This window comes from Vipera berus (assembly GCF_964194415.1).
Source record: "Vipera berus genome assembly, chromosome: 15".
Classification (NCBI taxonomy): Eukaryota; Metazoa; Chordata; class Lepidosauria; order Squamata; family Viperidae; genus Vipera; species Vipera berus.
This window is the reverse complement of record NC_138218.1, coordinates 2,350,027-2,404,627: the sequence shown is the minus strand read 5'-3', so window position 1 is coordinate 2,404,627 and position 54,601 is coordinate 2,350,027. Positions and strand designations below refer to the sequence as shown.

At 49.7% G+C, this 54,601-nt stretch overlaps 2 protein-coding genes and 1 long non-coding RNA gene across 3 annotated transcripts; all 3 read right to left on the bottom strand.

Annotated features, from left to right (window-relative positions):
- Nucleotides 1–5,769: 5,769 nt before the first annotated feature.
- LOC308675002 (uncharacterized protein) lies at nt 5,770–11,849 on the bottom strand (the record flags this gene model as incomplete). Its single annotated transcript, XM_081339928.1, has 3 exons — nt 5,770–6,578; nt 10,086–11,418; nt 11,653–11,849. The coding sequence occupies 2 exons, from the start codon at nt 11,847–11,849 to the stop codon at nt 10,239–10,241; spliced, it is 1,377 nt and encodes a 458-aa protein (XP_081196054.1). The 3' UTR covers nt 5,770–6,578; nt 10,086–10,238.
- A 2,311-nt stretch (nt 11,850–14,160) lies between these two features.
- On the bottom strand, nt 14,161–19,731 carry LOC308674974 (uncharacterized protein). Its single transcript, XM_081339880.1, has 2 exons — nt 17,908–19,731; nt 14,161–17,066 (listed from the first exon to the last, which is right to left on the bottom strand). Exon 1 carries the CDS (start codon nt 19,622–19,624, stop codon nt 18,419–18,421), a length of 1,206 nt encoding a protein of 401 aa, XP_081196006.1. The 5' UTR covers nt 19,625–19,731; the 3' UTR covers nt 14,161–17,066; nt 17,908–18,418.
- On the bottom strand, nt 14,161–21,589 carry LOC308674984. Its single transcript, XR_014028021.1, has 2 exons — nt 21,338–21,589; nt 14,161–15,113 (listed from the first exon to the last, which is right to left on the bottom strand). It is a non-coding gene; the product is annotated as an uncharacterized lncRNA (long non-coding RNA).
- Nucleotides 21,590–54,601: the final 33,012 nt, after the last annotated feature.

Sequence of the window (54,601 nt, the reverse complement as noted above, 5' to 3'; positions counted from 1 at the left end):
CCGGGCAGGCCTCCCGCCCAGCGCCCGTCCCGCCAGACCAGGCCCCAGCCTCCCTTCTCCCTCCTGAAGTGGCTTAAAGACCACTCAGAGACACCTGGCTGGGTCTAACAGGTTTATTGTGGTACCGGACAAGTAGGTGCTCAGCTTCAGCTCTTTTATAGCCGGCAGCCGGCCGGCTGCACCAATCCGCTGCTTGTTCTTCTCCCGCCGGGACTGCTGAGCCAATCAGCTGCGGAGTGTTTTGACAGCTTTGCGTCCTCGTGGCGGTGGCGCATGCATGGTGGAGAACTTGTTTTGACAGCGGAGATCTGTCAGCTGGCTGCGCATGCGCTTTTGCTGGCAGCAGCTTTTGACAGCTGTCAAAAGCTCCCGCGTGTATTTCTGTCACCGTGTTTACCTCATACAACGTTAACATTCTTCTAACTCTTAACATTACATTAAACATATAACACACCCCTTACCCTTCCCCTGGATCAGTTCTTTCCCCCCGTTGTTGCAGATTGCTCCCAGCCCAATCATAGTCTGTTAGGTAGGCTGGGGTTTCCCTGATTCGGCTGGAGCGGCGTAGGGGTGTTTCGCCGCCCTGCTCCCTTTCCCCTTGTTCTGGTTGTTGCAGGTCGGCGGTGTCGGGTAGTATTGGGTTGGGCAGCTCTCGGTCATCTTCTTGCGGGGTTTCTTGTTCCCCTATGTTAGGGTTTGCATGTCGAGATACATTTTGGGGGCTCCGTTCCCTTAATTGGTCTATGTGCTGTCGGAGGCGCCCGTTAGGGCCAGCGTCTATTAGATATGACAGGGGACCGGTTTGGTCTATCACAACCCCTTGCACCCATTTTTGCCCCCCCCCCCGCGTAGTTCCTCGCCCAAATGGATTGTCCATTCCTTAAGGACCGTCGTGGAAGAGGCTGCTCTGCGTCGATGTTCGTTCTGTCTGGGTGCATTCTGTCTAGTCTGGTTATTAGTCTCCTTCCCCACCGCAGTTCCGCCGGCGATTTTCCCGTGGTCGTGCAGGGGGTAGTGTGCTGGGCTAAAAGGAACTGGCTTAGTCGCCGGTGCCAGTTCCCTTTGATGAATTTCTTTAAAGCTTCTTTAGTGGACCTCACCATAATCTCTGCCATACCATTAGACGAGGGATGGAACGGAGCCGACGTGACATGTCTAATAGAGTTCTCCGTGGTGAATATCTGAAATTCACGAGAGGTGAATTGGGGTCCATTATCGGAGACCAGGACATCGGGGAGGCCATGAGTGGCGAAAAGCCCTCTGAGTACCTGAATGGTGGCAGTTGTGGTGGTGCTGTTGACTGGGACAACCTCGAGCCATTTGGAGAAACTGTCTACTGCTATTAGAAAGTGTTGTCCCTGAAGGGGCCCTGCAAAGTCTAGGTGTACCCGGGACCATGGATTTTTTGTAGTTTCCCATTTGTGGACAGGGGCCTGGGGTGGGTCTGGTCTTGCTAATTGGCACGGGTAGCACCCAGCCACATGGTCTTCGATGTTTTTATCTATTCCTGGCCACCACACATAGCTCCTAGCTAGGGACTTCATCTTTACCACTCCCAGGTGTCCTTCGTGCAGTGTGCGCAATGTCTGGGGTCTATGTTTCTCTGGAACCACCACTCTGATTTCCCATAGAAGGCACCCTAAATGGGAGGTTAGTTCCTGCTTCCTGGTGAAGAATGGGTGGAATTCCGGTTCTGGGCACTTCGCAGGCCACCCAGCCGTGACCCACCGCAGTACCCTGCTAAGATATTTGTCCCTGGCTGTGGTGGAGGCTATGTCTTTGGCTGACAATGGACATTCTGGTAGTTCTGAAATTGCTAAAATGTGCCCGGCTAGGGCCGGGTCGGGGTCCACTGCCTGCAAGGGAAGCCTGCTGAGTCCATCAGCGTGGCCCAATTCCCTCCCCGGTTTGTGTACCAGTTTGAAAGAGTATGCTGATAAGAAGGTTGACCATCTTAAGATTCTAGGTGACAGTATTTGGGGAGTTATTTTGTTCCAAGTGAATATACCTAAAAGTGGTTTATGGTCAGTAAAAATGGTAAATGGTCTGCCGTAGAGGTAATCGTGAAATTTCTTCACGCCGGCGACAATCGCTAATGCCTCCCTGTCAATTTGGGCATAATTTCGTTCTGCTTTGGAGAGGGTTCTAGAATAAAATGCTATTGGTCTTTGTGTTCCGTTTTCGGTTAGATGGCTCAGGACGGCACCTATCCCGTATGGGGATGCGTCGCAAGCGATGCATAGAGAGAAATCCTCTTTAAATAGGGTGACAGTGGAGCTGTTACAGATGATGTCTTTTAGATTTTGGAAACTGGTTTCATGTCTTTTAGTCCAGGTCCATGGGGTCCCCTTATCTAATAATCTATGTAGTGGTTCGGCTATTGTTGCTTTAGAGGGTAAAAATGCATGATAGAAGTTCAGTAAGCCTAAGAAGGCTTGCAGCTCTTGCTTATTTTTGGGGGTGGGGGCTGCTTTGATAGCCTTAAGTTTAGAGTTGGTTGGATGGATTCCATGGGCATCGATTCTATGCCCAAGGAATTCCGTGGAAGGCACCCCAATTGAGCATTTTTCGTTTTTCAATTTAAGACCGGCCGTTCTAAATCAGTTTAGAACAGCTGACAGTCTGTCCGCTAGGATTGTCTCTGATTCGCCGGCGATGAGGACATCGTCGAAGTAGGGGCAGACCCCGGGAATTCCTTTTAAGGTCTTCTCCATTATTCCTTGGAATATTCCCGGGGCAGCTGATATGCCAAATTGTAACCGCTTGACTTTAAAAGCCCCGCGGTGAGTGACGATAGTCTGCGCATCCGCTGTTTCCTTAGTTACTGGGAGTTGCAAGTACGCCTGAGCCAAGTCTAATTTGGCTAAGATGGCGCCGGAGCGGATGGAAGCAAGGACGTCTTTCACCGCCGGAACTGGGTAAGCATGTGCATTTAATGCTAGGTTCAGGGTGGCCTTGTAGTCGGCGCAGAGCCGAATTTGGCCGTTAGCCTTAATTGGGGTGACAATTGGGGTTTCCCAACTTCCCCCGTCCGTAGGTTCTAGGACCCCTAATTTAACCAGGCGTTCCAGTTCGTCCTCAATTTTCTTTTTGAGGGCAAATGGGACTCTTCTGGCTCTGATTTGGATTGGTTGTACGGTGGGGTTGAGTTTTAAGGAGATGGGTGGGCCGGAGTATTTCCCCAGGGAGCCATCGAAGACGTCTGCAAAGTGATTGCAGACGGCTTCGAGGCTTGCGGCCTGTGTTGCGTTGACCCCTGTGATGGCAATGCCTAAGGCCTTAAACCAGTTCAACCCGATTAGGCTAGTGCGCTCCCCCTGTGTTACTAACACCTCCAGTGGCCCTCGGAATTTTTTAAACTCCACCAACACTCGGGCCTTCCCTTTTAATTGAATGGGGGTTTTCTGGTAAGTCAGCCAGATGTATCCGGGGGGGGGGTTTCTAAGGGAATTTGCTTATTGTTAAGCCGGCAAATTTCCTTAAAGGTTTTGAGGGAGATTAATGACACTGAAGACCCGGAGTCGACTTCCATGTCGCAGGGGACCCCTTGAAGTTTTGCTCTAATTTTTACCTTGGGGTTTAGTTGGTGGACCCCTTTAGCGTCCTTATCCCTGTCTACCACCTGCACTAGGCTCCCCGGGGGCTTCCTGCTATAGGCTCTGGTAGGTCTCGTACCTGGGGAGGTGGCCTCCAACTCGTGAAGATTCTCGCGGGGTCGGCTCCGGCATACTGTCCTGATGTGCCCGGTTTTTCCGCAGTTATGGCACTTGGCATTATGGAAGCGGCAGACGGCCCGGGCATGGTTGCCCCCGCAGCTAGCACAGGTGGACCGTTGTTCCCTGGGGTAGCTTCGAGGGGAGTTGTATCTTCTTGCTTTTTGTTGTTCTCCGTGGTCATTCCGGCGGTTTTGGAGTTTCTCCAGTCGCCGTTGTATGGCGTCCACGTCGGTCAGGTCTATGGTTTCATCGTCGTCACTAGGGGTTGTTTCATCCTGATGTACCGTCCCATGTTGTTCGCTGGCGGACCGTGCGGGGTCCCCTCGGTGGCTGTCCTCGTACGCTAGCACTTCCCTGGAGACCTCTGCTAAATTTAAATCGGGTTTTGCAATAATCTTCTTCTGGAGGCGCTCATCTTTGAGCCCGATGACTATTTGGTCCCTGATCCGGTCCTCCAAGTCTGGGAATCGGCAGCTTCAGGCGGCGTGCCGGACTCCTGCGATAAAGTCATTCGCAGATTCATCCGGTCGCTGGCGTCGACGCACGAATTGAACTCTCCAGTACAGCTCCGAACGTGCTGGCATGAAGTGTTTGTTGAGTCTCTCAGTTAGTTCAGCGTAGGGTACCTCCGCAATCGGTTCCGGGCTGAATAGCCCGACGGTGACGTCGTAAACTGCGGGGCCGCTTATGTATAGGAGGGCTGCCGCTTTGGCTTGGTCTTCCGTGATCTTACTGACCAGAAGGAACCCTTCGACCTGCCCTAGATGCGATTCCCAACGCTCCGGATGGCGGGTGTCGAATTCTCGTACGCGTCCGAAGTTGGCCATACTGTCTCAGTCCGGTAATCTGCTCCGCCGCGTTCGTGGAAGTTATAATTTCCCGTTGTGACTCAGCCGTGACTCGCTCTGGTCACCGGGAACTCTCTTCCCTGGCGGTGACTTCAGCTCGGCGAAGCAGATCCCACCTTCGTCGCCAGTGAAGTGGCTTAAAGACCACTCGGAGACAGCTGGCTGGGTCTAACAGGTTTATTGTGGTACCGGACAAGTTGGTGCTCAGCTTCAGCTCTTTTATAGCCGGCAGCCGGCCGGCTGCGCCAATCCGCTGCTTGTTCTTCTCCCGCCGGGACTGCTGAGCCAATCAGCTGCGGAGTGTTTTGACAGCTTCGCGTCCTTGTGGCGGTGGCCCATGCGTGGTGAACTTGTTTTGACAGCGGAGATCTGTCAGCTGGCTGCGCATTTGGTTTTGCTGGCGGCAGCTTTTGACAGCTGTCAAAAGCTCCCGCGTGTATTTCTGTCACCGTGTTTACCTCATACAACGTTAACATTCTTCTAACTCTTAACATTACATTAAACATATAACACACCTCCCTCCCTTCTCCACCACAGAGCCTCTCGGACTGCAACTCCCGGCATCCCTTGCGCCCTACAAGGCTCAGAGCCTGTCCGCGGGCAAGTTAATTAGGGCGCCCCAGTTCTTTTCCTTTACGGAAGTGGAGGCGGAACCTCTCTGAGCGCCTTTTCCTCTATAAGCTCCGCCTGTTCCTCTTAGGAGTCCTCTTGCCAATCACCGTCCTGTCCCGAGTGACCAATCTGCGCCCTTCTTCCTGGAATCAGCCAGAAGGCGCCTGCGCAGTATTGAGGGGCGTGCTAGACTCGGCGCGGAATCAATTAAGCGCCTCAGTTTAATCCCAGATGTGCGCGCCCTTTTCCTGGAAGCTCTGCCTATTTCTGTACAGGGACCGCATTGAGCTGTCCTCTTGCCAATCGCTGCCGTCGTCAGAGCGAGCAATCGGCCTCCCTCCTTGAATCAGATAGCGCCTGCGCAGAAGCAGCGGGAGTTTTATTGTCGGGGCGGAGATGACAGGAGGGGCTCCCTTTGAACTTGGGGGTCCGCTCTTCCCCGCCCCGCATCCAGGCGGCCCCCCCTTAACATCTGGGCCTCTCGGACCTCTTGGGTCCTGAGGCCGAATCCTCCAGAAAGGGAAACCTTTTCCTCCGTCACCCCCCCAAATGCGCCCCTCTCCCCCAGGAAGCCTGGCCCGGGACCCTCGGCCTTGGGGGGCTCCCCGCATTCCATGCACTCCCCAAAGGCTGGAGGGATTCCTGCTCCTGCTGCTCTCAGGCTCCAGCCAGCTTCTCCTTGGCTGCGAGATCCGATGCTGGAGCCCAGCGACGCCCTCCAGGTGCTTTTAGACGTAGGCAGGGCGTTCTCTTACCAGCCAACAGAACAACCGAGCTGGAAGGGACCTTGGAGGTCTTCTAGTCCAACCCCAGCTCCAGCAGGAGACCCTCAATGATTCCAGACAAGGGGGGATACGCTGGGTATGGAGGAGCTGGGAGGTTCTTTACTGGCTTCTACGTTCTGCTTTTATTAAAGTGTGTGGTTGTATAAATGTAATGCATACCTACCTGCCCCTGGCTAGCACCTGTTATTCGGTAGAGCATGCCTAATATTTTTATCATCACTTCTGAGCAAAGAGAAGGGCTGAGTTTAATAAACAGTGCAAAAACTCTTGTTATTCTCTGATTCGATAACCCTGTCCATAGAGGGCTTTAAAGCAATAAGACATTCTTTTTGGTGCCCTTCTGTTATGGGTTTCTAAGGAACTGCCTCAGCTGGTCACTAAGGAAAGCAAGACTCTTAATCCATTCTGAACTTTTGCAGAGAAACAGTTGATTGTGGGAGGACAAGGCGAGGTCTGAAAAGCCAGCGCAGATCAAACGGCATTCTTTGTTCCCAAAAGCCCACAGCCTTTATAGCCTGCCTCAATAGGGCTGGAAGGCACTCAAAGGTTGTCTAGTCCAGCCCTCTGCTCAAGTAGGAGACCTGGGTTACACCATCCTGCTCAAATGCTGGTTCAATCTGGAATGTAAAGACAAGATACGTATAAGCTAAAAAATATTGATAAATGTCATAATGTTTTTTACTTGATAACTGTATTAGCGTAACATGAGAGCAGATATTAAGGGGAAAAGAGAGGAAACATTTGTTATTTGAAATTTGTACTATAGATTTATGTATCTTATTGAACTTTTGATTAACCCAGCCACCAGGTTGCTTTTTTAATACTTAACTGGAAAATTAGAAAACTAATAAAATATTTTTTTTAAAAAAATGGTTGTTCGGTCTGTTTTTGAAAGGCTCCAGTGATGGAGCAGACATAACTCTGGGAGGTAAGCTATTTCACTCATTAATAGTTCTGTCAGAAAACTTTTATTTCTAGGTTTGATCTTTCCTTAACAACCTTCACCCATTACTCCTTGCCCTGCTTTCGGGTACTATGGAAAATAAATCAATCCTCTCTTCTCTGTTACAGCCCCTAAAGTAGCAAAAGGCAGCTATTCTCTCCCTCCCAACGCCTTCCCTTTGATAGGCTAGATCAGGGGTCTTCAAACTCGGCCCTTTTATGACTTGTGGACTTCCTCTTCCAAAATTCCTCTTAATACAGAACAGCTGGAAGTGACCTTGGAAGTCTTCTAGTCCAATCCCCTGCTCAAACAGGAGAACCTATATAGTATCAGGCAGGTGGATGTCCAGTCTTTTCTTAAAAACCTCCATTGATGGAGCGCCCACGATTTCTGGTGGCAGGCTGTTCCACTGGTTGATTGTCCTCACTCTCAGGAAATGTCTCCTTAGTTCCAGGTTGCTTCTCTCTTTGCTCAGTTTCCAACCATTGTTTCTCGTCCTTCCCTCTGGTGCTTTGGTGAACAATCTGGCCCCCTCTGCCTTGTGGCAGCCCCTCAAATACTGGAACAGAGCTATGATGTCTCCCCTATTTCTTCTTTTCCGCAAGATGCCCAGAGGTGGAGCCCAGGCCAAGCCTTTCTGATCCACTAAGGATTTCGTCTGACTCAAGGTCCTCTGATTCTCCGGCCTTCTCTTCAGGTTTTCTGTCTTCCACAAGAACTTTCTAGGAAATCCCTGTCCTTTGTCAGAGCTCTTCAATTCCCACGAGGAAATTTAGCCTGCAATTTGCCGAAGATTCTGAAAAACAGAACTAAGCTAGAGTATTATATAGAAAACTTCTGATATCAAGAAATTACCTTAATGACAAGATATCAGGGCTGTCCCAGAGAAGAGGGTGATGGCCACAGTGGGGGAATATTAGGGAGTGATCTGCATCAGTGAGTCTTGTTCAAGCAGCTGTCTTAATGGAGCTTCTACATGCAAAGAGGCAGACCTCTTCAGGCACAAAATGGAGGGGGGAGGGCTTTCCAAAGGAATAAGCCTGGCATTGCTAGTATGCATAATTGCAAGGGCAAATAATCCTTGTTAGCACTTCTTGATATTTAAGGGCAAGGAGGTCTTTGCTGGGGGGCGCCACGGCCTTTCCCCGCCCTCGAGATGCAGTACAGCCGAGCAGCAACTCCCACACCGGCCATTGGGGGCAGCAAAGGATGAGTGTTGGCGTCACCTGCCGGCCCTCAGGAGTGCTGCAGCCCAGAGATGCTTGGCCCCGGTCTTCTTTGGAGGGCAGCTCATCCTCCAAAGAGGGTAGTAGGGCAATGCCTGGCCCTAGATTGGAGCACACAACAACCTGGTCAGGTAGGCTGGCGAAGGCATTCCAGAGGCTGAATGGCAAGAAAGTTGCGAGTTTATAGTTCAGCACAACATCTTGTTTCCGTTCACACAACACAACTCCCTCCCTCCAAACTTTTAATAAACTGACCATAAGAAATTTAGATGTTATAGTTATCCAAGAGACTCATATTAAGGAACAGCATAGACAGGTGTTGGAATACCCTAAACTGCAAAAAATGTTTACATCTTTATCACAACACAAAAAAGAGGAGTAGCAATATATACCAGAGTCTCAATCTTAGCCAAGCAAATTTATAAAGATAAGAGAAGGTAGGATTTTAGTAGTGGAGATGATAATTAACCAAAACAGATCATATTAGAAGGATTCTATGCCCCAAATGGGGGGCAAGAACAGTTCTATAGGAAACTATATAATGCACTATGGGTGATAGACTGTGAGAACATCTGTATTATGGGCAATTTTAATGCAATAATAGACAGAAGCTAGACTATAAAAGCAAGGAAGAAATAAAGGGACCCAGAAGAATATTGCCAAAAATTTTTCAAGATGGTGGACAAATTAGGGATGCAAGATATTTGGAGAGAAAGGAACCAAGGGGGAAGCCAATACACGTACTATTCAACTTGATATGACGTGGTCCAGGATAGCCCTGGAACCAGCGACGTGTGCCCTGCCCTGTGCCCCGGGCGCATGCGCAAGCAGTCTGATGACCTTGCTCCCTATCTTCCCTACAGGCTGACTTCACCCATGGCTCTGGCGCTGGCAATCTCCTGTGCGCACACCCTGTGGGGGGGCCACTCGCTGGTTCCAGGGCTGCCCTGTGGATCTAAGGCTGAGCACATTCTGGCTTTGATGGACGCAACCAGGTTGTAGATAAGTGCCACCCTCCCCCCACCACCTCCATGGCCCCCTTGCTGCCCTAGCCTTGTAGCCACGAGGCTTCCCTTTTACCAGAACCAGCCCCGCCCACCCACGAGGGATATCGAATTCAACCAGAATTGGTTTCTACGAGAGGCACCTTTTGCTTCAATCTGATGAAGTTGAGGATCTTTCCTTCCTAAGGGACCTAGTTGGAGCATGCCAGACACCTAGATTCTACCATGGCAAAAGAATAGTTGATTGAATGGAAGAAATCCTGTTAATCAGAAACGTGGACAGTAAGTTAAACATCCCATAATAACATAACCATTTAAAACCATTGCATTAAAAAGAGAATGTTCGCATGGGAAAAGGCATCCTGAGCCATATAAATCTGTTGTGAAAAGATACCATTTCAGCCAGCTGAAACTTTAGAATGTATCATTGAAAAAATCCTTTGCTATTCAGCCTGAGAGTGCCTTGTTTTGCAGTTAGAAAGTTACAAGGACCTAGAATATTACAAGGTTATCATAAAATTATTAAAGTTACAAGAAAGTGCAACCAAGTGCAAGAAACCTGTTGCTTGGCCCTCAGGAAGGACTGTATTCCTGCAAAACACAGGTCTTCATAGGAGGCAAAGGTTATGGCCCGCATTAAGGACAGAAAAGGGTAAATTGACACATTGACTCAGTAATAACCAAGAGTGCAGTTTGTTCTCTGTGTGGAAGGAGGGAGTGTGCCAAAAGGTACGGAAGAGGCAAGAGTCCAATTCCAAGGGGAAAATTAAACCAGGAGAACGCTCTGATTTCCAGGCCCATGAAAAGAACCGTGGGCACAATGGAAATTGCTAGGTTTCTTGAGAACATTCCAGTAGCAGCTTCTGAATCTCAAAATAAAATGTCACCAATGAGAAGAAATTGTGATATGGCTTTGTGGAATTGAATACACTTCTCATTAAGATTACGTACCCCTTGAAATGTGTGTAAGATTCAAATTCAACTATTAGGCATCACAGAATAGCAGAATCATTAAATAGAGAGTAACAATAAAGGGAGCAGTACAATGTTGTCACACAAAGGATGAGATGGCAATGAAGGGTACATGTTCACATCTTCTAAACTCTAGACATATGGTTTTTCTCCTGTGTGAATTGTTTGATGTTTACGAAGACCACTTTCAGTAAAGCTCTTTCCACACTGGAGGCATTTATATGGTTTCTCGCCTGAATGGATCCTTTGATGTACATAAAGGTTTCCCCTCTGACTGAAGCACTTTCCACACTCCAGGCATTTATTTGGTTTTTCTCCTGTGTGGATCCTTTGATGTACATAAAGGTTTCCCCTCTGACTGAAGTTCTTTCCACACTCCAGGCATTTATGCTGTGTCTCTCCTGAGTGGATACTTTGATGAACACGAAAAGTTCCCCTATCACTAAAGCTCTTTCCACACTCCAGGCATTCATATGGTTTTTCTCCAGTGTGGATCCTTTGATGTATATTAAGGCTTCCCCTCAGACTGAAGCTGTTTCCACACTCCAGGCATTTATACGGTTTTTCTCCAGTGTGGGTCCTTTGATGTATATTAAGGCTGCCCCTCAGACTGAAGCTCTTTCCACAATCCAGGCATTCATATGGTTTTTCTCCAGTGTGGATCCTTTGATGTCTACAAAGGGTGCCCTTCCGACTGAAGCTCTTTCCACACTCCAGGCATTTATGCTGTTTCTCTACAGTGTGAATTTTTTGATGAGTATAAAGGTGTCCCCTCTGACTGAAGCTTTTTCCACACTCCAGGCATTTATATGGTTTTTCTCCAGTGTGGATTCTTAGATGTTTTTTAAGATCTACATTTCTTTGGAAGCATTTTCCACAGTCTGGGCATTTATACGATTTTTCTCCTGTGTGTATCCTTTGATGTCTATAAAGGTTTCCCCTCTGACTGAAGCCCTTTCCACACTCCAGGCATTTAAATGGTTTTTCTCCTGTGTGGATTCTTAGATGCCTTTCAAGAATTCCATTTGATCTGAAGGATTTTCCACATTCTGGGCACTGATATTTCTCTCCTCCCTCCTGTATTCTGTGGCGTTTCCCGAGTTTCCCGCCTCTTCTGAGGGACTCTCCGCCCTCCAGGCCCGTCTCGGCGTTTCCGCCCGTTTCCTGCTCCCCGCTTCGCCCTCCAGGCAGTCTCCTTTCCCGGAGTCCCCCTCCGTTCATCCCTTCCGGGCCTTCCCCGCCTTCTCCTCCCGGGGCTGCTCCGCGGGGCCTCCTTCCTTCCTTCCTTCCTCCGCCGGGCTCGCCCGTCCTCCTGCAGGGGGGAATGGAGAGGAGAGGCGGGTCACGGCTTCGTCCCTTCCCCGGAGGGGAGTCCCAGCCCCGGCCAGGGGAGGAAAGCCGAAGCCTCGGCCTCTCAGTGAGACTTTCCGGGCAGGCCTCCCTCCCAGCGCCCCTCCCGCCAGACCAGGCCTCGGGCTCCCCCCTCCCCCCTTTCTCCGCCAGAGAAGAGCTCGGACTGCGACTCCCGGCATCCCTTGCGACCTACCTGGCTCCGAGCCCGTCCGCGGCCGAGTCAATTAAGCGCCTCAGTTCGATTCGTTCCCGGAAGTGGAGGCGGGACTTCTCTGCGCACCCTTTTGCCGGTTGCTCTTCCTCTTTCGCTTGAAGGGACCGCCCCTGCGAGTCCTCCTGCCAATAGCCGCCCTCGCCAGAGCGACCAATCGGCGTCCTCCTTGCATCCATCAGCTACGTGGCGCCTGCGTAGTAGCGGAGTCTGTCTTCGTCTGGGGTCCCGTCTTCTCGCCCCCCCTCCCGGGCTGCGTCTCTCCCCAGGCAGGGCGGGGGGGAGTTGGGGGGGCTCCGGCCAGGCCCCCCCGCGGCCCCCAGGCAGCCCCCCTCCCGCGCGGGGGTGGGAGCCGATGGGGAGAAGGGCGGGGGAGGCGGGAGAGCAGCCTTCCCGTATCTGGGGGGCGCCCCGAGGAGGAGGGAGCCGGGCTCGTCCCCGAAGCCCCCCGAAGGCGGGAGAAGCAGGACGGAGGGAAAGCCAGCGGGGAGGAGGGAGGAATTTCCTGACAGGGAGAAGAATTAAGCAGTGGAACTACCTGCCACCAGAAGCTGTCAATGCTGCAACACTGGAAGTTTTAAAGAAGAGACTGGACAGCCATTTGTCTGAAATGGTGTAGGGTTTCCTGCCTGAGCAGGGGGCTGGACTAGAAGACCTCCAGGGTCCCTTCCAACTCTCATCATCATCATCAACTTATTTATTTATTTATTCATTAATTCATTTACAAGGTCTCTTCTAATTCTGTGATTCTGATCCTGATCTCATCCACGAATCTGCCTGTTTCGGTGTTTTGGCTCTCCAGAGCTTCTGCCCCTCCCTTCACTCGCTCTGCATTCACACTGGAACCTCTTCGTGCATGGGGGGGGGGGGAGGAGGATATGCAATTACATGTATTGTTTGACTTTAAATATTTGTATTCATCTCATGCTTTTCCCAAATGATTTTCTTGGTTTTTTTTTCTCATCTTCTGCCCTGCCAAAGAGGAAGGAGGAAACTGGGGAGAAGAGATGGTCCCATAAACTGGCCTTAAGAACCACCTTTCCCATTGAAGTCCCAACTAACCCTAATCAAGATTACTTCCCAGGACAGCCAATGATGTCCAGGGCCAGGCTGAGAGGTTCCCAGTGGACACCCTCCGGGCGAGTCCCTACAATAAGCCTCAATGGCAACATATGAGAGCAACCAAGAGCAACTTCTGTGGGTCCTCCTCCTGCTGTTGCCCTGTTTAAGGCTGGAGAGCTGCAAACGTAGGCCCGGGACGATGAAGGCCGAACCAGCCCTCCAGCTCCGGCCCCCACAATCTGCGGGTCCTTCCTTGCCCTTGCCCAGGAACTGCCAGTGAAAAGATCTTTGAGGGACCCGCTGAGGTCTTTGTTTGGGGGGGGGCGCGGAGTGCCATGGCTTTCCCAGCCCTGGAGATGGAAGTACAGCTGAGCAGCAACTCCCCCACCGGCCATCAGGGGCAGCCAAGGATGGGTCTTGGCGCCACCTGCTGGCCCTTGGGACCACTGCAGCCCAGATACGCTCGGCCCAGTGTTTCCTTTGGAGGGCAGCTATTCCTCTCATGGAGGCAGGGCACTGTCTGGCCCTAGATGAGAGCTCACAACAACCTGCCCAGGAAGGCTGGTGAAGGCACTGTAGAGGCTGAATGGCAAGAAAGTTGCGATTTTGTACTTCAGCACAACGTCTTGTTTCCGTTCACACAATGCAACACAATTTCCTCCCTAGGATCTAACACCCACATTCACACATGCTAAGTGTGGCAGTGTTGAGAAGGGCTGGATTTCCGGGGCTTTGCCTATTGTCCAAGACCAGCCTTCCTTACTTCCTGCTTGAGTTCCAGCCAGCCTCTCAGCTGCCTCTTTTCTGGGCCATCCTGGCTGCAGCTGAGACCCCTCCTGAAGGTGGAGAAGGAGCCAGAAACTGTCCTCTCCTAAGAATTCAGATCAGGGCCATGAAACAGAGGCCGAGAATTGTTCTGATCAGTTCTGCTCTGCTCAACCTGAATCATAAACACTGTGCCCGGTTTGGGCCCCTCAAATTCTGTGCAGAAGAGTCAGAGAAGGACAAGGTGAATGGTCGAATCCTCCCATTGGAGCAAAAAGTATTCAGGGGTACCCTTTTACCAAATAATTTCAATTTACTGTGAAGTCCGTTGACACTGATGCAATTAAACAGTATTGACAGATCCTTCATAATACATTGGGTGTAAATTTTGATTTATGACTCTTCTAAATAAAAAAATAGCATGGAAAATCAGGTGCTTCCTTTCATCAGGCAGCTTGGAAGGCACTAGAACTGTGAATTTGGAACCCTGGTGTCAGAATCCATTTATATTCCATTCCTAACACCCTATCTGTGCAACCCTAAATCTCTCATTACTGGATTCTGCCATTCCCATTAATTGGCCATCCCTATCCATTAGATGGAAGGTTGTTTATTCAGCCTGCCTGGAGGCCATCATCAAAGACCAGGGAAGAACCTTTGAACTGAGAAGAACAAAGAAAGAGGGGGATTTATTTTATTTTATTAGATTTATATACCGCCCCTCTCCAAGGACTCGGGGCGGTGTACAGGGCAATTAAAATGCTAACAACGCACAAGGTATAAAAATTAAAATAAGATTAAATCAATAACCCTAAGTAATAAATACATTCTAAAATTTAAAATTTTTAAAATTTAAACTCTAAAATCCAATCCCTCAGTCCAGGCCGGCAAGTTCAAATAGCCAGGTCTTCAGGTCGCGGCGAAACAAGCGAAGGTCGGGAGCCATCTGGAGCTCAACCGGAAGCTGATTCCAGAGGGGAGGTGCGCCCACAGAGAATGCTCTTCCCCTGGGGGCCACCAGTCGACATTCCTTGACCGATGGCACCCTGAGGAGGCCCTCTCTGGGAGCGCAGAGGACGATGGGAGGTTAACGCCGGCAAAAGGTGCTCCCGTAAATAACCCGGAACCATGCCATTTAGGGCTTTATAGGTCATCACCAGCACCTTGAATCTGGGGGATGGGGGATTCTAGTTTGTATCTCCAATTGGAATTTGAAGGGGAGGAAGCAAATATTGTAAATGCATGGAAGTTCTCTTTTCCCATGAAGTGTTTTGGCACCTGAAACTTAACTGAACCCGGATTGACCAAATGGACAGAAGGGGTTTTTACTCGTGGACACTTTAAAAGTATCGACCTGCGAGACAGTTTCTAGATTCAGTCTAGATTATCCACTGTCAATCATGTTTTAGTAAAAGTTCCTGTTTGGACAATCCTGTCTCCAAGAGTTCTTTCCTAAGATGTGGATTGGGGTGGGTCCTGACACCTGATCAGGGCAGCCAGGCTGTTGCTTGGAAGCTGCAGAGCAGGTTGGTGGAACTGGTTTCCTGGGTAAAGAAGCAACTTTTCCTGGGGTATCCAGCAGGGGTGGTGGTGGTGGAGAGCACTCTTGCATTTCTCTATATGAAAAAAGAAAAAGAAAAACCCTCAGGGGGCTAGGAACACACCACCAGTGTTCCTGGCACTTGATAGAAGGCAACGGCAATTGGAGAACAGCATTTCCCTGGCAGTGAAAACTTTGTACCTCGACATATAATATAGCTGATGCAAGTGACTTTAGGCAAACAAAGCAATTCTTGGCCAGGAAGCCACAGATGGGGACTATGGAACAATTTCCCTCCGCACCAGCCACCCACCCAGCCCCTGCTTTTCGGCCCCCATGGTCCAAGGGCCCTTGCACCTGCTGAGGAACCACCAGAGAGGTCAGGGGAGCACTTTGAAGGACCCAACTGCCATCCTTACTGTGGGAGCTGCCAAAGCTGCCTGGGTTCTTGAGATGGAATTAGAGCAGCAGCTCTGCTATCAGCCATCAGGGGGCAGCAAAGGACCAGACTTTGCGCCATCTGCAGGCCCTCCCTGAGATGCTCAGCCCCAAGTTTTCTTTGAAGGGCCACTCCTAGCCTGCCTTCCTGCCAAGGAGGTGGGGTGCTGGCTGTCTCCAGATTAGTGCATGACAGCCACCTGCCCAGGTAGTCTGCCCAACATGCTAAATTTCATTGAGGGCTGCATTACAATTGGGGTTGACGTTGGGGAGCTGGGATGGGGGTGGCAATCTCAACATTGCTCATATCGGAGGCGGCACCCATGGGGGCCAGGGCAGGGATGGGGTTGGGATCCATTGTCTCCAGGTGAGGAAGGCAAGACCAGGGTGAGCACTATAGCCTTGTCCACCAGAGGAGCCTGGCTGTTGTTCTCAGGCCATGCAGAGGACCCACAGTGATGCCAGCTGCTCGGGAGGCACCCAGCTGCACTTACCTCCTCTTCAAGGCTGCTACTGATTGGCTCGCTCTCCTTGGCAATTTGATGGGAGACCACCAGGAGAGGTTAGGAGGAACTTACAAGAGATTGGCAAAAGGGCAGCATGGCTGCTTGTGGTAAACTGCTAAGACAGGACTTATCTCAGACCCTTCCTCTCATTATAATCTTCCTCCCTCCCCAATTTTCTTCTTTTTCCTTCCCCCCTTCCCTTCTTTTTCTTTCTTTCCTCTTTCCCTTTCTCCTTCCCTTGGATGCTGAAAGGCAAAAGGGGAAATATTTCTCTATGCCTTCTTACCTTGTGATCAAATGCCACTTTGGCTATTAGTCTGTGGCCACTTAAAAGACCGAGAACAAGCCAGGTTGTTTATCCCATGCCTGCATTTAGTGGGGACGTCCACAGACAACAGTACAGCAAGACTGTCAAAATGGTGGCTGTGATAGTTGGTAAGAGCGTCTCTTTTTTTTTATGTGCAACAGCTTTAGCATTTTGGATCAGATGTAAGTTAGTTGCTTTTCTATTAATACATAACCCTTACAAGGGCTCTCCTGTAGGGACCCTGCCTTGGTCTAATTCAGACTGGAAATATAGCAAAGGAAAATGTTTTCCGCCACTCTGCTCTGTCCTGTTTTCCTCACTGGAAATGGCTCTTTGCAACACACAAGGAGGGGACACTTTCCTAAAGAGCTCATAATTCAAGAATACCAATGTTAACTTGGACTGCCAATAAAATCCTGCCTGTGCTTTCTCCTTTGAGCCCAAGTCTCAATGGATACAGGATTGCTTTTCCTTCCTTCCTCCTTCCTTCCTTCTCATCTCTTTCCTTCCTCTGCTCAGAAAAGGGTGATGGGGGGGGGGAGATTGCAGCCATGAGGCTTCCCTTTCACCAGGACCAGCCCCGCCGACACACGAAGGATAGCCAATTGGACCAGAATTGGTTTCCAGAACAGGCAAGGTTTGCTTCAATCTGAAGTTGAGGATCTTTCCTTCTTAAGGGACCCAGTTGGGGCAGGTCAGACAACTAGATTCTGCCACGGCACACTTGTTCCAATTAGAAGATCATTTAAAGGCAACTTATTAATCTTACGAGGTTTCCCTAAATGAAAAGAAGAGCACAGGACACATAGAGAAGATAAAGTACAAAGGAATAGATGATTCGATGGAAGAAATCGTGTTACATCACAAACGTGGACAGTTAGTGAAACATCCCATAATAACATAACCATATAAAACCATTGTACTAAAAGAAGAACGTTCGCATGGGAAAAGGGATCCTGAGCATCATGAGCCACAAAAATCTGTTGTGAAAAGATACCATTCGGCCAGCTGAATCCTCTAGCATGTACAATTGAAAAAGTCCTTTGCTATTTAGCCTGAGAGAGTCCCTTGCAACCAAGTGCAAGAAGCCCGTTGCTTGGCCCTCAGCAAGGACTGTATTCCTGCAACACAGAGGTCTTCACAGGAGGCAAAGGTTATGGCCCGCATAAGGAGAGAAAAGGGTAAATTCACTCATTGACTCAGTAATAACCAAGAGTGCAGTTTGTTCTCTGTGTAGGAGGGAGTGTGCCAAAAGGTATGGAAGACGCGAGAGTCCAATTTCAAGGGGAAAATTAACCCAGGAGAACACTCTGATTTCCAGGGCCATGGAAAGAACCGTGGGCACAATGGAAATTGCTAATTTCTTCAGAACATTCCAGTAGCAGCTTCTGAATCTCAAAATGAAATCTCACCAATGAGAAGAAATTGTGATACGGCTTTGTGGAACTGAATACGCGTCTACTCATAAGATTACGTACCCCTTGAAAAGTGTGTAAGATTCAAATTCAACTATTAGAAATCACAGAATGGCAGAATCATTAAACAGAGTAGCAATAAAGGGAACAGTAAAATGTTGACACACAAAGAATGAGAGGGCAATGAAGGGTAAGTGTTCACACCTTTCCACACTCCAGGCATTTATATGGTTTTTCTCCTGTGTGAATTCTTTGATATTTATGAAGACCACCACTTTCCACACTGGAGGCATCTATATGCTTTCTCCCCTGAATGGATGCTTTGATGTACATAAAGGGTGGACCTCTGATCAAAGCTCTTTCCACACTCCAGGTGTTGATACGGTTTTTCACTTGAGTGGATCCTTTGATGTACATAAAGGCTTCCCCTCTGACTGAAGTTCTTTCCACACTTCAGGCATTTTTGCTGTGTCTCCCCTTAGTGGATTGTTTGATGAACACGAAAGGTGCTCGTATCCCTGCAGCTCTTTCCACACTCAAAGCATTCATAAGGTTTTTATCCTGAGTGGATTCTTTGATGTCTATAAAGATTGCTCCTCCGACTGAAGCTCTTTCTAGACTCTGTGCATTTATTCGGTTTTTCTCCTGTGTGGATCCTTTGATGTCTATTAAGTTTGCCTCTCCGACTGAAGCTCTTTCCAAACTCCAGGCATTTCTAAGGGTTTTCTCCTCTATGGATTCGTTCATGACTACACAGGTTGCTCTTCCGAGTGAAGCTCTTTGCGCACACTGTGCATTTATTCGGTTTTTCTCCTGTGTGAATCCTTTGATGTCTATTACAGGTACCCCTCCGACTGAAGCTCTTTCCACACTCCAGGCATTCATATGGTTTTTCTCCAGTGTGGATCCTTTGATGTCTACAAAGGGTGCCCCTCAGCCTGAAACTCTTTCCACACTCCAGGCATTTATGCTGTTTCTCTCCAGTGTGAATTTTTTGATGACTATAAAGGTTTCCCCTCTCACTGAAGCTTTTTCCACACTCCAGGCATTTATGTGGTTTTTCTCCTGTGTGGATTCTTAAATGTCTTTCAAGATGGTCATTCCTTATGAAGGAATTTCCACATTCTGGGCACTGATATTTCTTTCCTCCCTCCTGGATCCTCTGAGGACTCCTGAGTCTTCCATCTGTTCTCCTCTCACTGAATCTCTTTCCACACTCCAGGTGTTTATGCGGTTTCTCGCCTAAGTGGATCCTTTGATGTCTATAAAGGTTTCCCCTCTGAGTGAAGCTCTTTCCACACTCCAGGCATTTATATGGTTTTTCTCCAGTGTGGATTCTTATATGGTTTTTAAGATCTACATTTCTTTGGAAGCATTTTCTACAATCCGTGCATTTATAAGGTTTCTCTGCTGTATGGATTCTTTGATGCGCATAAAGCTTTTCCCTCAAAGTGAACCTCTTTCCACACTCCGAGCATTCATACAGTTTCTCTGCGGTGTGGATTCCTTGATGTGTATAAAGATGTCCCCTCTGACTGAAGCTCTTTCCACACTCCAAGCATTTAAATGGTTTTTCTCCTGTGTGGATTCTTAGATGATTTTTAAGATCTCCATTTCTCTTAAAGGATTTTCCACATTCCGGGCACTGATATTTCTCTCCTCCCTCCTGGATCCTCTGGGGACTCCCGAATTTCCCGCCTCTTCTGAGGGACCCTCCTCCCTCCAGACCCGTCTCGGGGTCTCTGCTCGTTTCCTGCTCGCCGCTTCGCCCTCCAGGCGGCCTCCTTTCCCGGAGTCCCCCTTGGCTCATCCCCTCTGAGTCTTCCCCGTCTCCTCCCGGGGCTGCTCCGCGGGGCCTCCTTCCTTCCTCTGCCAGGCTCCCCCGTACTCCTGCAGGGGCGAAGGGGGAGACGCGGGTCATAGCTTCGTCCCTTCCCCAGAGGGGAGTCCCAGCCCCACCCGGGGAGAAAGGCCGAAACCTCAGCCTTTCAGTGAGACTTTCCGGGCAGGCCTCCCTCCCAGCGCCCGTCCCGTCAGACCAGGACTCGGCCTCACCCCTCCCTCTTTGCCAGAGAGCCTCTCAAACTACGACTCCCGGCATCCCTTGCGCCCTACCTGGCTCCGACCCAATCTGTAGCCAAATCAATTATGGCACCTCAGATCTATTTTTCCCCGGAAGTGCAGTCGAGAGTTCCCTGCGAGCCCTTTTCCTAGTTGCTCTTCCTCTTACGCTTGAAGGGACCGCCTCTAGGAGTAGTGGTGCTAAGCGCCACCCTCGCCAGAGCGACCAATCAGCGTCCTCCTTCCCTCCATCAGTAAGATGGCGCCTGCGCAGTAGCGAAGGTTGTCTTCGTCTGACCAGGGGGTGGGGCAAGATTTAGGGGGCCGTACGTCATTTAACGCTGCTGCCCCTTTGGGGGCTCCATTCCCCCCCCCTAGGGTGGCAGCTGCGTCTCTTCCTCAGTCTGACTCTTCCATCGCGGGACCGGGAGATTGACGCTTCTGCGGAGGATCTTGGCCCTTCCTAGCACTGCCTTCCTCTGGGCAGAGGGAGCTCGGAGTCAGCTTCCATTTATAATACAATGTGTTTTGCCCACAAGTGTATGTTCTTTTCTGCTTTCTTTTTCTCATCCATGAGAAGATCCTGATTTCTATTGCAGATATGCAAGACAGGATCTGCGAAAAGTATTTCTAAAGCGGTGTATCATCACATAGCCATGATAGCGTAATGCTGGCGGCACCATCAGGAAATTGATAACTTGGGCTGGTTCTCTGACCTGGATGGGAAAAGCTAAGTATGCTGTCCTTTGCTCCCCATCACCAGGTTTTGATGCTTCAGCTGCTGAAGCTGAAATTAGTTCCTGGGTACAGTTCAGGGTTAAACATTGGCTGTTAGTGAAGACAAATTCAAATTCAGAGTAGAACTGGAAGGGACCTTGGAGGTCTCCTAGTCTAAGCCTAGGAGACTCTGAGTCTATGAGATTTGAGACAACTGGCTGTCCAATCTCTTCTTAAAAGCCTCCGGTAATGAATCACCCAATACTTCTGAAGGGAAGCTGTTCCACTGGTTAATGTTCTTATTGTTGGGAAACTGCTCCGTAATTCCTGATTGCTTCTCTCTGATTAGTTTCCATCCAGTTTCTTATCTTGCCTTCTGATGCTTTGGAAGTAGGTGGACCCCATCTTCTTTGTGGCACCCCCTCAAATACTGAAATGCTGCTATCATGTCACCCTGGTTAATGCCTGGAGTTCCACTGGTTAATTGTTCTCCCTGTCAGGAAATTCCTCCCTCCTCCCCGCTCAGTTTCCCTCCGTCGCTGCTTCTCCCGCCTTCGGGGACGAGCTCGGCTCCCTTCGGGGCGCCCTCCCTCCCGCCTCCCCCGCCCTTCTCCCCATCTGCTCCCACCCCCGAGAGGAAGGGCGGCTGCCTGGGGGCCGCGGGTGGAGCCTGGCCGGAGCCCCCCTCCGGAGGAACAAGGCAGGAAGCGCCCCCCCAACTCCACCCCGCCCTGCCTGGGGAGAGACGCAGCCCGGGAGGCCCGTCAGCTCCGCCGGCCTGGATGCGGGGTGGGGGGTCGGAAGACGGGACCCCAAAGATCAAACGGAGCCCCTCGCTCCCCTTCCCAAAAAAAACCTTCGCTACTGCGCAGACGCCAACTGGATTATGGATGGAAGGACGCCGCCGATTGGTCGCTCTGGTTCCTTTCGCGGAGTCCCCTTCGGCCAATCCCTTCCGGGCCTTCCCCGCCGTCTCCTTCCGAGGCTGCTACGCGGGGCCTCCTCCCTTCCTCCGTCGGGCTCGCCCGAACTCCCGCAGGGGCGAACGGAGAGAGGCGGGTCACGGCTTCCCCGGAGGAGAGTCCCAGCCTCGGCCTCTCAGTGAGACTTTCCGGGCAGGCCTCCCTCCCAGCGCCCCTCCCGCCAGAGCAAGCCTCGGCCCCCCCCTCACTCCCGCCCTCCTCGGCCAGAGCCTCTCGGACTGCAACTTCCGGCATCCCCACCTGACTCCGAGTCCGTCCGCGGCAGAATCAACTAAGTGCCTCACTTTTGTTTGAACCCGGAAGTTGGAGGCGGGACTTCTCTGCCCGCCCTTTTCCGGGGAGCTCTTTCTCTTTCGCTTGAAGGGACCGCCCCTGGGAGTCCTCTTGCCAATCGCCGCCATCGCCAGAGCGACCAATGAGCGTCTGCGCAGTAGCGAAGGTTTTCTTTCGGAAGAGGAGCGAGGGGCTCCCTTTGATCTTTGGGGTCCCGTCTTCCCACCCCCCCACCCCGCATCCAGGCCGGCGGAGCTGAGCGGCCTCCCGGGCTGCGTCTCTCCCCAGGCAGGGCGGGGGGGGTTGGGGGGCGCTTCCTCCCTTCTTCCTCCGGGGGGGCTCCGGCCAGGCCCCCCCCGCGGCCCCCAGGCAGCCCCCCTCCCGCGCGGGGGTGGGAGCAGACGGGGAGAAGGGCGGGGGAGGCGGGAGAGCAGCCTTCCCGTATCTGGGGGGCGCCCCGAGGAGGAGGGAGCCGGGCTCGTCCCCGAAGCCCCCCGAATGCGGGAGAAGCAGCAACGGAGGGAAACAGCGGGGAGGAAGGAGGAATTTCCTGACAGGGAGAAGAATTAAGCAGTGGAACTACCTGCCACCAGAAGCTGTCAATGCTGCAACACTGGAAGGTTTTAAAGAAGAGACTGGAGAGCCATTTGTCTGAAATGGTGTAGGGCTTCCTGCCTGAGCAGGGGGTTGGACTAGAAGACCTCCAGGGTCCCTTCCAACTCTCATCATCATCAACTTATTTATTCATTAATTCATTTACAAGGTCTCTTCTAATTCTGTGATTCTGATCCTGATCTCATCCACGAATCTGCCTGTTTCGGTGTTTTGGCTCTCCAGAGCTTCTGCCCCTCCCTTCACTCGCTCTGCATTCACACTGGAACCTCTTCGTGCATGGGGGGGGGGGAAGGAGGATATGCAATTATTGTTTGACTTTAAATATTTGTATTCATCTCATGCTTTTCCCAAATGTTTTTCTTGGGTTTTTTTCTCACATCTTCTGCCCTGCCAAAGAGAAAGGAGGAAAGTGGGGAGAAGAGATGGTACCATAAACTGGCCTTGAGAACCACCTTTCCCATTGAAGTCCCAACTAAGCCTAATCAAGCTTTACTTCCCAGGACAGCCAATGATGTCCAGGGCCAGGCTGAGATTCCCCGGCTGGAGAAGGTTCCCAGTGGACACCCTCCGGGTGAGCCCTAGAATAAGCCTCAATGGCAACATATGAGAGCGAGGCTGGAGGGCTGCAATCTTAGGCCCGGGACGATGAACGCCGCACCAGCCCTCCAGCTCCGGCCCCCACAATCCGCGGGTCCTTACTCGCAGTTGCCCAGGAACTGCCAGCAAAGAGATCTTTGAGGGACCCACTGAGGTCTTTGCTGAGGGGGGAGAGGGGCATCGCGGCTTTCCCGGCCCTGTAGATGAAGTACAGCTGAGCAGCAACTCCCCCACCGGCCATCAGGGGCAGCCAGGGATGGGTCTTGCCGCCACCTGCTGGCCCTTGGGAGCACTGCAGCCCAGATACACTCGGCCCAGCAGATATTCCTCTCCAGGAGGTGGGGCACCGTCTGGCCCTAGATTAGAGCTCACAACAACCTGCCCAGGTAGGCTGGCGAAGGCACTGTAGAGGCTGAATGGCAAGAAAGTTGTGATTTTATACTTCAGCACAACATCTTGTTTCAGTTCACACAACACAACCCAATTTTTTCCCTAGGATCTAACACCCCATTCACACATGCTAACTGTGGCAGTGTTGAAAAGGGCTGGATTTCTGGGGCTTTGCCTGTTGTCCAAGACGAGTCTTCCTTACTTCCTGCTAAAATTCCAGCCGGCCTCTCAGCTGCCCCTTTTCTGGGCCATCCTGGCTGCAGCTGAGACCCCTCCTGAAGGTGGAGGAGCCAGAAACTGTCCTCTCCTAAGAATTCAGATCAGGGCCATGAAACAGAGGCCGAGAATTGTTCTGATCAGTTCTGCTCTGCTCAACCTGCATCATAAACACTGTGCCAAGTTTGGGCCCCTCAAATTCTGTGCAGAAGAGTCAGAGAAGGACAAGGTGAATGGTCGAACCCTCCCATTGGAGCAAAAAGTATATAGGGGTACCTTTTTACCAAATAATTTCAATTTACTGTGAAATCCGTTGACACTGATGCAATTAAACAGTATTGACAGATCCTTCATAATACATTGGGTGTAAGTTTTGATTTATGACTTTCTTCTAAATAAAAAAATAGCATGGAAAATCAGGTGCTTCCTTTGATCAGGCAACTTGGAAGGCACTAGAGCTGTGAATTTGGAACCCTGGTGTCAGAATCCATTTGTATTCCATTCCTAACTCCCTATCTGTGCAACCCTAAATCTCACCCCGTTACTGGATTCTGCCATTCCCATTAATTAGCCATCCCTATCCATTAGAAAGGGATGCGGTGGCTCAGTGGGTTAGGACGCTGAGCTTGTCGATCAGAAGGTTGGCAGTTTGGTGGGCCGAATCCCGAACGCCGCATAGCCTGTTACTCGTCCCAGCTTCTGCCAACCTAGCAGTTCGAAAGCACGTAAAAATGCAAGTAGAAAAATAGGGACCACTACGGTGGGAAGGTAACAGTGTTCCGTGCGTCTTTGGCATCTATTCATGCCAGCCACATGGCCACGGAGACGTCCTCGGACAAGCGCCAGCTCTTTGGCTTTGAAATGGAGATGAGCACCGGCCGCTAGAGTCGGAAACGACTAGCATGCATGTGCGGGGGAACCTTTACCTTTTACCTTTATCCATTAGATGGAAGGTTGTTTATTCAGCCTGCCTGAAGGCCATCCTCAAAGACCAGGGAAGAACCTTTGAACTGAGAAGAACAAAGAAAGGTGGTGGGGGATTCTGGTTTGTATCTCCGATTGGAATTTGAAGGGGATGAAGCAAATGTGGTAAATGCATGGAAGTTCTCTTTCTCCACGAAGGGGTTTGACACCTGAAACATAACTGATCCCGGACTGACCAAATGGACTAAGGGGAGGGGTTTTTCCTCGGGGACACTTTAAAAGAATCGATCCTGTCTAGATTATGCAGTGTCAATGATGTTTTAGTAAAAGTTCCTCTTTGGATAATCCTGTCTCCAAGAGTTCTTTCCTAAGATGTGCACCGGCGTGGGTCCTGACACCTGATCAGGTCAGCCAGGCTGTTGCTTGGAAGCTGCAGAGCAGGTTGTTGGAACTGGTTTCCTGGGTAAAGAAGGAACTTTTCCCGGGGGATCCAGCAGGGGTCGTGGTGGTGGAGAGCAATTTTGGATTTATCTATATCACAGGTTGGCAACCCGTGGCTCCGGAGCCACATGCGGCTCTTTAACCCGTCTCCTTTGGCTCCCAGTCGCCCGGTGCATGCGCACCTCTCCGAACAGGCAGTGGCGCCGCCCGCTTGGAGAGGTGCACGCACACCTCTCCGAAATGGCAGAGGTGCGCGCGTACCTCTCCGAACAGGCAGTGGCGCCGTCCGTTTGGAAAGCTGCTGCAGCCCATTTGCAGAGCTGCCGCCTTCCTCCAAAGGCGGTAGCTATGCAAACGGGTCGCGGCAGCTTTCCAAACCGGCGGCAGCAGGTCTGCAAATGGGTGGCACCGCCACCCGTTCAGACGGAGGTGCACGCGCACCTCTCCAAATGTTTGGTGAGCTGCACGCGTGCCCCCGCCCATTTGGAAAGCTGCCACAGCCAGTTTACAGATCTGCCGCCTTTGGGTGGTGCTGCTGCCCATTCGGAGAGTGGGAAGGTTTGGACAGCTGCACGCATACCTCTCCGAACGTGCAGCAGTTTGGAGGTCCCGGGGGTGGCTCCAGCAGCGCCTGGGCTGAAGGCGGCACCGCAACCCAGCACCCGTCATCAGGGAGACCCATCGCCGCCGCCGTACAGGTGCCTCCCGTTTTGTGCATGGGCAAACACGCACGGCTCCCACTTTTTTGTGTGTACGATGGAACCGGTTCCCAGTGGCTCTTTTGCTTTTTTAGGTTGCCGACCCCTGGTCTATATGAAAAAAGAAAAACCTCAGGGGGCCAGGAACACACTACCAGTATTCCTAGCACTTGATAGAAGGCAGCAGCAATTGGAGAACAGCATTTCTTTGGCACTGAAAACTTCTTTTCTGCCTAGGCAAATAATATAGCTGATGCAAGTGACTTTAGGCAAACAAAGGTATTCTTGCCCAGGAAGCCACAGATGGAGAGTATGGAGATATTTCCCTCCGCACCAGCCACCCACCCAGCCCCTGCTTTTCGGCCCCCATGGTCCAAGGGCCCTTGCACCTGCTGAGGAACCGCCAGAGAGGTCAGGGGAGCGCTTTGAAGGACCCAACGGCCATTCTTACTGTGGGAGCTGCCAAAGCTGCCTGGGTTCTTGAGATGGAATTAGATCAGAGCAGCAGCTCTGCTATCAGTCATGAGGGGGCAGCAAAGGACCAGACTTTGCGCCATCTGCAGGCCCTCCCTGAGATGCTCAGCCCAAAGTTTTCTTTGAAGGACCGCTCCTAGGCTGCCTTCCTGCCAAGGAGGTGGGGCGCTGAATCTCCCCAGATTAACGCCTCACAAGCACCTGCCCAGGTAGTCTGCCCAACATGCTCTAGAGCAGGGTATCAAACTCAACTTCATTGAGGGCTGCATTAGCGTTGTGGTTGACCTTGGGGGGCTGGCCATCTCAACATTGTTCGCTTTGGGGGGGTGCCTGTGAGGGCCCAGGTTGGGGCGGGATCCATTTTCTCCAGGTGTGGAAGGCAAGACCAGGGCGAGCACTAAAGCCTTGTCCACCAGAGGAGCCTGGCTGTCGTTCTCAGGCCATGCAGAGGACCCCCGGTGATGGCAGATGCTCGGGGGGCACCCGGCTGCATTTATCTCCTCCTTATGGTTGCTGCTGATTGGCTCGCTGTCCTTGGCAATTGGATGGGAGACCACCAGGAGAGGTCAGGAGGAGGGGACAAGGGATTGACAAAAAGGCACCATGGCTGCTTGTGGTTAAGTGCTAAGGCAGGACTTCTCTTGGTCCCTTCCTCTCTTTATAATCTTCCTCCCGCCCTTTCCCCTTTTTCTTTGTCTTTCCTCTTTCCCTTTCTCCTTCCCTGTCCCTTGGATGTTGAAAGGCAAAAGGGGAGACATTTCTCTATGCCTTCTTGACTTGTGATCAAATGCCACTTTGGCTGGTAGTCTGTGGCCACTTAAAAGACCGAGAACAAACCAGGCTCAGTTTATCCCATGCCTGCATTTAGTGGGGACGTCCACAGACAACAGTACAGCAAAAGTGTCAAAATGGTGGCTGTGATAGTTGAATAGAGCTCCTCCATTTTTTATGTGCAACAGCTTTAGCATTTTGGATCAGAGGTAAGTTAGTTGATTTTCTATTAATACATAACCCCTACAAGGGCTCTCCTGTAGGGACCCTGCCTTGGTCTAATTCAGACTGGAAATATAGGAAAACGTTTTCTTTTCCCCACTGGAAGTGGCTCTTTGCAACACACAAGGAGGGGACACTTTCCTAAGAGCTCACAATTCAAGAATACCAATGTTAACTTGGACTGCCAATAAAGTCCTGTCTGTGACAAAAGAGAACATAAAATTGCTTTCTCCTTTGAGCCCAAATCTCAATGGATGCAGGATTGATGCTACCAAGGTGCTTTTCCTACCTCCCTTGTTCCCTCACTTCTCATCTCTTTCCTTCCTCAGCTCAGAAAAGGGTGATGGGGGTGGGGGAGAGATTGCAGCCATCAGGCTTCCCTTTCACCAGGACTAGCCCCGCCCACCCACAAGGGATAGCGAATTGGACCAGAATTGGTTTCTACTACAGGCACCTTTTGCTTCAATCTGATGAAGTTGAGGATCTTTCCTTCCTAAGGGACCCAATTGAGGTAGGTCAGACACCTAGATTGTGCCACGACACACTTGTTCCAATTAGAAGATCATTTAAAGGCAACTTATTAATCTCACAAGGAGGTTTCCCTTAATGAAAAGAGGAGCAAATGACACATACAGAAGAAAAAGTACAAAAGAATAGTTCATTGGATGGAACAAATCCTGTTACATCAGAAACATGGACAATACGTGAAACATCCCATAATAACATAACCATTTAAAATCATTGTATTAAAAAGAAACGTTCACATGGGAAAAGGTATCCTGAGCATCATGAGCCACAGAAATCTGTTGTGAAAAGATACCATTTCAGCCAGCTGAAACTTTAGCATGTACAATTGAAAAAGTCCTTTGCTATTCAGCCTCAGTGTGCCTTGTTTTGCAGTTAGAAAGTCACAAGCACCTAGATATTACCAGGTTATCATAAAAATATTAAAGTTACAAGAAAGTGCAATCAAGAGCAATAAACCTGTTGCTTGGCCCTCAGCAAGGACTGTATTCCTGCAACACAGAGGTCTTCACATGAGGCAAAGGTTATAAGGAGAGCAAAGGGTAAATTGACTCATTAATTGACTCAGTAATAACCAAGAGTGCAGTTTGTTCTCTGTGTGGAAGGAGGGAGTGTGCCAAAAGGTACGGAAGAGGCAAGAGTTCAATTTCAAGGGGAAAATTAACCCAGGAGAAGGGTCTGATTTATTAATCTTACAAGGTTTCCCTTAATGAAAAGAAGAGCACAGGACACATACAGAAGAAAAAGTACAAAGGAATAGATGATTCGATGGAAGAAATCGTGTTACATCACAAACGTGGACAGTTAGTGAAACATCCCACAATAACATAACCATATAAAACCATTGTACTAAAAGAAGAACGTTCGCATGGGAAAAGGGATCCTGAGCATCATGAGCCACAAAAATCTGTTGTGAAAAGATACCATTTCGGCCAGCTGAATCCTCTAGCAGGTACAATTGAAAAAGTCCTTTGCTATTCAGCCTGAGAGAGTCCCTTGCAACCAAGTGCAAGAAGCCCGTTGCTTGGCCCTCAGCAAGGACTGTATTCCTGCAACACAGAGGTCTTCACAGGAGGCAAAGGTTATGGCCCGCATAAGGAGAGAAAAGGGTAAATTGACTCATTGACTCAGTAATAACCAAGAGTGCAGTTTGTTCTCTGTGTAGGAGGGAGTGTGCCAAAAGGTATGGAAGACGCGAGAGTCCAATTTCAAGGGGAAAATTAACCCAGGAGAACACTCTGATTTCCAGGCCCATGGAAAGAACTGTGGCCACAATGGAAATTGCTAAGTTTCTTCAGAACATTCCAGTAGCAGCTTCTGAATCTCAAAATGAAATCTCACCAATGAGAAGAAGACACTTCTACTCATAAGATTACATATCCCTTGAAAAGTGTGTAAGATTCAAATTCAACTATTAGGCATGACAGAATAGTAGAATCATTAAACAGAGAGTAGCAATAAAGGGAACAGTAAAATGTTGGCACACAAAGGATGAGGTGGCAATGAAGAGTAAGTGTTCACACCTTCCAAACTCTAGTCATATGGTTTTATTCCTGTGTGAATTCTTTGATGTTTACGAAGACCCCTATTTTCAGTAAAGCTCTTTCCACACTGGAGGCATTTATATGCTTTTTCCCCTGAATGGATCCTTTGATGTACATAAAAGTTGCTCCTCCAACTGAAGCAATGGATTCTTTGATGAACATGAAAGGTGCTGCTATCATTAAAGCTCTTTCCACACTCCAGGCATTCATATGGTTTTTCTTCTGTGTGGATTCTTTGATGTCTATAAAGGTGTCCCCTCAGACTGAAGGTCTTTCCACATTCTAGGCATTTATGTTCTTAGTAAAGGTCTTTCCACATTCCAGGCATTTAAATATTTTCTCCCGTGTGGATTCTTTGATGTGCATAAAGTTTTCCAAGATGAATGAAGCTCTTTCCACACTCCAGACATTTATACGGGTTTTCTGTTGTGTGGATCATTCAATGTATATAAAGGTTTCCCCTCTGAGTGAAGCTCTTTCCACACTCTAGGCATTTATGTGGTTTTTCTCCTGTGTGGATGCTTTGATGTCTATAAAGGGTTCCCCTCAAACTGAAGGTCTTTCCACACTCTAGGCATTTATGTGGTTTTTCTCCTGAGTGGAGTCTTTCATGTACATAAAGGTTTCCCCTCACACTGAAGATCTTTCCACATTCCAGGCATTTATGTGGCTTCTCTCATGAGTGGATCCTTTCATGTACATAAAGGTTTCCCCTCTGAATGAAGCTCTTTCCACATTCCAGGCATTTAAATGGTTTTTCTCCTGTGTGGATGCTTTGATGTCTATAAAGGGTTCCCCTCAAACTGAAGGTCTTTCCACACTCTAGGCATTTATGTGGTTTTTCTCCTGAGTGGAGTCTTTCATGTACATAAAGGTTTCCCCTCAGACTGAAGGTCTTTCCACACTCCAGGCATTTATATGGCTTCTCTCCTGAATGGATCCTTTGATGTGCATAAAGGCTTCCCCTCTGACTGAAGCTCTTTCCACACTCCAGGCATTTATGTGGTTTCTCCCCTGAGTGGATCATTTGATGTACATAAAGGCTTCCCCTCTGACTGAAGCTCTTTCCACACTCCAGGCATTTAAATGGTTTTTCTCCTGAGTGGATCCTTTGATGTAGATAAAGGTTTCCCCTCCGACTGAAGGTCTTTCCACACTCCAGGCATTCATGTGCTTTCTCTCCTGAGTGGATCCTTTGATGTACATAAAGGTGTCCCCCCTGAGTGAAGCTCTTTCCACATTCCAGGCATTTAAATGGTTTTTCTGTGTGGATGCTTTGATGTCTATAAAGCTGTCCCCTCTGAGTGAAGGTCTTTCCACACTCTAGGCATTTATGTGGTTTTTCTCCTGAGTGGAGCCTTTCATGTTTATGAAGGTTTCCCCGCAGACTGAAGGTCTTTCCACACTCCAGGCATTTATGTGCCTTCTCTCCTGAGTGGATCCTTTGATGTACATAAAGGCTTCCCCTCTGACTGAAGCTCTTTCCACACTCCAGGCATTTAAATGGTTTTTCTCCTGAGTGGATCCTTTGATGTACATAAAGGCTTCCGCTCCGACTGAAGTTCTTTCCACACTCCAGGCATTCATGTGGTTTCTCTCCTGAGTGGATCATTTGATGTACATAAAGGTGTCCCCCCTGAGTGAAGCTCTTTCCACACTCTAGGCATTTATATGGCTTCTCTCCAGTGTGAATTCTTAGATGCCTTTCAAGATCTCTATTTCTTTTAAAGGATTTTCCACATTCTGGGCACTGATATTTCTTTCCTCCCTCCTGGATTCTGTGGCGTTTCCCGAGTTTCCCGCCTCTTCTGAGGGACCCTCCGCCCTCCAGGCCCGTCTCGGGGTCTCCGCCCGTTTCCCGCTCCCCGCTTCGCCCTCTAGGCGGCCTTTCCCGGAGTCTCCTTCGGCCCATCCCTTCCGGGCCTTCCCCGACGTCTCCTCCCGGGGCTGCTCCGCGCGGCCTCCTTCCTTCCTTCGCCGGGCTCGCCCGAAGTCCTGCAGGGGCGAAGGGGGAGAGGCGGGTCATGGCTTCGTCCCTTCCCCGTAGGGGAGTCCCAGTCCCGCCCGGGAACCAAGGCCGAAGCCTCCGCGTCCCAGTGAGATTTTCCGGGCAAGCCTGCCTCCCTAGCGCCCGTCCCGCCAGACCAGGCCTCGGGATCCCCCCTCCCCCCGCCAGAGAAGAGCTCGGACTGCGACTCCCGGCATCCCTTGCGCCCCACCTGGCTCTGAGCCAGGCCGCGGCCGAGTCAATTAGGCGCCTCAGTTCTATTCGTTCCCGGAAGTTGAGGCGGGACTTCTCTGTGCGCCCTTTTCCTGATAGGTTTTTTTCGTTCGCTGGAAGGGACCGCCCCTAGTCGTCGTCCTGCTAATCGCAGCCCTTGCCACAGCGACAAGTTGTCGTCCTCCTTCCCTCCATCAGCCACATGGCGCCTGCGCCGGGCTCGCCCGAAGTCCTGCAGGGGCAAATGGGGAGAGGTGGGTCACGGCTTCGTCCCTTCCCCGGAGGGGAGTCCTAGCCCCGTCCGGGGAGGAAAGCCGAAGCCTCGGCCTCTCAGTGAGACTTTCCGGGCAGGCCTCCCTCCCAGCGCCCCTCCCGCCAGAGCAAGCCTCGGGCTCCCCCTCCCCCCTTTCTCCGCCAGAGAAGAGCTCGGACTGCGACTCCCGGCATCCCTTGCGCCCTACCTGGCTCCGAGCCCGTCCGCGGCCTAGTCAATTAAGCGCCTCAGTTCGATTCGTTCCCGGAAGTGGAGGCGAGAGTTCCCTGCGAACCCTTTTCTTGGTTGCTCTTCCTCTTTCGCTTGAAGGGACCGCCCCTACGAGTCCTCCTGCCAATAGCCGCCCTCGCCAGAGCGACCAATCGGCGTCCTCCTTCCATCCATCAGCTACATGGCGCCTGCGTAGTAGCGAAGTCTCTCCCCAGGCAGGGCGGGGGGGAGTTGGGGGGGCTCCGGCCAGGCCCCCCCGCGGCCCCCAGGCAGCCCCCCTCCCGCGCGGGGGTGGGAGCCGATGGGGAGAAGGGCGGGGGAGGCGGGAGAGCAGCCTTCCCGTATCTGGGGGGCGCCCCGAGGAGGAGGGAGCCGGGCTCGTCCCCGAAGCCCCCCGAAGGCGGGAGAAGCAGGACGGAGGGAAACCGAGCGGGGAGGAGGGAGGAATTTCCTGACAGGGAGAAGAATTAAGCAGTGGAACTACCTGCCACCAGAAGCTGTCAATGCTCCAACACTGGAAGGTTTTAAGAAGAGACTGGACAGCCATTTGTCTGAAATGGTGTAGGGTCTCCTGCCTGAGCATGGGGCTGGACTAGAAGACCTCCAAGTTCTCTTCTTACTCATTTATACATACATACAACCTACAAGGTCCCTTCCAGCTCTGTGATACTGATCTAATGAATGATCCTGCCTTTCTTGGGGTTTGGCTCATCGGAGCTTCTGCCTCTCCATTCCCTTCCTCTGCATTCACACTGGAACCTCCATGCAAGGGAGTAGGGGGGGCAGGAGAAGATGTGCCCCCAGCATTACGCTATCATGGCTATCTGATGATACACCGCTGTAGAAATACTTTTCGCAGATCCTGTCTTGCATATCTGCAGTAGAAACCAATATGGATCTGCGACACATTTTCTACATACAGTCTATTATCCACTGTCAATGATGTTTTAGTAACTGCTGTCTCCAAGAGTTCTTTCCTAAGATGTAGATCGGGGTGGGTCCTGACACCTGATCAGGTCAGCCAGGCTGTTGCTTGGAAGCTGCAGAGCAGGTTATTGGAACTGGTTTCCTGGGTAAAGAAGGAACTTTTCATGGGGTATCCAGCAGGGGTGGTGGTGGTGGAGCAGTCTTGTATTTGTCTATATGAAAAAAGAAAAAAAAACCCTCAGGGGGCCAGGAACACACCACCAGTGTTCCTGGTGTTTGATAGAAGGCAGCGGCAATTGGAGAACAGCATTTCTCTGGCACTGAAAACTTCTTTTCTGCCTAGGCATATAATATAGCAGATGCAAGTGACTTTAGGCAAACAAAGCTATTCTTGGCCAGGAAGGCACAGATGGGGACTATGGAACTATTTCCCTCCACACCAGCCACTGCTTTTTGGCCCCCATGGTCCAAGGGCCCTTGCACCTGCTGAGGAACCACCAGAGAGGTCAGGGGAGCACTTTGAAGGACCCAACTGCCATCCTTACTGTGCCAAAGTCTTCAGGGTTCTTGAGATGGAATTAGATCAGAGCAGCAGCTCCACTAACGGCCATCAGGGGGCAACAAAGTACCAGACTTTGCGCCATCTGCTGGCTCTCCCCAAGATGCTCAGCCCTTTGAAGGGCCACTCCTAGCCTGTCTTCCTGCCAAGTTGGTGGGGTGCTGGGTCTCCGCAGATTAACGCCTCACAACCACCTGACTCTGCCCAACATACTCTAGAGGAAGGGTGTCAAACTCAATTTAATTGAGGGCTGCATTAGCGTTGTGGTTGACCTTGGGGGGCCGGGATGGGGGTGGCCATCTCAACATTGTTCGCTTTGAGGGGGGTGCCTGTGGGGGCCCAGGTTGGGGGGGATCCATTGTCTCCAGGTGCTTGTGGTTAAGTGCTAAGGCAGGACTTCTCTCAGACCCTTCCTCTCTTCATAATCTTCCTCCTGCCCTTTCCCCTTTTTCTTTGTCCCTCCTCTTTCCCTTTCTCCTTCCCTGTCCCTTGGATGCTGAAAGGTGCTTTTCCTTCCTCCCTTGTTCCCTCACTTCTCATCTCTTTCCTTCCTCAGCTCAGAAAAGGGTGATGGGGGGGAGGGAGATTGCAGCCATGAGGCTTCCCTTTCACCAGGACCAGCCCCGCCCACCCACAAGGGATAGCGAATTGGACCAGAATTGGTTTCTACTACAGGCACCTTTTGCTTCAATCTGATGAAGTTGAGGATCTTTCCTTCCTAAGGGACCCAGTTGGGGCAGATCACACACCTAGATTGTGCCACGACACACTTGTTCCAATTAGAAGATCATTTAAAGGCGACTTATTAATCTCACAAGGAGGTTTCCCTTAATGAAAAGAGGAGCAAATGACACATACAGAAGAAGAAGTACAAAAGAATAGTTCATTGGACGGAACAAATCCTGTTACATCAGAAACATGGACAGTACGTGAAACATCCTATAATAACATAACCATTTAAATCCATTGTATTCAAAGGAGAATGTTCGCATGGGAAAAGGGATCCTGAGCATCATGAGCCACAGTAATCTGTTGTGAAAAGATACCATTTTGGCCAGCTGAAACTTTAGCATGTACAATTGAAAAAGCCCTTTGCTATTCAGCCTGAGAGAGTGCCTTGTTTTGCAGTTAGAAAGTCACAAGCACCTAGATATTACCAGGTTATCATAAAAATATTAAAGTTACAAGAAAGTGCAACCAAGTGCAAGAAACCCGTTGCTTGGCCCTCAGCAAGGACTGTATTCCTGCAAAACACAGGTCTTCACAGGAGGCAAAGGTTATGGCCCGCATAAGGAGAGAAACGGGTAAATTGACTCATTGACTCAGTAATAACCAAGAGTGCAGTTTGTTCTCTGTGTGGAAGGAGGGAGTGTGCCAAAAGGTACGGAAGAGGCGAGAGTCCAATTTTAAGGGGAAAATTAACCCAGGAGAAGGGTCTGATTTCCAGACCCATGGAAAGAACCGTGGGCACAATGGATATTGCTAATTTACTTCAGAACATTCTAGTAGCAGCTTCTGAATCTCAAAATGAAATCTCACCAATGAGAAGAAATTGTGATATGGGTTTGTGGAATTCAATACACTACTATTTATGAGATTACGTATCCCTTGAAAAGAGTGTATGAATAATGAATGAACCGTTATTGTCAAAGTACAACCATGTATACATTGAGATTGGCTGAGCCTCCCTTCATTCCCCCACCAAAACTCAGAGTGACAACAAACCCACCATCTTGTTACACCATGTGAGCTAAAGACACTTCTACTCATAAGATTACGTACCCCTTGAGAAGTGTGTAAGATTCAAATTAAACTATTAGGCATCACAGAATAGCAGAATCAAACAGAGAGTAGCAGTAAAGGGAACAGTAAAATGTTGACACACAAAGGATGAGGTGGCATTTACCTGTATGGATTCTTTGATGATAATAAAAATTGTCCCTCTGACTGAAGCTCTTTCCACACTCCAGGCATTTATGATGTTTCTCTCCAGTGTGACATCAGAGTATCCGCTCCCGGAAGACTCCGTTCTCAAAGGCCCAGTCCTTGCCACTTCCTTTTTTCTCCCCCTTGTAGGAAACCTGTGATATTTCCACCTTAGGCTCACATAAAATGGCGCAGGTCTGGCTCAGGGCAGAGACAAGTTTCGTTTCTGTTCATAAGTTGCAGTTTACCAGAAATCAGATGACCTTGCTACGTGCAGACGGACACCCGTTGGAACACGTACAAGAAAGTAACACATACAAGATAGTTACAGGAACAAAGACATCCCATACAGAAATATAGCTGATTTATAACCTTAAGATAATTGCTTGATGCATAGCTGAAATGTAACCATTCGTAACCTTAAGATAACTGCTTGATGGATAGCTGAAATGTCAACACTTAGATAATTGCTTGTTGCTGGTGCGTTGCTGGTATCTCAATAAAAGAGAGCTTGGGACTTCGGTCTTGGCCCTCATCCCGAGAACGCTCAGAGAGACGTGTCCTCATTTATTAGCAAGTTCATGAGGAGCCCGCCGGGTGCGAAAAACCCGCAACTGGTGACCCCGACGTGATCCGCTGCGAGTGGATATGTCTCTGACGGTCTCCATACTCATCGCCTGGAATAGGCTGTGCACAATCCATTCGTGAGTATGGGGAACAAATTTTCTAAGCAACAGACAGCGCATCTGAAAGAGCTTGAGGAAATAGTCAGAACTTCTAATATTTTACTTAAGAGTAGTGGCAAACAATTACCAGCAGTTTCAAAAAAGGAGTTGATTGCTTTAATGGAATATGTTTGGGAAAATACTCCGGCTTATCCAGAAAAGGGCTCATTGAAAACAGGGACTTGGAGAAAAATTGGAGAATGGCTCCACGAACCTCCTCGAGCACCTCCAAAAATGTTAACAGCCTGGCGAGTCTTAATGGAAAGTTTGTTGATTCACGAAAAGGGACTTAAAGAAGCCTTTTCCGTTTCTCCGGTTCCCCCTCCTTATGAGGAACCTATTCAGCCGGGAGAAACTCAGCAGGGCACCTCAGCTGCGGCTCCCAGTGCCCCTCAGGCTCAGCCGGAAGTAATTAACAATTATCCTAAAGAAGGAATGGTGGCAAATGCTGTTAGACAGGCCGCCCGATCAGGACAGCTAACATTGGAAGATTTGTCTTGCTATCCAGTAAACATCCAGCCAGCTCCGGCAGCTGGAGGAAATGCTGTTCACACATATGAAGGACTGCAATGGAATGTAGTGAAAGATCTTAAAAAAAGCTGTTGCTTCATATGGCATTCAATCGCCTTTTGTGCAAGGACTTTTCGTTTCCATGGCTGCTACTTATGTGATGGCATTGGTAGACTGGAAGTCCATTGCACACATGATACTGACACCTTCACAATATGTAGTTTGGGAATCTGAGTATAAAAAAGAAATAGAGAAAAAAATTCTTGCTGGATTACCTCAAGGGGTAGATAGGGATCAATTATTTGGCACGGGACAATTCATTACCAATGACCAACAGGCTCAAAGCCCCAGGGAGGCTTTTAATTTGATACAGGAAGGGGCTTTAGCAGCTTTCCGCAAGATAGATGATCCTCAGAGCGGCATTTTTCATCTCAAGTTGCAGATCAGCCTAAACCCAAAGTGTGGTATCGCCAACTTCCAGACCTGACATGGAAAGGCCCCGCAGACCTTCTCACTTGGGGCAGAGGCTACGCAGCTGTTCAACTGCCAGACAAAGTGCTGTGGATCCCCGGTCGTCACGTTCGTCTGTATCATGCCTCCACAAGCACAACTGCAGCACCCATTAAAGATGACAGCATGGTTTGTGACTTTTTTCAGCTTTGTTCTAACACCACTGACTGATGCCACTAAAACACAATTCCATCTGAAAGCTTACCCCAGACGTCAAGTTTTGCCGTCTACTCAGCCTGAAGTATTTCATTGTGCCTGCACTTCACCAGCTATCCCATCCCGTTCTTTACAATGGCTCACACCTTTGACATTGGTTCCAGTCAAAAATGACTCTTTTCACACTGTTTTTATTCAAGACTCAGTGCTAACCTTGATTCTTTTTCCACCCATGATCAATCAAACTGCCAACTATTGGTGTTTCGGCTATGACATCATTGATAATTTTGAACATTATTGGATAGGGGTTCGAGTCATTTGGCAGCCACGTCCTCGCCCCTCTTGGTCCCCACACCATGGGGTGATACTTTGCCCTACCTTTGTTTATGGACATACTGGCGATATTGTTTATTTTCATTGTTCAGATCACTCTCAACCTTATTGCCCCATCGCATGGACCCAGAAGGAACAACCTGTTGTCAACAACAAGTCTATGGTCATTTGCCATCATCATCCATGTCGAGTTTTGCTTCAACTTATTGTTAGCCCCGGGACCACTGGCTTCTATTATTGTCAAGGTTTCAGTAGAGGACGCCAATTTAAAGACTGGGTAGAACTTGCTTCCATTGATAACTTTGCTAAACCTCCCCTCTCCCAGGACTTGTTTGTTTACACGCATCGTTATCAGACCAAGGCAGGACAGATGAACACGTATAAAGTTTTGTCCCGGCGTCAACATTCCACTGATACTCAGACTGAGGGACAATGTGAACTCTGTATGGTTACCACCAAGCTAGGTACAACAATAACCAAAACATTGAATTTTCATACTCAATTACCCATTTAGCAAAAGAAAGTGCTAAATCAAGAACTTATATTATGCAAAATCGATTGGCCCTGGACTATCTCTTAGCAAAAGAAGGGGGGGTATGTGGAAAATTTAATCTTACAAATTGTTGTATTGAAATTGATGACAGTGGGAAAGTGATTCAGGAGATCACAGACAAAATGATTAAGGTAGCTCATGTTCCTGTCCAAACATGGAATGGTTTTAACTTTCAGGAATTATTTGGCTCCTGGTTTCCCAAATTACCTGGTTTGCAAGCTATTGTAGCTTTAATTAGTATGATTGCTTTAGGACAGGGGTGTCAAACTCAATTTCATTGAGGGCCGCATCAGGATTGCGGTTGCCCTTAGGGGGCCGGGTGGGTATGGCCAGGGTGGGTGTGGCCTACTGGGTGGGTGTGGCTAGAGTGCGTATGGCCTACTGGGTGGGCATGGCCAGCTCTACATCATTTGCATCAAGGGTGCCTATGGGGGCCTGGGCAGGAGTGGGACAGATCTGAGGGTCTCTGGCAGAAGGAGGGTCTCTGGGCCAGGGCCAAGGCAGTGGGGGCCGTTCCCTCACTGTTTCCAGGATGGCTTTGCGGGCCACATGAAACCACTTCGTGGGCCGGATCCGGCCCCCGGGCCTTGTGTTTGACATGTCTGCTTTAGGATGTATTATTTTGCCTTGTGTTTTACCTATTTTTGTTAGAACTATCTCCAATAGCATTTCATTTATAGCAGAGCAACGTGCCATCAAGCATGTAAATGCCTTGTGGGAAAGAAAATATCAGTTATTGCCTCAAGAAGACCTTGAGTCAAATACTACGGACCGCGCCATTGAAAAGGCCTCCTTCGTATTAGACACAGATGGCGAGGAGGGCCAAAAGAAAGCCTTATGTTTAGCAACGGAATGCACCACATCTCTGTCCTCCTGAGCCCCTTGGGTCAAAAAACAAAAAAGGAGATGTAGGAAACCTGTGATATTTCCACCTTAGGCTCACATAAAATGGCGCAGGTCTGGCTCAGGGCAGAGACAAGTTTCGTTTCTGTTCATAAGTTGCAGTTTACCAGAAATGAGATGACCTTGCTACGTGCAGACGGACAATCCCGTTGGAACACGTACAAGAAAGTAACACATACAAGAAAGTTACAGGAACAAAGACATTCCATACAGGGCTATAGCTGAAATGTAACCATTAGATAACTGCTTGTTGCTTGTGCGTTGCTTGTATCTCAATAAAAGAGAGCTTGGGACTTCGGTCTTGGTCCTCATCCCGAGAACGCTCAGAGAGACGTGTCCTCATTTATTGGCGAGTTCATGAGGAGCCCGCCGGGTACGAAAAACCCGCACTGACTGATGAGAACAAAGAAGTTCAAAATGGCCATATCAGCCTCCCTAAAAAATTCTTTATTAGCAATTTGAATAATTTACATATATATCTATATCTATATCTATATATATACACATACACATATATTTTTTATTTTTATTTTTTATTTTAATCCCATTTATATCCCGCCCTTCTCCGAAGACTCAGGGCGGCTTACAATTTAAGCACAAACCAATGTGCTTAGCAATAGCCTTCATTCTATGTATATGCCTGCTTATTAGGGCTTTCGCCCCCCCAAGCGGCATTTTTACAAAGTCAGCTTATTGCCCCCAACAATCTGGGTCCTCATATATATGTATATATATATGTATATAAGGTAAAGGTAAAGGTTCTCCCGCACATGCGTGCTAGTCGTTTCCGACTCTAGGGGCCGGTGCTCATCTCCGTTTCAAAGCCGAAGAGCCAGTGCTTGCCCGAGGATGTCTCCGTGGTCATGTGGCCGGCATGACTAGACGCCAAAGACGCACAGAACGCTGTTACCTTCGCACCATAGTGGTCCTTATTTTTCTACTTGCATTTTTACCTGCTTTCGAACTGCTAGGTTGGCAGAAGCTGGGACGAGTAACAGGCGCTCAATCTGTTATGCGGTACTCGGGATTCAACCCGCCAAACTGCCGACCATCTGATTGACAACCTCAGCATCCTAACCCACTGAGCCACCGCGTCCCATTATATGTAAATATATATATATATGTATATATGTATATGTTAAATGTTTGTTAAGCATTCAGAATACACTTGCTTAGTCCCAGACATGGGACAAATCTTATTTCCTGTTTCGGCCTAGCCCAAGGCCATCTTACAGGCAGTAGCCACAGCAGTGGCAGCTCATATTTGTTCTCATCAGTCAGCCATACCCTTCTGAGATTCGAACCTGGACCGACTGGGTCTTAAGCAGTTGTTTTAACCTCTAGGCCACAGGCTCTCTCTCTCTGTTAGCTGGGAAGCAAGGGAGATATGTGTTAAATGTTTGTTAAGCATTCAGAATACACTTGCTTAGTCCCAGACATGGGACAAATCTTATTTCGTGTTTCGGCCTAGCCCAAGGCCATCTTACAGGCAGTAGCCACAGCAGTGGCAGCTCATATTTGTGTAAATTTTTTGGCTTGCTAACAAAGAATAAAGGGAGACCGATACGATCATTTCAAACTTATTTGTTCTCATCAGTTAGCCAAACCCTTCTGAGATGAGAACTCGGGAGATAAATGTGGGAACTGCTGAATCCAAAATAAAGCATCTCACCCCACTGAAGAACCTTCTGCCCTGGAAATGCCCAACTGGTTTCTAATATTGGTTTCATTGGTTATGAAAAAGCATACAAAATATTGCAAGATATATACATTATATATATTTTACTTTACGTGGAAGTACAGGCAGTCCTTGAGTTACAAGAGTTCATTTAGTGACCGTTTGAAGTTACAACAGCACTGAAAGTGACTTATGACCATTGCAGCATCCGTATGTGATTTACATTCAGATGCTTGACAACCGATTCATATTTATGACGGTTGTAGCATGGGGGGATCATGTGATCCCCTTTGCAACCTTGGCAAGCAAAGTCAATGGGGAAGCCAGATTCACTTGACAACCATGTTAGTAATTTAACAACTTCAGTGATTCAGCTGACAAATGTAGTGAGGAAAGTGGTAAAATGGGGCAAAACTCACAAGTTTTTCACTTAACAACATAAATTTTAATTGTGGTCGTAAGTAGTCCCAATCGGAGGACTCAGGGCTGGGGGTCCCAAACTGACCGAGGGGCTCCATGGCACCGACTCCGAGCTCCCTCTGCCCAGAGGAAGCAGTGCTAGGAAGGGCCAAGATCCTGCGCAGAAGCTTCAATCTCCCCGGCCTGCGATGGAAGAGTCAGGATTGCCACACTCGGGGGAGGGGGGGAAATGGATTCTTCTCTCAAAGACGCCCCCAAAGGGCAGCAGCGTTAGAGGGTATACGGCACCCCAAATCCACCCCAGTCCGAAGCACCCCGAGAGGAGGGAAAGGTGGTCCTCGGGACCAGTTCCTGGCAGCGTCTCCCCCCCCCTTTCCTCCTCCCCCCTTGCCAGGGCAGGACCGGGAAAAGCATCCCTGGAACACAAATCCTTAAAATTTAGCCCGGCCTGGGGCTCCTTCTCCCCTCCCCCCAACCACGTGCGCAAGAGGGATCGGCCCTGAGAGGCGGGAGGGGCTGCCTGGAGCCCCCGGGAGGCGGAGAGACCCCGGGTGGGGAGGGAGGGGTGGAGACGCAGACACGGGAGACCCCCAGCCTCCCCCTGCCTGGATGCGGGGCGGCGGGAGGGAAGAAGACGGGACCCCACAGGGAGCCCCTCGCCCCAACCCCTGGCCGGACGAAGACCATCTTCGCTACTGCGCACGCGCCATCTGGCTGATGGAGGGAAGGAGGACGCCGATTGGTCGCTCTGCCGAGGGGGGCGATTACCATAACAACTCCTAGGGCCGGTCCCTAAAAGAGAAAGAGAAAGAGCTCCCAGGAAGAGGGCGCGCAGAGAAGTCCCGCCTCCGCTTCCGGAATCAAACAATCCAGGCGCCGAATTAACTCGTCCGTTTACTAGCTCGGAGCCAGGTAGGACGTAAGGGATGCTGGGAGTTGTAGTCCGAGAGTCTCTGGCCGAGGTGGGAGGGAGTGAGGGGGAGGCCAAGGCCTGGTCTGGCGGGAGGGGCGCTGGGAGGGAGGCCTGCCCGGAAAATTTCACTGAGAGGCCGAGGCTTCAGCCTTCCTCCCCGGGCGGGCCTGGGACTCCCCTCTGGGGAAGGGACGAAGCCGTGACCCGCCTCTCTCCCTCCGCCCCTGCAGGACTTCGGGAGAGCCCGGCGGAGGAAGGAAGGAAGGAGGCCCCGCGGAGCAGCCCTGGGAGGAGACGGCGGGGAAGGCCCGGAAGGGATGAGCCGAAGGGGACTCCGCGAAAGGAGGCCGCCTGGAGGGCGAAGCGGGGAGCAGGAAACGGGCGGAGACGCCGAGAGGGGCCTGGAGGGCGGAGGGTCCCTCAGAAGAGGCGGGAGACTCGGAAAACGCCACAAAATCCAGAAATATCAGTGCCCAGAATGTGGAAAATCCTTCAAAAAAAATGGAGATCTGAAAAGGCATTTAAGAATCCACACAGGAGAAAGACCATTTAAATGCCTGGATTGTGGAAAAAGCTTCAATCGGATGGGAAACCTTTATAGTCATCAAAAACTCCACACTGGAGAGAAACCGCATAAGTGCCTGGAGTGTGGAAAGAGCTTCAGTCTGAGGGGAAACCTTTATATACATCAAAGGATCCACACAGGAGAAAAGCCATATAAATGCCTGGAATGTGCAAAATCCTTCCAAAGTAATGGAGATCTTAAAAAGCACTTAAGAATCCACACTGGAGAAAAACCATATAAATGCCTGGAATGTAGAAAGAGCTTTAGTCAGATGGCACACCTTTATAGACATCAAAGGATCCACTTAGGTGAGAAACTGGAGTGTGGAAAGAGATTCAGTGAGAGGAGAACAGATGGAAGACTCGGGAGTCCCCAGAGAATTGAGGAAGGAAAGAAATATCAGTGCCTGGAGTGTGGAAAATCCTTCAAAAGGAATCACCATCTTGAAAGGCATCTAAGAATGCACACAGGAGAAAAACCACATAAATGCCTGGAGTGTGGAAAAAGCTTCAGTCAGAGGGGAAACCTTTATAGTCATCAAAAAATCCACACTGGAGAGAAACAGCATAAGTGTCTGGAGTGTGGAAAGAGCTTCAGTGAGAGGGGAAACCTTTATAAGCATCAAAAAATCCACTCAGGAGAAAAACCATATAAATGTCTGGAGTGTGGAAAGAGCTTCAGTCAGAGGGGAAACTTTTATAGTCATCAAAAAATTCACACTGGAGAGAAACAGCATAAATGCCTGGAGTGTGGTAAGTGCTTCAGTGAGAGGGGCACACTTAATAGACATCAAAGAATTCACACAGGAGAAAAACCGAATAAATGCACAGTGTGTGGAAAGAGCTTCAGTCGGAGGGGCAATCTTTATAGACATCAAAGAATCCACTCGGGATAAAAAATGTATAAATGCCTGGAGTTTGGAAAGAGCTTTTCTGGTGGTGGAAACCTCCATAATCATCAAAGGATTCACACTGGAGAAAAACCGTATAAATGCCTGGAGTGTGGAAAGGTGTCAACACTTACCCTTCATTGCCATCTCATCCTTTGTGTGTCAACATCTTACTGTCCCCTTTATTGCTACTCTCTGTTTAATGATTCTGCTATTCTGTGATGCCTAATACTTGAATTTGAATCTTACATAGTTAATGCCGCTGGGGGGGGGGGCGAAAGCCCTAAGAAGCAGGTATATACATAGAATAAAGACTATTGCTAAGCACATTAATTTGTGCTTAGATTGTAAGCCGCCCTGAGTCTTCGGAGAAGGGCGGGATATAAATGGGAATAAATAAATAAATAAATAAATAAATAAATAAATAAATAAATAATACAACCCAGATGGCCAGAAAGGTCCAACAGAGACTCCACTTCATCAGGGTCTTACGGAAGAACAGGGTAGAACAACGGCTAATGACCCTCTTTTATAGACAGCGTCCTCTCGCACTGTATTGTGGTTTGGTATGCTGGCCTGACAGCCGCAGATAGCAAAGTATTATAGAGGGTGGTGAGCACAGCACAACACATTGTGGGCTGTCCCCTGACACGACTGGATGACATCGCCAGGGCTCGCTGCCTTGGAAGAGTGAGGAAAATTCTCAGGGATGACTCACATTCTGGTCAGTATCTGCTTACTCTCCTACCATTGGGTAGGAGATATAGGAGTATAGCCAGCCGTACCAGCAGGCTGAAGAACAGCTTTTATCCATGGGCTGTTAGGCGCTTGAACGGGAAATCATTTTATAATTTTATGTATGACTGACTTGCGAGGTCGGTGTGTTGTGCAGTTAGCTCACATGGTGTAACAAGATGGTGGGTTTGTTGTCATTATGAGTTTTGGTGATGGCATGAAGGGAGGCTCAGCCAATCTCAATGTATACATGGTTGTACATTGACAATAAAGGTTCATTCATTATTCATACACTCTTTTCAAGGGGTACGTAATCTTATGAATAGAAGTGTATTCAATTCCACAAACCCATATCACAATTTCTTCTGATTGGTGAGTTTTCATTTTGAGATTCAGAAGCTGCTACTGGAATGTTCTCAAGAAACTTAGCAATTTCCATTGTGCCCACGGTTCTTTTCATGGGCCTGGAAATCAGAGCGTTCTCCTGGGTTAATTTTCCCCTTGAAATTGGACTCTCGCCTCTTCTGTACCTTTTGGCACACTCCCTCCTTCCACACAGAGAACAAACTGCACTCTTGGTTATTACTGAGTCAATTAATGAATCAATTTACCCTTTTCTCTCCTTATGCGGGCCATAACCTTTGCCTCATGTGAAGACCTCTGTGTTGCAGAAATACAGTCCTTGCTGAGTGCCAAGCAACGGGTTTCTTGTACATGGTTGCAAGGGACTCTCAGGCTGAATAGCAAAGGACTTTTCCAATTGTACATGCTAGAGGATTCAGCTGGCTGAAATGGTATCTTTTCACAATAGATTTCTGTGGCTCATGATGTGAACGTTCTCCTTTTAATACAATGGTTTTAAATTGCTATGTTATTATGGGATGTTTCACTTACTGTCCACGTTTCTGATGTAACAGGATTTCTTCCATCCATCTATTCCTTTGTACTTTTTCTACTGTATGTGTCCTGTGCTCCTCTTTTTATTGTTAGATTAATAAGTTGCCTTTAAATTTATTTATTTATTTATTTATTTATTTATTTATTTATTTATTTATTTATTTATTTATTTATTTATTTAAATCCCATTTATATCCCGCCCTTCTCCGAAGACTCAGGGCGGCTTACAAGCTTAGCAGTAGCCTTCATTCTATGTATATGCCTGCTTATTAGGGCTTTTGCCCCCCCCCCAAGCGGCATTATTACAAAGTCAGCTTATTGCCCCCAACAAATGATCTTCTAATTTGAACAAATGTGCCGTGGCACAATCTAGGTGTCTGACCTGCCCCAACTGGGTCCCTTAAGAAGGAAAGATCCTCAACTTCATCAGATTGAAGCAAAAGGTGCCTCTGGTAGAAACCAGTTCTGGGCTTCTGTGGTCTTCGTCACCTGTCATTTCCGCCCATCCCTGTTTCCCATCACGTACAAACATATTTTCTATTTGTCCATCCCCACCCCCAATGCCCATCCAGATGGTAGGAACTGGCAGGACCTGATCCTAGGGCTAATTTGGCCTTCATGGTTGGGGATGTGACGGAGCTCCTCCCTGTCATTGTTTGATATAATCTAAATGGGTTTTGCAAATGTCAGCGCCATGTAAGACCATCCCCAGATATGTGAAACTCTTGTAAATTGGATGCTCTCGGTGGTCCCCTTGTCTTTAAATCTTTTGAGAAGAAACAGGAGACTCTCTAAGGCCATCAAAGCTTTGTGAGATACGATCCATGTCCTCAGCATATAGGAGGAGACGTAGGGCTCAGGGATGGAGCCAGGTGTAAGCAGGAGGTGCTACGTAAAGAGCGTGGAGGTCTAACTACAGCCCTGGGAGACTGAAGAGGTACCCAGTTTATTAGCACATTTGATACAAATGCTGAATGAGAAAAAGTAACATCCCTTTGTACTGTATTTGCCATGTTCATCAAGATTACTCTCAAATGTAGGTTTAAAATCTACAAAGGCTTCATGCAGTGATTTTGTCCATGCCATTTTGTTTTATTTAGAAGAATGTTAGTCATAAATCAAAATTTACAGCCAATGCATTATGCAAGGAACTATCAATGCTGCTTAATTGCATCAGTTTCAACTGATTTCACACTAGATTGAGATTTGATAACAAGGTACCCCTACTTTTTCCTTCATCAAAACTAGAACACACTCAGCTTTATATCCACAGGGCAGCCCTGGAGCCAGCGACATGTTCCCTGCCCTGCACCCTGGGCTCACACGCAAGCGGAGTCTGGTGACCCTGCTGCCTATCTTGCCCTGCAGGCTGACTTCACCCAGGGTGCTGGCCGTCTCCTGTGTGCACGCCCAGAGCATGCTGCCCTGTGAATCTTAAGGCTAAGCACGATCTGGCGTTGATGGACGCAACCAGGTTGTAGATCAGCCCCCCCTACCCTCACCCCCCCACCTCCATGGCCCCATCGCTGACCTAGCCTTGCAGCCAGGAGGCTTCCCTTTCACCAGGACCAGCCCTACCCAGCCACGAGGGATAGCAACGGCTAATGGCAGCATGGAGACCGGCAGAGCTGGCAATCTCTCCCCCCCCCCCCCGCATCACCACTTTCTGAGCAGGGGAGGAAGGAGAGATGGGAAGGAAGGAAGGAACAGAGGGAGGGAACAAGGGAGGAAGGAAAAGCACCTTGGTAGCATCAATCCTGTATCATTGAGACTTGGGCTCAAAGGAGAAAGCAATTTTATGTTCTCTTTTGTCGCAGACAGGACTTTATTGGCAGTCCAGGTTAACATTGGTATTCTTGAATTGTGAGCTCTTTAGGAAAGTGTCCCCTCCTTGTGTGTTGCAAAGAGCCATTTCCAGTGGGGAAAACAGGACAGAGCAGAGTGGGGGAAAACATTTTCCTTTGCTATATTTCCAGTCTGAATTAGACCAAGGCAGGGTCCCTTCAGGAGAGTCCTTGTAAGGGTTATGTATTAATAGAAAAGCAACTAACTTACACCTGCTCCTAAATGCTAAAGCAGTTGCACATAAAAAACAAGAGACGCTCTGATCAACTATCACAGCCACCATTTTGACAGTCTTGCTGTACTGTTGTCTGTGGACGTCCCCACTAATTGCAAGCATGGGATAAACTGAACCTGGTTTGTTCTCGGTATTTAAGTGGCCACAGACTACCAGCCAAAGTGGCATTTGATCACAAGGCAAGAAGGCATAGAGAAATGTTTCCCCTTTTGCCTTTCAGCATCCAAGGGACAGGGAAGGAGAAAGGGAAAGAGGAAAGACAAAGAAAAAGAAGGAAAGGGAGGAAGGAAAAAGAAGAAAAATGGGGAGGGAGGAAGATTATAAAGAGAGGAAGGGTCTGAGAGAAGTCCTGCCTTAGCACTTAACCACAAGCAGCCATGCTGCCTTTTTGTCAATCCCTTGTCCCCTCCTCCTGACCTCTCCTGATGGTCTCCCATCCAATTGCCAAGGACAGCGAGCCAATCAGCAGCAACCATAAGGAGGAGGTAAGTGCAGCCAGGTGCCCCCCGAGCAGCTGGCATCACTGGGGGTCCTCTGCATGGCCTGAGAACGACAGCCAGGCTCCTGGTGGACAAGGCTATGGTGCTCACCCTGGTCTTGCCTTCCACACCTGGATGCAATGGATCCCCCCCCAACCTGGGCCCTCACAGGTGCCCCCCCAAAGCGAACAATGTTGAGATGGCCACCCCCAACCCAGCCCCCCCAAGGTCAACCACAGCGCTAATGCAGCCCTCAATGAAATTGAGTTTGACACCCTGCTCTAGAGCATGTTGGGCAGACTACCTGGACAGGTGGTTGTGAGGCGTTAATCTGGGGAGACGAAGCGCCCCTCCTCCTTGGCAGGAAGGCAGGCTAGGAGTGGCCCTTCAAAGAAAACCTGGGGCTGAGCATCTCAGGGAGGGCCAGCAGATGGCGCAAATTCTGGTCCTTTGCTGCCCCCTGATGGCTGATAGCAGAGCTGAGGCTCTGATCTAATTCCATCTCAAGAACCCAGGCAGCTTTGGCAGCTCCCACAGTAAGGATGGCAGTTGGGTCCTTCAAAGTGCTCCCCTGACCTCTCTGGTGGTTCCTCAGCAGATGCAAGGGCCCTTGGACCATGGGGGCCAGAAAACAGGAGCTGGGTGGGTTGCTGTTGTGGAGGGAAATTGTTCCATAGTTCCCATCTGTGCCTTCCTGGCCAAGAATCGCTTTGTTTGCCTAAGTCACTTGCATCTGCTATATTATATGCCTAGGCAGAAAAGACGTTTTCAGTGCCAGAGAAATGCTGTTCTCCAACTTCCGCTGCCTTCTATCATGTGCCAGGAACACTGGTAGTGTGTACGTGGCCCGAGTATTTTTTTTCTTTTTTCATATAGACAAATCCAAGAGTGCTCTCCACCAACCACCACCCCTGCTGGATACCCCGGGAAAAGTTCCTTCTTTACCCAGGAAACCAGTTCCAACAACCTGCTCTGCAGCTTCCAAGCAACAGCCTGGCTGACCTGACCCTATTTCCACATTCACAGCTCTGGTGCCTTCCAAGCTGCCTGATCAAAGGAAGCAGCTGATTTTCCAAGCTATCTTTTTATTTAGAAGAAAGTCATAAATCAAAACTGACACCCAATGCATTATGAAGGATCTGTCAATACTGTTTAATTGCATCAGTGTCAACGGATTTCACAGTAAATTGAAATTATTTGGTAAAAAGGTACCCCTATATTCTTTTTGCTCCAACGGGACCATACACCTTGTCCTTCTCTGACTCTCCTGCACAGAATTTGAGAGGCCCAAACCAGGCACAGTGTTTATGATGCAGGTTGAGCAAAGCAGAACCGGCCGGAACAATTCTCGGCCTCTGTTTCATGGCCCCGATCTGAATTCTTAGGAGAGGACAGTTTCTGGCTCCTTCTCCACCTTCAGGAGGGGTCTCAGCTGCAGCCAGGATGGCCCAGAAAAGGGGCAGCTGAGAGGCCGGCTGGAACCCGAGCAGGAAGTAAGGAAGGCTGGTCTTGGACAACAGGCAAAGCCCCAGAAATCTACCCCTTCTCAGCACTGTCACCCTTAGCATGTGTGAATGTGGGTGTTAGATCCTATGCAAGGAGCTGTGTTGTGTGAACGGAAACAAGATGTTGCTGCTCCTCTGAATGAAGCTCTTTCCACACTCCAGGCATTTATGTGGTTTTTCTCCTGTGTGGATTCTTAGATGCACTTTAAACTCTCGGGCACTGATATTTCTCTCCTCGCTCCTGGATTCTGTGGCGTTTTCCGAGTCTCCCGCCTGTCCCGAAGGACCCTCCGCCCTCCAGGCCCGTCTCGGGCTCTCCGCCCGTTTCCTGCTCCCCGTTTCTCCCTCCAGGCGGCCTCCTTTCCCAGAGTCCCCCTCGGCGCCATCTTTCCAGCAGGCGGAAGGAAAAGTTTACTGAGCTCGCTGTCGTATTCTTTGGAGCTGCCGGAACAGAGCGAGGCTCTGGCGCCCTCTGCAGGCGGTCAGCGGGAAAAGGGAAGGGAGGAACTGGGCGATCGCCTAGATTAGAACATGGCCCAAGTTTGACTTGTGGACTTCAACTTCCGGAAATCCTGAGCCAGACAAATACTGTCCATGCTGGCTCAGAAATTCTGCGAGCAGAAGTCTACAAATAATAAAAAGACCCTCGTTCTCTGACATACAGCAACCTGAAGGGGGAATGGAGCAGTTCCCAAGGTTCTGTTCACACGACCTGCTTCCCCACTCCTGGCTTTGCACACCCAGACCCCTGGCGTTGTTTAACAGGGTCTGCATGCCAATTTTACCCGGCAAACTGAGCAGACCCTGCATGTGTGAGGGCTTCCCTTGCCACTGTTTCCTATTGCAGGGACTCCACCGGGGAACTTCTCCAGTGGGTGATTCTCAGTCTGTACCTGGGCAGCCTTGGCTGACTTGGGAAGGAAAGCTTGCTTAGGCTTGGATGGGGGACCACCAGGAAATGCATGAGATGCTGTCTAGCACTGGAAAGTTTAAAAAAGAACCAGCCCTGATTGATGCAGCCCAGAAAATGCTTTGAAGGTGTCTGGGATTGACTCGAGGATGGTTTGCCTGCTCAATTGACTAATGCCTGGTCTGGAAAAAGGTTAATTGAGGTCCAGCCTCTTTAATTTATTTATTTATTTATTTATTTATTTATTTATTTATTTATTTATTTATTTATTTATTTATTTATATTTATATACCGCCTTTCCCGAAGGACTCAGGGCGATTTACAGGGTGATTAAAACAAAAATTACAAAAGTTAAAAACAATTTAAAAAATTATATCCGTCCCTGAACAAATAAAACCCCAGTTAAAATTAAAATTAAAATTCTCAGCCTGGGCCAAAGAGCTCGAAGAGCCAGGTCTTCAGGTCCCGGCGGAATGAACGGAGGTCGGGGGCAGTCCTAAACTCCACTGGCAGCTGGTTCCAAAGGGCAGGCGCACCCACTGAGAAGGCCCTATCCCTGGGTGTTGTCCGCCAGCAATCTCTTACCGCTGGTACCCTGAGAAGACCCTCCCTGTGGGAGCGCACTGGACGAAGGGAGCTTGATGCCGGCAGCAGGTGTTCCCTCAGATATCCCGGACCCAAGCCATTTAGGGCTTTATAGGTCATCACCAGCACCTTGAATCTCACCCGGAGGGCAACCGGGAGCCAATGCAGCTCGCGGAGTAGAGGTGTTACATGGGAGTATCGGGAAACCCCTATCACAACTCGTGCGGCCGCATTTTGCACCAGCTGAAGCCTCCGAGTGGTCCTCAAGGGCAGCCCCATGTAAAGAGCGTTGCAGTAGTCTAAACGGGAGGTCACGAGCGCGTGAGTGACTGTGCGTAGGGCATCTTGGTCCAGATAGGGTCGCAACTGGCGCACCAGGCAAACCTGGGCAAAAGCCCCCCTGGTCATGGCTCCTATATGGTCTTCAAAATTGAGTCATGAATCCAGGAGGATGCCCAAGTTGCAAGCCCTATCAACGGGGGGTAACACCTCAACCCCCATCGTTAGAGGTGGAATAGTCTGGTTAGCCTGAGATGCCGATATGCACAGCCACTCAGTGTTGGTGGGATTGAGACGAAGCCTGTTTCTCCCCATCAGCGTACTGATGATACCCCACCCCGAAACCACGAATGACCTCACCCAGCGGCTTCATATAGATGTTGAACAGGAGGGGCGAGAGAACCGACCCCTGAGGAACTCTACAAACGAGAGGCCTCGGGGCGGATCTCTGCCCTCCCGTCAACACCGACTGCGAACGGCCCAGGAGATAGGAGGAGAACCACCGTAAAACGGTGCCTCCCACTCCCAACCCCCTGAGACGCCGCAGTAGGATACCATGGTCAATGGTATCAAAAGCCGCTGAGAGATCTGATAGGACCAGGACAGAAGAACAACCCCTGTCCCGAGCCCGCCAGAGATCATTCACCAGCGCGACCAATGCCGTCTCCGTGCGGTATCCGGGCCTGAAACCCGATTGGTACGGGTCCAGATAATCAGTTTCCTCCAGGAACAGAGGAAGCTGATGTGCCACCACACTCTCAACAACCTTCGCCAAAAAGCGAAGGTTGGAGACTGGACGATAGTTATTTAAAACAGCCGGGTCCAGGACAGGCTTTTTGAGGAGGGGTCTCACCACCGCCTCCTTCAAGGCGGCAGGAAAGACACCCTCCTTCAAAGAAGCAGTTATTACTGCCTAGAACCAGCCTCGTGTCTCCTCCCGGGCCGCATAAACCAGCCAGGAGGGGCACGGATCCAACAAACAGGTGGTGGTGCTCAGCCTCCCCATGATCCACATCATCAGGGGAAACAGGATCGAGCTCAGTCCAGATAACATGCTCAAGACCGTCCGATTCCTCCACGTCAGACTCTGCCCAGTCAGAGTCCAGACCGGCCCGGATCTGAGCGATTTTGTCCGCCAAATGATGACTAAACTCCTCGGCTCGTACCTGTAAGGGATCCTCCCTCACCTCCTGGTTAAGGAGGGAGCGAGTCACCCCAAACAGGGCGGCTGGGCGATTATCTGCAGACGCGATAAGGGCAGCGAAGTAATTAGCCTTCGCCGTCCTCATCGCTGCAAGATAAGACCTTATAAAGGTTCTTAACTGCAATCGGTCAGATTCAGATCGGGTGGATTTCCAACAGCTCTCTAGACCCCGTCTCCGACGCTTCATCTCCCGGAGCTCCGCAGAGAACCATGGAGCCCAACGGGATCTGCGCCGGGTCAGAGGTCGCAAGGGTACAACACAGTCAAGTGCCCCGGCGGCTGCCCTTTCCCAGGCATCCACCAAGGCATCGACTGGGCTGTGGGTGAGGGCGATGGGTATAGATCCAAGCGCCATCTGGAACCGTTCAGGGTCCATTAGGCGCCTGGGGCGGAACCACCTGGTCAGTTCCGCAGCCCAGCGGCGGGGGGTGGCATAACGGAAGACCAGCCGCAGGAGATAGTGATCTGACCATGACAGGGGAACAATGGTTGGTGAACCCCCTTCCAGATCATCCAACCACTGTCCAGACAGGAACACCAGGTCGAGAGTGTGACCCCCCACGAGTCAGGCCCTGAATCACTTGGATCAGGCCCATGGCCGTCATGGAAGCCATGAACTCCCGAGCTAACTCAGACGACCCTCCCAGTGAAGGCAAATTGAAGTCCCCCAGAACTGTAAGCCTGGGGAACTCCACTGCCAACCCTGAGAGGGTGTCGAGCAGCTCAGGCAGGGCTGTTGCCACACAGCTGGGCGCCAGGTATGTGAGCAACAAGCCCAACTGAGTCCGAGGGCCACATCTCAGGAGGAGGGACTCACTCCCAGCCATCTGGACAATAGTGGTCTCCCGCGGGCATAAAGTCTCCCGAACAACCACCGCCACCCCTCCACCCCTACCCTGAGCCTGTGGCTGGTATAGCACACGGAAACCTGGAGGGCATAACTCGGTCAGAGGAGCCCCTCCGAGCCCAACGAAGTCTCCGTGATGCACGCCAGATCCGCACATTCCTCCTCGATCAAGTCCTGAATGAGGGGAGCCTTGTTAACGATGGATCTGGCGTTAAAATAAACCAGCCTAAGCTCAGGGGCCTGATCACCCTCATCCATGCACTTGGAGCATGGCGGGACTGGAATTGGAAAGGCAGTGATGGCTGCTTGATATATTTTGTAGGTCTTTGAAGAGGTGATTTGCTCCTGGATGGAGGATTAGGCTGTTGGCTGAGCCATAGAGAGCTTTGATTTATAATACATGTGCCCAGGTGTACATGAATTTTTCCCATGTAATTTTTCTCTTTTGTAAGCCACTCAGTCATTGGGCGATGGGAAATTCTCAAAATGTAACAAAAGAAGTCATACCTAAGTAAATGGGCACATCCCCCAAATTCCCTGCCCTTGGATATCTCAGAAACCCACTTTTGAACATCCCTGAGTGTATCCTGGCTTCTCTGTTAGGTATGAGGGATACAATCTATGAAAACTATTTCTAGGGTGGCTTCTCATCATGGAGTCGTGATAGTGAAATGCTTGGGATGCAACAACGATCATATGTTTGCTGATAACTTGGGCTGTTCTTCACAGTTTGATGCTTCAGCTGCTTCAGCTGGAATTAACTTCTGGGAACAGTTCAGAGCCAACACAGGTTATTAGTGAAGGCAAATTCAAATTTCGAATAGAGGTGAAAGGGGTCTTGGAGGTCTTCTAGTCCAATGCCCAGCTGAAGCAGGAGACCCTATATAAAGGGAGAACACGTCAGCCTGTCACTGTATGACTGTCGGGAATACACGCCAGTTGCCTGAATTTTGGTCACGTGACCACGGGGATCTGCAACGCTCACAATTTATGTTAATTTTTTCAGAGCTGATGTAACTTCAATCACTAAACAAAGCGTTGCAAGTCAAGGACTCTCTCTACAGCCCTTTAAAAATAGCCCTTAATTCAGATACTTGACAGCCAGTTCATATTTATGACAGTTGTAGCATGGGGGATCATGTCTGATGACCTTGCTCCCTATCTTCCCTACAGTCTGACTTCACCCAGGGCTCTGGCGCTGGCCATCTCCTGTGCGCACACGCTGGTGGGGGGGGAGGGCACTCGCTGGTTCCAGGGTTGCCCCGTGGATCTAAGGCTGAGTATGCTCTGGTTTTGATGGACGCAACCAGGTTGTTGATAACTGCCACCCCCCCACCTCCATGGCCCCCTTGCTGCCCTAGCCTTGCAGCCACAAGGTTTCCCTTTTACCAGGACCAGCCCCGCCCACCCGAATTCGACCAGAATTGGTTTCTATGAGAGGCACCTTTTGCTTCAATCTGATGAAGTTGAGGATCTTTCCTTCCAAAGGTACCTAGTTGGAGGAGGTCAGACACCTAGATTCTACCACGGCAAAAGAATAGTTGATTGGATGGAAGAAATCCTGTTAATCAGAAATGTGGACAGTAAGTTAAACATACCATAATAACATAACCATTTAAAACCATTTTATTAAAAGGAGAACGTTCACATGGGA

Bases quoted from the DNA above. Each gene is read 5' to 3' on its own strand.
- LOC308674974 (XM_081339880.1), bottom strand. From the start codon at position 19,624: ATGACCCGCGTCTCCCCCTTCGCCCCTGCAGGAGTACGGGGGAGCCTG.